We start from the raw sequence: 70,565 nt of genomic DNA, 5'->3' as shown, positions 1-70,565 counted from the left end.
CATAAAGAGCTGAACTGAGTTTCAAACCACTTGCAACTCATTCAAAGTACTTAAGCAGAAATACCCAGCTTTTGTTCCCTATGTCTGAGTATGAGCATGAATAGGACACAATTAATGGTAAGAATCTTGATGTTTCTCCTACTGCACTGTTTGCTTCCAGTTGCAGCAAAAGTTTTCACTATATTAATTGCTGTTATCATTTTACTGCTAAGATGAGTTTTAATTTTAACTATTTTTCTGTGCAAACAGAAAGAACATCCAAAGCAACTCACACGTGGTTTAAATTAATTGCCATTCTGCATATGGTATTTAAGGGCCAGTCAAAGTAGAACACTGATGGATCTCATGCAGTCAGGATTTGCTGCAAGTCACCCATTCTGTTTATTCTTTGCACATCGTAACCTTTCTGTCTATGCACGTGTATGCATGTATATGCATGTTGCTCTGCTAGTTTACTGTAATGAATATATTGCAGCTGCTGAAGGAGATGATCCTGATAGCTGTAATGGGGTTTGTTTCTTCACTTCTAGTCTCAAATTCACAAAGAGAATTTGAAATGAACCAAGCTTTATTTCTTCTCATTTCTGTGACATACATCTGTAAAGAAGAAGGGAGTATCTGCAACTTTAGCAATCTCATTTCATCCAAATTCAACTGTATTTAAGGGCCACTTCCAATAATGGTGCTGACTGATCTGTAGAAACATTGCAAAGAAACAATAAAAAACTTTTTTTGCAGCTTTCTGAACATAATGAGCAAGATTCTGATTTCATTTCCATGCTTGTATGTCATATCCAAAGGTATTCAGGTACTCTGCTTACAGATAAGAAGCTTAAGAATCAGACTAAATGCAGATAGTGTGGTATTGAAGTGACTTAGTTAAGACAGGAGGTCTGAAGAGGTGGTCTGAGATCCTGAAGGTCATAATCCAAACACCTGTCCATACAGGCTCTTTATGAAACTCTTAAATAAGATTTCTTAAAATTTGTGGGTTAAGGTATGAACTGTTTGGATCCTATGTAGGAAGGGTAGACTTTAATATGAAAATCAATCCCTGGGAATATAAATCTTGCTTCCATCTCATTACTGAGCTTGTTGATTCTCTGTCAGGAAACAGCAGGCAACGGTGTGAAGGGCTGTGAATTTTCTCCACCACTTTTTTTCATGTGCTGATGCGTTTCCATGCACCTCAGCTGCATACTCTACAGCAGCCCTCACTCCTGTGCCTAACCCTTCAATCCCACTATTAGCTACAGACTGCAAACAGCCTCCTCTGCAACTCCAAGCTGTTTGTACTCACCCAAATGTCCTAACAAATGCTCTTCCAACTTCCTTTTAAATTCAACATGTGCTGTCTGCAACATCATTACTTGTACTCCAGTATTCACCTGCCTATTGCTTCATAAACCCCTCCACACAAGAGTATCTCATGCTTTCTGACCCTTCATTAAGAGAAGAATCTTGGACACATGCTTGCTGTGTACACTTGAAGCGGCCTCTCATTCTCAGTCACTGTTTCTGGCTACAGAAGGATGTCTTGCTCTTCTGAAAAGGGAAAGTGGAGAGGGTTATAATATGCGTATAAAAGAAGAGGAAGTATCAGGAAAGCAACTGAAGAAGCAGAAGTAGAGTTGTGTTCCACCAAGACATGTCTTCCAGCTCTGATAACAGCAATCCCTAGTTGCAGGTTATTGTAGCTCAAGTAACTATTCAAATCTGTTAACTCTTCTTTTGATAGCATCTAAGTAATAAGTAAACATCAAATTAGCTTATTAAATAACATTGCATATAAAAGTGCTTGAAATCTCATCATAATGAAAAAAAGAGGATACAGCTCTTTTCATTATATGTTTCTTAGGGTATCCCACACCCATACTATCCTGAGACAGTGTAGTTCGTTGTCTGTGTAGAGCACAATATCTAAATTCATAAACCATAAATTCATAAGTTCATAGTACTTAAGACTAAGATCAAGCGTTTTGAACAACCTGTTGAGCTTTCCCAATCCATTTGTTGATAGAGTAGGTAAAGCAGTTAAACTGTTTCAAACCGCTTGCATCTCATTCAGAGTACTTTGGGAAACAAGCAGAAATACTCAGCTTTTATGTCTGAGTATGAATGTGGGTAGGACACAAATCACAGTAAAACTCTTTATGTATATTGCAAGAAATGTAATTAGAAATGATAGCAAAATAAATTGGCTCTAATTCAGAATTGAAGTGGTGGTGTAATCAGTAACAGGAATCTGATGGGGCTGTGGTCTCTTACAGGAGTGGCTATGGCAGTCTGCTGAGAGTTGTAAGTTCTTGGATTTCTTTTCAACTTTATGATTTCCTTCTGGAATGCCAATGTGTGAAAGTCCTCGGTGTGTCTGATTTCTCTTCTATCTTTTGCCTGGCTAAAATAATGTTATTATAAATGTCTCAAGAAGGAACTAACGAATTCTACATTTACATACTAGTATGATAGGAACTTGATACTGCTTGTTACTGGAGTAAAAATCTCTAATTATTGGAAATCAGTAATAAAAATGCTAACCCTTTCCACCAGATTTTGGTGTGCAGAGGGTAGAAATGGGCTCTTCCACCTGCAATGACTTTGTTATACCTTGGCACTAGGAGCAAATTACAGTTTCTTTTAGGCTGTCCTAATTTGAGCAAAGGAACTAGTCCTCTCTTGTTCCACTCATGAAAGCAGTGTTTCACCTCCTGCTTTGACTGTATTAACACTCAGATGAAACCAAACATCGGCTGTGCCATGTCCTTCCATACACTGATGCACATACAATGCCTTACATATATCCCTTATGGTTCACAGGTCAGTATCACAGCAGCCCTGACCTTATAGAATCATAGAATCATTTGGGTTGGAAAATACCTTTAAGATCATCAAGTCCAACCATTAACCCAACACTGCTAAATCCACTGCTGAATTGTGCTTCTAAGCATCATATCTAGACATTTTTTGAACAATACCGGGGATGGTGATTCCACCACCTTCCTGAGCAGCCTGTTTCAATGCTTGATCACTCTTTCAGTAAAGAAATTTATCCTAATATCCAATCTCCGCCTCTCCTGGCACAACTTGAGGCTGTTTCTTCTTGCTCTATCACTTTTTCCCTGAGAGAAGAGATGGACCCCCACATGCCTACAGCCTCCTTTCAGGTAGTCATAGAAAGCAGTAAGGTCCCCCCGAGCCTCCTTTTCTCCAGGCTAAGCAACCCCAGCTCCCTCAGCTGTTCCTCATAGGACTTCATCTCTAGACCCTCCACCAGCTTTGTTGACCTTCTTTGGACACGCTCCAGCACCCCAATGTCTTTCTTGTAGTGAGGGGCCCAAAACTGTTACAGTGGTTCTGTGATATTTCAAAGGATAATTTCAACGTAATGTGTAAAGTTTCAAGCCACAAACCTGACCAACTAAAAGGGTTTTTAGGCACATTTTTTATATTTGAAAGGCAAATAGACTTCTTTTCTGCTTGCTTTCAAGTTTATAAGAGGAGTTTTTCCATTGTATTCGGTTTGAACATAATCACGTCAGCTATGAGGGAATGTTTTTGAGTCTCTTACGTAATACAATGTATTGTTGGATTAACAGCAAACGTGCTTTAATTGTGAAGGCTAAAATGGTCTCAACCACAGAGCATGCTGTACACACACCCTGGACTATTCAGTGGGTTTTCACATTTTTGTGTTACTTTGCTCCTAACAGAAGGAACATCCTGTGTGTTTCAAGATCAAAGACAAATAGGACTTTGGGAAAGAATATCCAGTTTGACCACTCACGAAAGAACTCAATGAGCTTATTCTGTATGTCAGACACTTTAGCTGTACCCAAGAAGACATCTGGCTACAGAACTGTTTGCTAGGATATTTGTGGAACAAAGCCATATAAAAGTTCTGAATGGAGAAAAACCTTTGATATGTTAAATTTTGAAATCAAGGAAAATAATATGAAGTAGAATGTCAGGAAACTCTCATGTTTGTTCTTTTGGGCGTCACTGCTAATTAGTCACTATTCCAGCTAATATTTGCTCATAAAGAGAAAGGATAGTGAGTATATTTGCGCATGTAAGTTAGTCAGTTCTACATCAAAAGTTATTTAAAAAACAATTTCCCTCAGACCTTTTTTGTTCAATGGCCCTTGAATGTTAATGTGGGAAAGCTGTTCCTGTGTGCTTACAGGCAGGAAGATTATCTGAATTGATTTAATGAAAAACATCTTGGGGAAAGAACTGTCTTCAGATATTTTTTATGTAGTCCAGAAATCCAGACAACAAAAATTATGACAAAGATCTATGCAAATTTATATTTTTCTTAAATTATGCTGATTTGCTAAAAAGTAAGAATTTGCACTTTTAGTTTAGCGATTAACCTTAGATATTCTCTATTCTTCACAGCTGGGGAAGAACTTATTATACAGAGAGCACTATTCACCTCCCACTGTAATCAATGAAGAGACTTCTATGGAAGCTCATACAAATTTCATTAATCCTTTAATAATGTATGCTTTGATAACGATTGTATCCTTTCACATGCTGCCTTACTAAGTGGACAAAATGCTTCCTAGCCCAAGGCAATGCATAATGCAGAATCATGGAAGCTGAATGACTGCATATCTACTGACATGAATTATTATCTTGAACCATCACTTACACATTAGCTGGAACATGACTGAGTCTAGTTTTGATTTGTTCCTGAATCTGTCTTACATCTTTACCTTATGGCACTGCTCAATGTGATTATACAATGTTCTCCACACTGAGACCTTCTTTCCAATTGCTATGATTTTGTCAAGCTTTTAATTGTTTAGTTAACATTTTAGACTTTTGATCTACTTGTGCTAAATATTCCTGGAAGAAGGAGGTGGAAGTATTTCAATTGGAATGATCCAGCTTTTCAGAATATGGCAAGAGAATACATTGCTTGATATATCATTTAACAAATCACTATGTTGCAGCATGAGGGAATTTAGGGGGATTTTGCTTCTATTTAAAAAGCATGTCTTGACAACTACACTTGAAAAGCAAACTACTGTTTATTAGAATTTACTGGAATTTGAGTTGTTCATACAGCTGCTGCTGACGTTTAGCTCTGAGAGGTCCTGGTATTTCTATTGTGTGGCAAAGCATTTAGTAGATGTCAGATCAAATTTCACTTTTCTGTAATTGAGCAGAAAAGTAAACGAGATGCTGGGGAACAGAATCAAACATTTCTGATAAATACGTGTTTGCTTTGCGAATAATTTGGAGGGTTGTTCACACACACACATACACCCCTCCAACACTAACACAAAACAAGAACAGTAGGTAAGTTGGTGTTGGTTTTAGCCATATGAGAACTACCTCCAATCTGTTCATTGAGTATAAGACTGACCGCAGTAGCTGAGAGGAATTGTCCATCCAACCCAATCTGTGGTAGTGGCCAATGTAGTGTTCCAAGGAAAGAGCTGAGCAAGCACAAAGTGATAATTCTGAAAAATAGCCTCCTATACTCCACAAATAAATGGCTCAGAGGATCTCTTTAGGTTCACTATCTTTATGGTTTTGTTGTTGTTATTAAGCTAAAAGGGCACATGGATTATGGTTGCAGTCAGTATGGAGAAGAAGCAAACTTACAATAGAAATTAAAAGACCTTGAAGGCAGACTAATTTCATCCTCTTCCTGACTTTATGTTGCAGCTCAGCTGTTGCCAGCAGATCAGCTTCCTTTTCACTGCCCCTTTTCTTCTTGCTCTTGGCTGTTGCTGCTACTGGATTACAAGTGTGACAGCTTCCTCTTACAGAAGCCAAAGGGAGATGGAAAGTGGAGCACTGACTGGGAAAGAGGGTGGAGGAAAAAAGTGGGACTTGAGGATCATAAAGGGAGAATAGCTTGGAAGAATGTGTGACAAGACAGAATGCAGAAAGGTGTCAGAGGGAAGTGGGTACCTATGGATGAGTGAGGAAGCTGAGAGTGTATGTGAGGTAGCAACTGAAAAAAAGAATCGTATAAAATAACTTTTTGTACCTCCAGATCCTGGAGGTAAACTAAATTAAACACAACTAAAGACATGGGCTAGCCTTTCTGACTGAAAGAGTTAAAGGACTTAGTATAAAGAATTCCTTTTTGTACTGTTCTGGGCAAGCCATGGAAAGGACGTCATGCTTCTGAATTTTATTTGTCTTGGAGGTGGTGTGCGGACATCCTTGTATCTCACAGTCTCCTTTAAATGACATTGCTTGCTGGAGTTTAAGAAAAGTTTCTGTCCCTAGTCAGCTTTGATCCCTCCCCTCTGATGACTGCTGTTCACACCATGAACACTGTGACTATTGTCCTTAAACTAGCAGAGCAGGGGCCACACTACTACAGAAATTAGTAGCAAAATCCCAGTTCCAAGCAGTTTTATGTTTCCTTTAAGCTTCATAAATGCTATAGGTAACCTTAGATGCCTATTACTGTTCTTTCTTTCCTCCCTTCCGCGTCTTTGTATCTTTTATCTCCAAGAATTCTCACATTTCATGTTTGCACAGCAGAGCAGAGAGTAATTCTATGCCACTCTACTACCAGCACCACCATGGCTTAATAAATATCTAAATAAATAATAGCAGGGCAATGCAGAGAGTTGTGAACAAAATGAAACTCTAATCTAGTTTGGCAAAGCATGCATGTGTGTATTTCAAAGAATTGATTCGACCATAGTATGTTACAGTGCCTAGCACAGGAACATCCTGGTCCATGTGAGTGGCATTCTCAGCTGTTAGGGTAACACTAGAGGCAAAGCAAGCATTTAGTTTATTCTGAAATGTGTATGTTCTTAAACTACCTTTCTGAATAAGTATGTGGAATGGAATTGGGTATTAAGTGGAATCTGACTTTACAGACTTAAGTAATCCCAGTTGTTCCAACAGAGCTATCCATGAATTTACAGTTTCATAAATTCTCAAGAATGTTGCTGAGTTGACAGCTAAGAACCAGTACCCCACATCCTCAAAATAGAAATCTTCTTAATGAAATGCAATCAGAAAAGTAGAAAAAAACAGTGAGGGGGAAACCAGAAAAAACAGAGGGAGACAGAGTAGACAGAGTAGGATTTCCCTTTTCTTGCTACTTATTTGCTCCTATAAAGGAATGTAACTCATGCTGTTGCATGATTTTTACAGAAATATTTCAATTAAAACTCCCAGTCCTTGTTCTGTGTTCTTGCAGTCTTCATGTGGCTTCCGAACAAAGTGTCTTCATTACTTATATTGATCTTTTCATTGGAGTACATTTTTGATTACTTTATCTACCAGCCATTATTTTACAGGGCTCTGATCTGTCAGCACGTGCATTGAGTTGGGGTAGAGCCAAGACCATGCCTCAAGGGCATTTTTAGGCATGAGGCTGAAGGTAATACAACCTGTCCACAATGGCAGTCTCTGTCTGACTGTTTGCTTTGTATGGATTCAGTTTGTGTGACACCTGTTGAATATCTAAGCCTTTGTCAAAATGAATAGGAGAACTATTATCAGGGATAAAATGACAGCTAGTCTCAACCTTTGCAGAACTCAAAGGCAAAGCAGTTTTTCCAGTTAGGAGCACTTTGCCTGCTATCAGCATCTAATGATGTCACGTGCATGGATAGATGTGGAGGAGCCTGAAACAACCTATCATGAACCCAGATTCAGTAAAACAAGCAACCACCACCTCCCCAAACACACCAATATTAATACCAGAGGAACCGATCTTTTCTGCTGGGAACAATTCCTCAAGACCCAGGAGTCTTGCTGGGATATGTTTACAGGTAAAATACTGACTTCTTGTTTAGAATTTGTCTGCATGACTGTTGCATATATTTGTGTCTTACATGCAACGTAGACATGTAAATAGAACACTATAGTATGCTCTGCTTGAAGTTAAAAACTGGCGTTGCAGCAGCACAGCTAGTGGGAGTGAATCCTACAAGTCCCTTTTACATCTAGCAATATATATATATATATTACAGTAATAGTACTGATTGTTTAGAGTATCTATAGTGGAATAGAAGTACATGGAGAAAGCAAGCTTTTAAGCATATTGCTAAAATAGTGCAGGATTCCTCTTCAAGTCAGTGCTGCAAATGTTTTCCTGAAGCTGACTGTGGGCCAAATTCAGTCCTGACTGTGCAAATCCAGTCCTCCTGGCTTCAGCTGAATGGGCTAGAAGAGTAGGATTTGGCTGGATTTCACTGCTTCCTTAGGTAGGTTTATCTAAGAAATAACTCTCTAATGGCAAAATATTTATTCACCTTTCTTTGCAGCTGACTGGAGGGCTTCTGTGCCAAAAAAAGCTTGCCTATTTTTTCTGTTTATGTCAGCTGAGCCAATAAAACATTATCTCTACCTACAAACTTTATATTACTTGTGACCTTCATTTGAGAGAGAAGGCTGGGCAGACTTTGGAGAAGTAATGGTACTAGTAGCTCCAGACTGATTACTGAAAATAAGAGGGAAAACTTTGTTTGAAATGGTAAACAACAGACAACGTATCTGTACTTTCCTTGTAGATCCTTTCCCCTTTGGGATCCTTGTGCACTAACCACAGAAAGTACTCTTAACGTGAGAGTTCATATATATATATCAACACAGATTGCCTAATACAGCTGAAATATCTGAGTTGCAACCTAGATGACACAGGTTCTTGGGAGAAAGGAACAAAATTACCTGTTGCCTCAAGCAAAACACTGTTTGCTATTGTATTGTACAAAAGTTCAAGTTTGCCAAAATAGACCAATGACCTTCTATGCAACTGCTGATAGGTGAGTAAATCAAATGCACAGCTGTGAAACTTCCTGTGTGATTCTGAAAGCCGCTAGTTATGTTTCCTGGAGACTAATAACATAGTTTCTTCAGAAAAGTGAAAGCTTGTGGATTTTGTTCAAAACATAAAGACACAGTATTATTTAAAAAAAATATACTGAAGTATTTCAAAACCCTAAGAAAACATCTGTGTCAGTAAATAGAATGAAACAGTAGCCTGTATCATGTAAGAGAATAAGTGCAATATAATCATCGGCACAAATAAGCATTAAGCTGCATGATACAATGGATATTAAGAATGAAACAAACAATAAATAACAAGACTGACATAGCCTTAAGAAATATAAGCAAGCATAGAATTCCCTTTTTAGTAAGGTGGCAAATCGGCTCCCTGCATACATTCTGCTGTTTCCTTGTAAGCAGACCTGTTTGATCTTGATGCTCATTACTTCGGCAGTCAGGATTCTGAGTTCATTGGTGTGACACAGCAGATCCTCAGCAGTGCCAGAACATGGTTTGGCACACCTTACAGAGAGGAATATGTACAGCTTTGAGCCTTTCCTATATTGTCCTGATTCAGCCCATTGCCTAAACTAACAGTCCTCGGCCTTGCCTGTAGGCCCTGTGAACAGAGCAGAAATGTGCACCAGGCAGACACAGGGGAGCATCTGCTAAGGCACACAGGTAGCTGTAAAATGCAGTACCGGTGCAACTTGATGTGCTAGGCAGCCAGCATCAACGAGCAAAACCCTCTCTATTCTGTTTCAACCTTTAAAGAAGCTAAAACCATACCAAATCCCAGTGACCTTAGAAACAGGACTTTATGGAGAATGGTTGGGTAGCTTCCTTTGTTCACCTGTGTATAAATCCTGTGTGTTTATACCACCTGTGTAAATGCTGAGTGGTGTGTGTTTTTCCACAGACAGAGGAGGGAGACAGGGGCTGAGGGAGGCTGGCCCTGGGGCTGCAGCAGGACCAGGGCAGCCCTACCAGGGCCTGCAGGTGGTGGGGGGCAACCTACCACCAGCGCTTTTCTGCCCTTTACATGTAATCTGGGGTATGAGTTAACAGGTTACCTTGCTGAGGAGGATAGCTTGTTGTTTCTGGGTGGAAAGCCAGTGATTTTGTTTGTGCACAAGCAGATGGGGTTGTTCCACCCAAAATTCCTGTCAGGAAAAAAAAAAAAAAAAAGGAACAATTAAAAGAAAGCAGGGGAAGTCCCAAGCCTTTCAGGCACAGTTTTGGTTGCCGCTCCAGGAGCAGAAATGCAGCAAAACTGGCAAAGTCCTCTCAGAATAGGTTTTCCGAAGAGGCAGGAGTACCGTGCCGCAGTTACGTACCTCGCTGCCTTTCTCCTGAAGAAGCGGTGATGAGGGTGAGCTGCCATGCCTGGAGCTGCAAGCACCCCGCTCGAGGTGCAGGGCGCTGCCCGCCACCCCCGACTGGTGGCTGCACTGAGGTGAAAGTGCCTGGCAGCCCCCGTGAAGGGCTGCGCTTTCTCTGGGAGGCAGATTACACCTTGCGTTTGGGCAAACATCATCCCTGGGGCTTTACCCAGCCTCGATGACAGCCAAGAAATGTGGCACACCTCAGGCTGGCCACCTTAGCTGCTCTGCTGCCAGCTGCCCATGGGCGAGGCGTTTCCCGCCACTGCTACCTCGTGTCCTGCAGTAGCCAGGTGTGTTTAAGATGGCAGGCCTGAAGGCCACCTGGGGAAGGAGATCCTGTCTCTGTTGTATTTCTTAGGAGGACATGCCTGGAGCTTTGTGACTTTTGGGTTAAGCCCTGGGAAGGACACAACATCCTTCTGCCTGGCCCCTCACAGCTCCTGTGCTCCCACCTTTTTGCAACATTATCTTCAATGGCTTCTGGCAGCTGTCTTGAGTGGGGAAAGCTCTCTGGAGGTAGTGGGTTGTTCTTTTTCCTCTCTCCCAAAATGCTCTTACATCATAAATGAGCAGGTTGTGCCACATTCAGATATTTTTTTTTCATCCTGTACTGTTTACTCTGAGCCCTTGTGAAAGGAATTTTCAAAGAGCCATTTGGGGTACAGTGTGGTTTGATTCTTTATTATTTAATGGCATTTGTGACTAAATTATGTGTGGGAAATTATTTGTAATGCATTGCATGAACTCTGTCTTTCATATAAGCTTTTAACAAACACAGTTGCCAGAAATGAAGCAATTTACTACTGGACAGCTTTATTATGGGCAGCTTCCAAATGCTTATCTTGGACATGTTACCAGATGATACTAATCTCAAATTGCTTAAAGTGAATTGACAACTTGAAAAAATAATCCTGCCTTTAGGATGATGGCCCTTTCTTTATCATTGCCATCATAAATACAAGAAAGATTGTAATCCTTATGCTCTGCTTTGTGTTTGATTCCTGGCATATGAAGGCTCCTGTGACCTGCTGGAAGGCAGCTTTGTGAAGAAGGACCTGGGAGTCCCTGTGGCCAGGGAGTTGCCCACGGGCCAGCAGTGTGGCCAAGGGGCCAGCAGGATCCTGAGGGGCATCAGGAGGAGCAGGGCCAGCAGGTCGAGGGGGGTGATCCTCCCCCTCTGCTCTGCCCTGGTGAGGCCACATCTGGGGTGCTGTGCCCAGTGCTGGGCTCCCCAGTTCCAGAGGGACAGGGAGCTGCTGGAGAGGGGCTGGCAGGGGCTGGCAGAGGCTGCAGAGGTGATGAGGGCATGGAGCATCTCCCGTATGGGGACAGGCTGGGAGAGCTGGGCCTGCCCAGCCTGGGGAAGGGAAGGCTGAGAGGGGATCTCATCGATGCACACACATCTCTCCAGGGCGAGTGCCGACAGGACGGGCCAGGCTCTTCGCAGCGGTGCCCAGCGACAGGACAAGGGGCAACGGGCACAGACTGCAACACAGGAGGTTCCTTCTGAATGTGAGGAAGCACTTCTTCACCTTGAGGGTGCTGGAGCGCTGGGACGGTTCTGCCCAGAGAGGCTGTGGGGCCTCCTTCCCTGGAGACATTCAAAACGTGCCCAGATGCAATCCTGTGCAATGTGCTCTAGGAGAATCTGCTCTGGCAGGGGGCTGGACTAGATGGTCTCCAGAGGTCCCTTCCAACCCCAATGATCCTGTGATTGTGTGATTCATGTGTGCTAGAAAAATCATGGAATAACACCAATATGACCATACTAGAATGGGTGAACCAAAGTAGGAGAAAGTCTCTGTCTCTCTCTGGTAACTCTGGTCTATTTATTTATTTTTAACCCTTGTGTGTTGCTCAAATGTGCTCCCTCAACTGAGTAAGTGAGGTGTGCTTACTGAGGCATTTGGGATGTCCAGTTGTTTTTTTGGTTGGGGTAAATGAACTGTAAAAAGGAGTCTCCATGCCATTTTCGTAGTTTCCTGAAAGTCTCAGAGGTTAATCACAATGCATATTTGTATTTTCCTGTGAGGTAAGTTGAGATCCTGCCAATATCGCATTCACTGTGCTTACGTCAGTGTAATGCTGGCAGGTTTTTCTGCGTCTCTTGGAGCACAGGCTAGTTTGATGGCCTTGTGACTTGGGAGTGCTGCTTTGTGTGAATTTCTGCTTGGGAGTACAAAAATGGCTTCTTTGATACCAAGGCAGAAGAGCTCATGAACATTTTGAGGTTTGCAGGAGTTGAGCATACTTGAGCTATTCTTTGCCCTGTCCCTGTGGTGTACTCCAAGTCTCGTGAGCTGAAAAGGAACAGATTAGAGTAGATCACGTAGTCTTTTAATCAGCTGAAGTCTTCCTTGTGTCAGATAAGTGACTGATGATTTTCAATGTTATGGTACAGTTGTGTCACAGGAGAACTTGTAGGAGTTTAAGTATAAACAAAGGTTTGGCCCAGATTTTTGCACAAATAAATCTCTTGCATTTAACATATATAAAGGCAGTGTGTAAGATCAAGTATTCTCATGAGGTGTACATTTTTTACTGTGTTCCCTATGCAACCTGGGCTTTTTGGTGATTCCACAGATGTCTCCTTTCTTTTCCAGGGTGTGATTCAGCAGTGACTCTGTTGGTTTTATGTAGATACAAGTGAGGCCTTGGTTGCCTTTGCTGTGGAAGGGCTTCCTTTCATGGGTGAGTTCTTGCACTGGTGGAAATTCACATGTGAATCCATGTGGTCTGATGGCTGACTGAAGTCCATATGCTTTTTTTAGCATTCCTCCTTTTCTCTCAAGCCCACTGTTCCTCTTGCAAAGATAGTGACATAGAGGAATTCTTCAGGAAAGTATTTAAGAGGAAATCTAGTAGATCAATGATAAACTAACATGGTAAGGGGCTACTCTTCGTTTATGTAAAAAAACAGATTTTGTGAATTTTCTCTTAGATGTCTGTATTCTGCTGGAAAGCTTGCATCAGAGATGCCTTTTCTTCTGGACCTCCAATTTGCTAGGTTGAAACAAAATTGTGGGGTACTCTGTTATTTCAGGTTAGTAATTGCTCTGAATTAACAGGCTGTGTGTGTAAAGCCTCTGGTGTTAACAATTTCGGACTGAAGATAAAAGATAAATGGGAGGCAGGGTTGTTGATGGGTTTGTTGTATACATACCATTGCTGGTCTTTACAGATTGAAAGACTGTTCAAATGCTGGTCATTAAAATCCTGGTTAGGATTACTAAGGGTTGGATTATATTGATCCCATAGCTTCCTTGCTAAACACAAAGGTTTTTTACATGTGTCTGCTAGATCAAGTGTACTGTGACAACTTCTCTATGAATGTGGTGCAACTGCAGCTTACCATGAGGTACATGATTCAATATTGTTTTGCATTACCTTCAGTCAACACAAATTTAGTGCAATTATAATGCTCGTTTCCTGTAAAATAGCAAATATCTGAATAATGGACCTGAATTTCCGTTAAAATGGGGTCATAAAGCATGAAAGCATTAATAGCAGAGCAAGTGATAGAACTGGATTGCATAAAATAGTCTCATTCTCCAGAATACAGAGCAACCACCAGCTGACATGAGTTTTAAAATTCTGTGTGGAAAAGGGGAAAAAAGAAGCTGCTCATGCATTAGTTAGGCTACATGACAGGAGTCCTGAGTGGGGAGCAAATGTACGAATGCCCAATGAAAGACTGCTGGCAGGCAATATTGAAATTAGAGCTAAAACCTTTGAGTATTTTTTTTTTTTTACAGCTGGAATAAATTCTGTGTAAGTGAATGATTTCTCTGCTGCAATTTATTTGTGTTCCAAAGATGATCAGATAAGAAAGGAAAAAAAATTGTGACATATAAACAAGTCTTGATACGTTATGTGGAACGGATGCCTGTAGATTCAAAAGTTAAGAGCAAAGTTTATCTTAAAGATTTTAAAGTAAGGCGATAGTTATTATGTGGCTCACTTCAAAGTGCCTTGAAATAAACCCTTTTGACAGAAAACCTTTTCATATGGACTTGGAAACTGTGAGCCTAGAGCCCTGTAGTGTCAGTGTTGGTGTAATATACATTAATTATCTACACTAATATAGTTCAGTGTGACCTGCACAGTATTCTAACCTGTGTCAATGAACAGCTACCAAGCCAATCACTTTCTTCCACTTAATTGTTTATTGACTTTATTAATTACCTATGGTTTAAAAAAATTCAAGATTTATTTCTGAGAGATACAACTGATTTCATTCATCCCAGTTTTCAGAAAGGTTTACTTTGGAGCTGTTAGCCAGTTTATGTCAGCAGTAACTCAAAGCAAGGATAGGTCCTATGTAAAGGGAAAATTTAGGAAGCCTGTAAGGCTGGTCTACTACATCCACTGCAGGTCTCTGTTTTTCACTTACTCCATGTCTTGTTTCAGGGAGTTCCTGCAAGTCCTTCCATTTGCTCTTTCATGCCCAAAGCATGTTGTCCCAGGTTCTCCTTCTCTTGACTTGAGGGTTCCTATTTGCTCTTTCACAGCACTGGGACTGTATCTGTGATACAGATCCTTCTCCAAGGCAGTGTCTTCAGTACATTACCAGCTACGGGTTACGTGTGCCTCCATGGTTTGCCTTGACTTATTTTTCCCTTCCTTGTTTCCTTATGCCTATGACAGGACCAAAGTCTGTCCATTCCTTTGCTTCTCTCTCTCTTTTTTCTTTTTTTCTTTATTCACTTTTTCACAAACTCTAGGTGGTTTTTGGCCTCTGCTATCCCTGTCATTATCACCTCTCAGTCTTCAATGTGCCACATATTCTGTGTGTCTCGTTCCCTTCTTCCTCATCCTAGTGGTTTTTCCTTTCTCAGTGAGTTGTATGAAGTGGCTTGTGACACAGACTTACTACACAGAGTTTTCCATGGAAGAGGGTAGCTGCTAGGATGCTGCTTTGCATGGAAGATGAACTTGCATGGAAAATGACCTTGAAGCAACATGCCGAGAACCTCTCATTTCAGTGGGTTAACTGTGGGCAAGGAGCTGTTGTGGACCAAAGAAGAGCATAATAATTGATTTTTATATTATAGACAATGTATTTTCTGCAGAATGAGTGGAAGAAGAATGATTTCCTAACTTGCCTGGGAAGGCCAAGGAATCTGTCACTCATCAAACTGGTCCTGAATTCAGTAGTAGTGCTGCACTGGGAAGCCTGGTGGGATAGGTGGAAAGGAGAGAACAGAGCGATATGCCACCTGGGGGCTCACTGGGAAACAGAAGAGCCTAAGGACTGGAAAAAACAGACAGTGAAGTAAAAATTTGTCAACAGGAAGTAACAATTTGTCAACAGGAAGCTGGGAGGAGGTAGGGGTTTTTGCCAGCTGGAAATATGACATTAGTAGTGATCCTCAGGGAAAACTCAGTGTCCACCTCTGAGTGGGGGAGTATATGGGTTGTTACTGTTCCGTGAAAGAAAAATGGGTGAGAAAGCAGATGAAGCTGCTGCAGGGCACCTGCACTGTTAGTCCCTCTACTGAGCTAGTGTAGGCTAGCAGAAAGGTCACTAGCTTTAATTTTTTTACTCTTCCCAAGAGCAGACATTTTTAAATTGTGTAAAACATGTTGCTTAGCATTATACAATCTACAATCAGATCTGTGGTGGCTGGTTCAAAGAATAGTGTAACTAAAGCTGCATAGTAACCTGTCAAAACTTGCAGATTTATAACAGTGCAATTTCTGGTTTGAGACTTATATATGTTGCAGTGGGCTCTAAATTATGGGACTAACTGATCTGGAATACTTTGGATAGTTTCTGTCTGTCAGGTGAAGAACTTTCAGAGCTATAAAATATGTGGAGACTCAAAGATGTGCTTGCTTACTACAAGCTCGCTTAATTGATATCATCTGAAGTGCTTGGAACACTTTGAGTATTTGTTTTTAATTGCATTTCATTCAAAGCTGTATCAAAGCTTGGGGGGTGGGGGGGGGTGGGTATTACAGACTAGATTGATTTTTGACCTGGATCTATTGAGAAATGGCTGTAGTAGGATGGGAAGCAAATATTTTACAGGGCCAGCACTCATGTGAGCAATTCAGTGAAAAGTCAGAGGAGACATGCTCTAAGATGCTTAAAATTTATTAATCATCATTACTTTTTTTCATAAGGAACAAAAAACAAAACACTATTCCAAAACAAAACAGAAAAAGAAAACATACCACACCCAGACAACCTGACTAAGACTAAGAAGAAATGGGATAACATTAATTCTGAAAGAAATGACCCAATAAATCAGTTTTCCAAAAAAACAAAATAAATAGCAATGGTTCAACTTTTAAAAGCTTCCTAGGAAAGGATTTATATTTATTATTACTAACTTTTGTTTACAAAAATCCTTCATATGCCCCTGTTGGCAAATATATATATATATACTTCTTCTGTAAACAGTTAACCACAAAAAAACAAAAAAATCCATATTTTTCGTACAATTACTATGCTGATGGTGTTATGTAAACAAAGACTAGTGTGCAGCAGCTTCCTATGATAGGATTTCTCTTTTTCTCACAAGAATATATAGGGAAATATGCCTATCATAAATAGTTCAAAATATTGAAGTTTATAGTTTTGAGAAGGTATGGCTTTCTGCAGTCTAAGTTTTCCTTAATGAAAAAAGAAAAATGAAGCAACAGAGAAGTACAGTTTTCTTTGCATTTTTTTTGTTTGTTTTCTGGACTTTAGCTTTTGATTTGTCTCAATGAACTGGAATGAAAATATTATTAAAAAGTTCAGTCTGTGTCAATGGAAATATCAGATATTGTCAAGTGTCTATATTATGCCACACAGGCAACCTTCAAGACAGAAGGGAATATTGTTCTCATAGTAGACTTTGTGCAAGTGTAAATCCAGCTTTCAGTCTTATGGTACAGCACTTCTCAGAAGACAAACTAAAAGAAGATGTCAAAATGACCTTATGTCATTCTGTAAATGACATTTTTTTAAAAAAAAAAAGGTGTAAAAGAAAAGTTATTAAAAACAATGGAAGATATATCAGCAACGAAAAATGAAATAATGTGGACAGACATTGAATTTGCATGCAGAAAATATCCTCTGTTCATCCAAAATCTTAGCTGCTTCTGATACTTTTGTATTTTTTCAAAGTGGTTTGTTTTGGTTTTTTGGGGTGTTTCTTTTTGTTTTTGTTTTTTTTAGTCTTATGTTCCTTGTTTGGCTTCTCTCTAGTTCTAATTTTAGACATTCGGTTGCTCCTGAGAGGTCTTTGCTTGGCTTATTCCCTGTTGGGTGCTATCCTGGGGAATGCAGAAAGCGCTCACACAGCCGCATTGCTCCACATAGGTGTATGAGTGATCAAGGTAAGTTCCGTCACTGCACGTCAGAGTCACTTTTCTTTGGCTGGTCTTGATTTCCTGACAACACGAGCATTTATGTTCCATTGTGTTTGCCTCTGGAGAATATCTGATTGCAAGACCGACAAAAGAGAAAGATTCAGAAATTATGCGAGAAATACCGCTGCCAGTTCCGCCTGTTACTGAGTACAACCAGAAGTTAAGTTCTTGCATATTGGACTATGGCTCAATTGTTGTGAAACACAAGTTGCTCCACATTGTTAAACTGGATGAATCTAGCTCTTCATTAAGGCACAGAAGTAAATTAATTAATCCAGATCATATATTAAATTAGTCCAAAATGAGAGAATAGGGGGAAAAAAATAATCTCACTTTTACATGGGCAAAATCAAAACTTGGGTCTATTCACTATGACACTAAACAGGCTGTTAAAATATTCTAAGTCTTGAGCTAATTAAGCTAGTACAGCATCGTGTCTGCTAGAAATTCTAATTAGCACAATGGAAACAGCTGATACCTGGGTGGGCATATTAGAAAATCCCTTGTGATTTGCTTTATGTAACTTGTATAAAGAGCAAAATGCAAGAGACTACAGTTATCTTTTACACCACTTACCGTGAGTAAGCATCACAGCTGCCTTCACAGTGTGTCATCTCAACAGGTGCAGATTTACATCCATGATGTTTGATGACAGTAGTAGTATTGTGCTTCGTACAAGCTGAGGTTGTCACAAACCAAGGGAAAATAAGTTAAAATATATGTGCAGATAAATAGATATGTATATGATAGACAGTCTGTAGTAGGAAACTGAGATGACTGGCGCTGCAATAGGGAATTAGATCACAGTGCATTTCTCTCTTAATTGCTAAGGGCCAAGTGATGAATCTTGGATGCTTGTGTTATCAAAACAAAAAGGAATTTTTCATTCATTATGCAACTTTGGTGCAGGATGCAGAAATAAGGAGCAGTACTGTGGCAACTGCTCAATGCACATCCACCTCCCAGAACCAGCTTCACTTTCTTCCTTAAAACAGTATTTATTGATGGAAGTTGGAGTCACAGTCCTCTCCCTCCTACATAAAGACTAAAATTTAACAGTAGAGAATGGGAAAGTTCACCAAGGCCCTAAAGTGTGTGCTGGAAATGTTCTGTTCCTTTCTTTTTTTCACTTGCTTTCTTTCTCACCCCAGTGTGAGGCAGAGGTTCCAAACCTGGTCTGTTCACCTCTTCTATCTATACATCTATCTTGAAGGTGGACTAATATACCTAATAGGGTACATATTATCATTACTTACTCTTCAGATTTCTTGGGCACTCTTTACAGCAGCCATCTTCAGATAGCTGGATGTCATCCTTGAGTGGGAAAACAGAAGAAGATAAGTCAGGTTTCATATCTGAATACTAAAGCAGAGACTTCCCTGCTTCCTAAATTTTTCTGGCACCAGAAAGTTTTTTGTATTGACATGGAATCTACTTTCAGGCAAGGCTAAATACTAAGGGCACGTAACTACTTCAATAAGAGTTCTTTAAAAGCTGATATTGAGGGTGACTGGAACTGCTTTGCTGTCATCAGAGTTCAGTAGTAAAATTTCAGAAATAAAGCTTGTAGCACATGTAGGATATTTGGAGTGACCCAAGTCAGAGCAGGTGAAGTATTATGTCAGACAGGGGAACACAATTAATGAAATAACTGACTCCCAGATGTGTGGGGCTGGTTCTAATCTACTCTGAGCTATATTAAGCTAAATGATGTTGTGAAGCAGCTTATTTTCCTCGATAAGTTCTCAATAAGTGAATTTTTAAAAAAGAATTTACAATCTTAATTTAGGAATAAAAATCCCATTGTTTTTCAATAAGACCCTTGCTTCTGGGCCACCTGACACATTTAGGAATCTAAAGCCTTATGTTGTACCCTTTTCTCTAGTCCCCAGTCCTCAATAAATATTGATATATCATCTATTTTAGTTTTTATTTCCTTTTCTGAAATGGAATTTGATGGGACCAGATTCAGAAATGATAAAAGGAGAGCTACATCCCCTGTGATGCTTCTGCTAGGTATTTTCCTTGCACACCGTGATCCTTCTATCACTGGTGTTAGCCACTGAAACCTTTTCAAACATGAGAACTGGTAGAAGAGTACTTACTGGATCACATTCATCAGGGTTAAAGGGAGGACAGCTTTTCTGTGAGATGACCTGAATGAACTGGTCATCATATTTTTCACATGTGTAAATTGTACAGTTATCACCAAGTGGGCTCCAGAATTCTCCAACCTGAAATGAGTTAAAATTAAAGTGAATAAAAAGTCTTCTTACATAAAAATGAAACAAAAACCTCCCACCCTAGTGTCTTATCATTGCTTCCTACTGTAGTCTGATTATTCCAAACAAATTTCTTGAATTTCAGCTTATAGTTACTTGTCATATTATCATACTGCTGTCTTTTTCATTAACCAAGTGAAGAGGCTGTATTTTTATCTGTATATGGACATGCTTTTTGTGTGACTAGGATAAGTATGTGGACTCATTTGGAAAGAATGATTTGTATTTCAGTGGTTTTATCAACAGAATTTATGGATGTGTCCATTCAGATACATGGCAGAATTTCTGCTGGCTTCACTGATTCATACTGTCTTAAAGCTCTCAGCTAACTTGAGACTGGTGGTTTGGAGCAGAAAACTGCCTCCACAGATAAAATTATCCTTTGAGCAAAATGGGTGCTATATTTTCAGAGTTGAAAGCAAATAAGGACCCATTGCTTTCACTTATGTATTTTTCTATGTTGATTTCTGAAAGCCACTGTTCAGTATCACAGTTGCTTCTGGAAGTCTTAGAACTGGAGTTTCATGGCTTGAGGTACTGTTCAAGCTATATGAGACAGTCCATTCCCTGCTTAAATATGCATTTGTCTAACATGAGAAAAGATGCATCAAATAAATGTGATAAAGACAAGGAGAAGAAGCAGTGAAAAGAGCAGCAGAGTTCACCAAAAGTGAGCTAAAATGGGGATAGTTACTTTGAGCACGCGTGTAATGTCTCCAATAGTCACTACACAAGCCACTGCCTTGCACGTGCCACAGCACTGTCCAGGTTCCTTTGTGTACTTATAACCCTGTTTTGAAAGAAATAGAGAGGAAATGACATTGAGTCAAGACGCTGACCTTAACTGCTGGATATTTGAGCTGAATTACTGACAGCAAAATAGCACTTACTGCTGGGCAGTGTGTGTCACAGATAACAGGCTTGCACTTGACAGTAGCATGGTGAGGGCTTGAGTAAGGGGATTCAGAACAGATGCATTCTTCACAGGGGCCTGATGGAATGACAGCTCCAGGCTAGTCAGGAAAGAAAGTCATGATTATTCAGTAAAAACAAGTTACTTTGTGTATGTATGTCACAGACAATACAAAGCTGAAATATGTATGGGCTAAACTATCCTTAAATACAATTTTAGTTGTTTTACTTAAGCAGAGTTTCTTTGTTGGTAATATCCATTTTGGAATTAAATTCTATTAATGCAGAAAGGAGAGCAGAAAATGCTTTTGTTTGTATGAAGGGTGTTGATATGCTGACCTCGATTTAAATAATAATGCTTTATCTCAGGCCTTTCTGGAAAATATGGTCCATGATAGGAGTCTCAAAACCAACACATTGTAAACCTATGTGAAGGTGTATTTTTATAGTGAGTTCCTCTGTGTACTTACTGCATAGTAGGTTTCATTGACTACACAGCCATGTCCTGTAAAGGTGGAAGAAAGATGGTGTCATAGACATGGAAGTTTTAAGAAGCAGAATTATGTGAAAAAACTGCTATGTGAAAAAAATTATGCATCTTTCTCTTTTAAGGTTTTTACGTTCATAAACTTAGAAAAACGTAGCTGTGATTAATACATGACAAAGGTGCATAGTACTTACTGCATTCAAAGGTAGGACAGCATTTCCCAGGCTGCATTATTGTGACTGCTTCTTGTCCCTCTAAGCACTGGGGTGTGACCTTAGGGCAGAGGCTAGTGTTGCAGACTATTTAATGTAAGAGAATATAGAAAATAATGAACTCAGAATTTTTACATTGAAGTAATATATATTTTTTTTTTCATGAACTTAAGAAGTTTTCCCGTGGGGCAAAAATGTGCTGTTTACACAAGCTGGTTTAATGACAAATCCAACATATTTTTAAAGTGAGGGGGCTTTTCCATAATCTTTGTAAAACAAAGCATTGTCTGAGAAGACTAGAGTGGTGATTCATGGAAAGAGATGCTTCCAAAAAAGGATTTAGTACCAGCTGGGAAATGTGATGACTCTCAGAGGTTCGGGAACTTCCTTGAGCAATTTTTAAATGTTCAAGGCTTTCATTAAGTTATTTTTTTTTAATATTGGTCTTTGAAATGGTAAATGCTTTTAAGAGTTTTTGAATATTTTTCAGGTGGTGGCAGCATTAAAGATTTTCAATGTTAGATTATAGGAGATCTCTAGTTACTTTTCTAGGTCTAACTTTCTAAAATCTTTTCATCTTTAAATTTGTTCTCTTCAGGCATCTAATACATGCCCTGCAAGAAGGTCCTAAAAAGTAGGATAATGGAGCAAAGCATTATGAAATCAATGCAAAGTATTAAAAAAAAGAAAAATTATTGCTGTAATTCCCCCAAATGAATATAGTATATTTCCCATAAGATAAAGAACTAGGGCAGTACTTACAGCATTCAGTCCTGGTACAGCATGGATCATCTGGTATTGGTGTCTGAACGGGCATGTAACCTGGTTCATCACAAAATACTTGCTGTGTTGGAGAACATTTGTGTTTTATACAGCGCACTTTAAGAGTATTTTCCTCACAGACACATTCCTGGCAATCTTTTGACCATTTTTCTCCTGGCTATATAAAAAAGAAAAAAAGGAAGGAAAAAATGATACATAAATTCAAACCAAAATAATTCTGTTTGTTTCTGGTTCACTTATTTATAGATACAGTGATACCTGATTACATCAGCCTTTTCATATTTCTAGTATTTTTAGATTTTACAAGAAACCCTCAAGCTGACACTAATTAGGGGAAGATAATGGAGGCCACTAAAGGTTCTGAGTGTGTTCGCACAGCTATCACTTTATTAGTTGTGTTAGTATAGGGATACAAGAGATCTAAAGGAGACGTGATTGAGCTTTGCATGCATTTTTGAATAAGAAATTATCATATGACATACTCATTTGCACATTAGGTTACAAAGATATTTCTATAATTTGTATGCATCTGAGGAACTAAAATGCAGACTACCAACATTAGCAGCAGGTAAGCTTTGTTATCCATCTGTCCCTTCATATCTTATCACTTACGTGAGCCAAATTTGTGGAAATAAAAGCAGCACATAAGCCAATATTCCACTACTACCATCTATCTCCTTTTTTATTTTTCCGTTATGTGAGGTGATGGTTATTGAAAGAATATCCCGTCACTTACTGTTAAATTTCTTAGGGAGTAATGTGGTTTTGACTGTGGCACTCATACTTATTTTTGAGACTAAAAGGGAATGGACATTTGAGAAAAAAAACTTAAGTCTCCCCCAACCTAAGAAAACTTTGTTTTTGTGAAACATTAAATAATCTCTTGCTTCACTTGTCTGTGCTTGATAAACCACATTGATTGTGATGCTCACCTGTCTGGATACTCCATTTTGATCCATACAAACTGGAAAGAAAAAAAATAATGGAGATTTACACCATGGAAAACTGACACAAAGGAGTAAAACTGTGCTGTTTCAAGTAGAAATACTGAGAAGATAAAACTAACAAGAAAATGAATATGCAGACTAGTTTTGAAATGCAGAATTCTACCATGTTGGTAGGTCTCTCTCATGTAAGGAAGCAAAATTTAAAAAATGTAATTTTGATTATTATTTAGTTTTTAGATGAGGAGACTAGAGGAGCTTAGAGGCTGGTTTGCACATGTAGAAGATGGCAGTAAAACACAGGCCTCCTGACTATCAGTCCTATCTCTATTCCTCAAACTAACTACAGATTACTTACAGCATCCAGGGACACAGATGTTGCTGTCTTGACTTAAGAATTTCTTTCCTTCAGGACAGAAACATCCTTCAGTTACTCCATAGCCAGGAAGCTCAACAACACTACAGAGGGAGGAATGTATGTATTTGAGTGCAATGTTTTTGCAGTAAAGCAGGAGAGAGAGCAGCATGTGTAGAAGGTCACCATGTCAGATACAAGGGAGACAAAAGTATTTACATCTGAAGTGCAACAGGAAGTACATATTCATAGAGATGACTAGTATTTATAAATGTCAAATAAATTCTCTCAATTCACAAGACATTTCATTATTTTCTAAGGAAAATAGGTAAAAAAATAGAAAAAAAATTAAAACAAGCAGTTGTTTTGGGGTGGGGTTTTTTTTGTCCTTCCATACCTTGGGTCACAGGTAGCAGGATTAATGGGCCCACATGGCTTGTATACCAAGTTTGCTGAACAGTTGTATGCTGTTTGGAAAAAGAAGAAAAAAGATCAAAAATTGACAGTAGGTGCATTTTTGCAGAAGTGACTACAGTTGTGCCTTCTTCATTTGTAGTTTCTCTGAGTAAGCATGTCGCTGCATTTTTGTAGGCAGTAGTCGAGTGTTAGATGTGTTTACTGAATAAAACACTAATTGCTACCATTTCTCTCACATATTTTTGATTCTGAAATACTTACGGCATGTGTTGTTGGTCTTTCCTCTCCAGTCAATGCAGACACCTCTAGCAGCACACTCAGTAGCATACATCTCCAAACTGGAACACTGCACGGATTTATCCTCTATGCGACATGCATCAAAAACACAGCCTTTGAAAAATGGTTCTGGTGGTATCACAGTGTGACAATCTGCAAAAACCCTGCAGACAGAAGTGAAACCAGATGCCTTTTCTGTTAACCAGTCATTACATAAAATCTGTTCCTGTCAGGCAACGCTTCCCATTTAAAGCCATGTGAATCTGGTTCAGAAAGAAACAAAACTCTAAGAATGGCCAATAATCTGGGATATAGATTCAGGAAAGGAGGGCTTAGGAATTTTGAAGCTCCGTTTTTTTTCTGAACAGGTTAATGGTCATATTGTTTCTGTATGTCTACACAACTTTTCATCAGTCTGACACCAGAAATGTAATGAAAAATGCAACTGCATCAGATTGAGGAAAAAGTGATGATACTAGTAGCTGAGAGACAGATAAATTGCACACACAATAGCTCATAACTTCGTAGGGACTACAGTGAGCACATGTAAGAAGACCTTTATAAGTGATCCAGCTGAAAAAAAGCTTTTGTCAGAGCTCACACAAGTATAGGAAATGTTGGAGGTAATAGCCCTTTGTGCTTTTGTAGTTCCATGTTTTATACAAAATGTACAAAGAACGAAGGACACTTTATGGCTGAGATGTTTCTTTCTGCTCTCTTAACTTGGTTGGTAACCAGGTTCTTTACGGTTTGTGCTGAAGTCCCACTTCAAATTTAGAGTTCAGTCTGTACTTAATGGTGTAACTAAGGGTAATTGAGCATACCCTGGAAGATCGGGAGAGAGAAAGAGAACATGAATCTGTGTGGTTGCAACCCAGGTAGTATGGATTTTAGTGCTTGCTGCATTCCTGATTTTCTGACTTCACCACTCCTTGCTCAGTTATCTTTGGCATGCAAGTCATTAAAGAAAACCATTTTCTTTGGCAAAGGCCTTTTCACTACACATAACCTGTCATTAAGTTGACATTTTCAGCTATAATCACATGCTAGACCTATAGTTAGTTCTAACTCTCCTTGCAAGATACTGAGGCAGTTTTGTCTAGAAAGAGTGACTTTTTTCAGATCTTTTTCTTACTCGCTCCAGATAAGCTTGCAGAGAGATGTTTCACACTGAGGCTTTGGTGAAGGTGTGGTTACAACTGGTGGTGGTACTGGTACTCCATGGCATGACGTGTCGTTACCAACGAACCAGTGATGAGCCATTTGGGGACAGGAAGAAATGATCTCACCACTTGGTAAGCGGCATTCATCTGATTTTTTATTTGTACATGTTCCTGGAAGAGACAAGCTATGTAAGTCTCACATAAGCCACATCAGAGGTGCATAATATGTTTTGTGTTGATAAAACACGTGTAGACCTGATACCCTTGTGAAATGTATAAGGTGCCCTGCTTAATGGGGAGTGCTTGCTTTACAGTTATGTGAACTTTAATTTAGGTTAGGGAAAAACAAATAAATGTAAAATCCCAGCCCCAAAGAAATAAAAACAGGTTGCTGAAATATTGAACATTTGATCCTGAAGTTGAAAAGCAGAACTATTTTAATTTCCATTTTACTGCTGTTTAAAAATTTCTGTCAGTCATGAGACTGCATAGCCAGAACAGGTGAGAATAACCACCTGGGGAAAGAGCCCCACCTCCAATTAATTCATGTCTCTTACCACACTGTCCTTCGGTGTTGTTGCCAAATAAGCTGTACGGGAGTTTCACAGAGAAAATGAGCCCGCTGAAGGTAATGGTCACACCAATCTCTGGTATTTCAACAATCATGTTTATGCCAAGTGTGGAGAAATAAATGCCATCTTTTTTGAAGCCTGGTTTGACAATCTTTCTGTTGAAGTACATCTGAATGCAAGGTTAAAAAAAAAGCACAAGTTCAGAATAAACACTGCTTCTGCCTGACTGTTTTAAATAATGTATTTTCTAATCTACATAATCATGCATAACTCCATATTGTTGTCCGTCACATCCAATGCCTATTGGCATTGCAATAACAGCATATATATGCATTAATATCTCAGCTTGTATTGCTATATTGCTACAGTGTGATAATCTAAGTGGCCTCTTTGTATCATGTTTGTGCAGATTGCGTGCTACTGCACAGCATTCTAAATCCAGGTATTTCCTTTGTACCCCTCATCATTTTGTGCATTGTAAGCATTTTTCATATGACAATGAGTGGTAGATTTCTTAACTACAGAAATATCCCTGCCATTATTATGTAATAATTTTGCTGCAAAATCACACTGTCCCCGTACTACATGTTGCTTGGCATTGGAAGAGTTGTCTGAAAACAAAACAAAGTCAAATGTTCCTGCTGCCCATTTCATGTAGTGGTGATATTTATTAGTTAATCTAAGCTGTTCCATTTGCAGCCTGTATCTTATGTGAGCTAACAAAGGTGGACGTATTTGCCTAATAGCTTTTTGTCAGGAGTTACTCTGCAATTTTCTTCTCATTGAATTGGGATAAAAGTAAGTGTTAAAACTATCAGTTACTGTTTTCTTTCACAGGAAATCCCTGGACTAATTTTTTCAGCATGCCTTTTTTGAATGTAAGGTAAGGAGAACTTGGCACAGCTCTAATAGGGGGTCAGTATATATTGAGACAAAATTCCTCCCACCTCTTGTGTTCTCTAAACAACTACTTAGTTCCCTATATAACAGTGGGACTGACTTTGTTTTCAGTGGCTTGCCAACACCAGTTTAGGCCTATGAAGGTGAAGTGACACCCCCAGTCCCCCTTTTCTTCAGCTATATCTCTCTTCCTAGCAGGGATTTGGAGGGGGAATCATGTCATGGCTCTGGTGCTTGAAGTTTCCTGTGGAGAGGAAGCAGTTCCTGTCATCTAGCTGATAAGGGATACATACCCATCTTCTCCATGAGAGAAGAATCATACTTGTGATTTGAATTGATATTTCTTCATAATGTGTTTGTTTACGTAATTGAATGGCAGCATGTACTAGTTTTCATGCAACATGAATCAAGCACCAGTGAAAGCACTCCTGTTTTCTCTATCGGCAATATCAGCCTGTTCCCTATTCTGTCATTTTGTACTTAGAAACTGGTGTAATCTTTTTTTTCCCCTCTGCCCTCATGACCTCCATGATATGATATTCTAACAGACTATTTCAAATTAGAGTTGGTAAGGCCTATGGAACTTATTTCTTCTTTGCAAAAATAAAGAAATAAAAAAATGTGTATTTTACCACGTTGGTCATCACACCATTCATGAGTTCACGGGTCAGCACCACTTCTGCAGATTTGTAGAAAATAATAATGGATTTTGGGCAGGAAAGTCCATCTTTTGAATTGCAGTAGTAATTGTCAATGTAAACACGGAAGTTGTCATATTTAGGTACAATCTGTTTCACCAGGACGTAAGTGCAATTTTCAAGGAAAGTATAGTAGATTCCATCAAAAGTAATGTAATGAGGATCACCCCATCCACTGCACACACCTGATAGAGAAAATATTTAGAATATTAACATGAAAATTAACGTAGAAAAAAGAATTGAGGAACTGAAGTGAACATAGGACAATTTGTAAAGCAACCTCAAGAAAACAAAATACCCATATAATCAATACAAAGTTTTTCTTTTTTAAAAAAGTTATTCCTTAATCTACTGGTGCTTACATTGACACTCGTAGTGGTAACAGCAGCCGTTTTCATCAGGTACCAGTATTGCTGGGTATTTGTTTGCACAGGTAATTTCCTTTACGGGTGGACAGTGTGTGGGAACTACCTCTATCTTGTTGTCTCCCTTACAGATGATTTCTGTACAGTTGGATAATTTGTGTGTTTCTCCAGGCTGCAAAATGAACAAAAATTGCTGTCACAAGAATTTGCAAACAGATATGAACTCTACTCATATTTTTAGTTTAATGATTTATTATTGCCAGTAATGGTAGTGTTGGAAAAAAAAATTAATATGTGTTAGTTCTCTTCAATTTGTGGCACTAATGATTTGTAATGTTGACCAGAGGTACTCATAATTCTGACTGTGACATGGAGGATCAGAAACTGTTGTTTTCCAAATCTGAAGCAAAGACTGAAGTGAAAGTCTTCATGGATAGTACAAGGTTGTAAATATTTTACAAAATGAATTTTTTTTAATGCTAAAAAGGAGGTGGGAAACTTAATTCCAGCTTTATCTTCAGCATGTTTGCGGGGCGGGGTCTTCTGAGGTTTCTGGGGATAGGTCTTAGGTTAAGGGAACTGAGTCCTATATAGTAGCTATATATACTGTAAAATATCAGCACAGACCATCATTATCACAAAAAAAGCCAACAAAAACAATAATGTGAAGAAGTAAAGATAAGGGGGCAACAGAACAGAAACAGCTACAAGCCTCCACAGTAGCTTAATTTTTTCTGTTTAGTGGAGAAACAAATGCACATGAAAATTTCCCCTGTTATTTCAGTATGAAGGTTTGGTGTTTATGCAATGCTTTGTATCAGAAAATGTTTTACTAGCCCTGAAGTAATTAGAAAATATTGTAGCATGCTTTCTCAGTATAAAAAAAATAAAATATGAAGAAGGAACATAAAATTTTTATGTCATGTATAAAGGCCATCACAAGTAACAGTTATTCTGTCAATCTGCATGTACAAGGTTTAAAGACTAGAAACCATTGCTTTCTGATATCAATCTAACGTTGGTGTTATTTCATCAAACATAACATAGTAACTACATACCCGAAGGGGAGGATAAGAAGATGAAACACAAATATTTCCAGAAGTGGTAGACTGAGGAACTGATGTCGTTAAGGTAGACGGTTCAGGTGAAGTAGTGGTCAGAGGAGTAGTAACATTACATTGTACAGTGTGTCGTTCAACTGTACATGTTGGACTACAGATTGCATAAAATGTACATCCATCACTATCAGTTTTACTATAAATCAACTCACCTGAAGAAAAAAAAACAAAAAAAAAGAAAACAAAATTTAAAAAAAAATTAAAAATACCACTTAGCCAAAAAAATTACAAGAAAAACCAGTAAACTACAATGAAATCTGAATTAGAGAACAAATTATAAATAATTTCAAAAGAAAGAAAAAATATTTAGAGTGAAAAAAATAGATAAACTAACCAGGTGAAAATATAGCATCACCAACTTTGCAGAAACAAGGTGTTGATACAGGGGTAACTGAGGTAGGGGAAGTGGTCGTTGAGGTGGAGGTCGTGACTGTGGCGGAAGTCGGGGTGGTGGTGGTTGGTTTGCGGGTGGTGATGGTGGTGGGGCTGGTGGTGGGCAGGGGTGTGCTGGTCACACACTCGTAGTTCGGGGTGCAGCAGTAGACGCGTATCCTGTAGTTGAGGCACAACTTAAATTTGCCGGTCTGGTCTTCGTTCTTGCACACCAGGCCAAAGTGGACGTCGCACTGCACGACCTGCCCGACCTGTTGGATGGCAACCTCGGGGTAGTCCTCTGCCTGGCACTCGATTTCCTTGGGCTGGTGACAGATCTTCTTGCCGGCGGCCCGGATGTGCTCGTAGGTTTCAAAGTCTCCCTGGCTGGGCCCCGGGGAGGGGAAGTCGACGTCGAACCATTCGGTCCAGGAGCACACTTCTTTTTGACAGGTGGTAATGGACGAGGTGGTGGTGGTGGTGGTGGTGGTGGTGGAGCTCACGCCAGTGGAGGATATGGTAGGTGTCGGGGTGGGTCTGGTTGTGGTGGTGGAGGTCTGCTGTGTGGTTTCTGAGGAGGTGGGCCGCATGGTGGGGGAGGAGGTCGTGGAGGTGGAGGTCGTGACTGTGGCGGAAGTCGGGGTGGTGGTGGTTGGTTTGCGGGTGGTGATGGTGGTGGGGCTGGTGGTGGGCAGGGGTGTGCTGGTCACACACTCGTAGTTCGGGGTGCAGCAGTAGACGCGTATCCTGTAGTTGAGGCACAACTTAAATTTGCCGGTCTGGTCTTCGTTCTTGCACACCAGGCCAAAGTGGACGTCGCACTGCACGACCTGCCCGACCTGTTGGATGGCAACCTCGGGGTAGTCCTCTGCCTGGCACTCGATTTCCTTGGGCTGGTGACAGATCTTCTTGCCGGCGGCCCGGATGTGCTCGTAGGTTTCAAAGTCTCCCTGGCTGGGCCCCGGGGAGGGGAAGTCGACGTCGAACCATTCGGTCCAGGAGCACACTTCTTTTTGACAGGTGGTAATGGACGAGGTGGTGGTGGTGGTGGTGGTGGTGGTGGAGCTCACGCCAGTGGAGGATATGGTAGGTGTCGGGGTGGGTCTGGTTGTGGTGGTGGAGGTCTGCTGTGTGGTTTCTGAGGAGGTGGGCCGCGTGGTGGGGGAGGAGGTCGTGGAGGTGGAGGTCGTGACTGTGGCGGAAGTCGGTTTGGTGGTGGTTGGTTTGCGGGTGGTGATGGTGGTGGGGCTGGTGGTGGGCAGGGGTGTGCTGGTCACACACTCGTAGTTCGGGGTGCAGCAGTAGACGCGTATCCTGTAGTTGAGGCACAACTTAAATTTGCCGGTCTGGTCTTCGTTCTTGCACACCAGGCCAAAGTGGACGTCGCACTGCACGACCTGCCCGACCTGTTGGATGGCAACCTCGGGGTAGTCCTCTGCCTGGCACTCGATTTCCTTGGGCTGGTGACAGATCTTCTTGCCGGCGGCCCGGATGTGCTCGTAGGTTTCAAAGTCTCCCTGGCTGGGCCCCGGGGAGGGGAAGTCGACGTCGAACCATTCGGTCCAGGAGCACACTTCTTTTTGACAGGTGGTAATGGACGAGGTGGTGGTGGTGGTGGTGGTGGTGGTGGAGCTCACGCCAGTGGAGGATATGGTAGGTGTCGGGGTGGGTCTGGTTGTGGTGGTGGAGGTCAGCTGTGTGGTTTCTGAGGAGGTGGGCCGCGTGGTGGGGGAGGAGGTCGTGGAGGTGGAGGTCGTGACTGTGGCGGAAGTCGGGGTGGTGGTGGTTGGTTTGCGGGTGGTGATGGTGGTGGGGCTGGTGGTGGGCAGGGGTGTGCTGGTCACACACTCGTAGTTCGGGGTGCAGCAGTAGACGCGTATCCTGTAGTTGAGGCACAACTTAAATTTGCCGGTCTGGTCTTCGTTCTTGCACACCAGGCCAAAGTGGACGTCGCACTGCACGACCTGCCCGACCTGTTGGATGGCAACCTCGGGGTAGTCCTCTGCCTGGCACTCGATTTCCTTGGGCTGGTGACAGATCTTCTTGCCGGCGGCCCGGATGTGCTCGTAGGTTTCAAAGTCTCCCTGGCTGGGCCCCGGGGAGGGGAAGTCGACGTCGAACCATTCGGTCCAGGAGCACACTTCTTTTTGACAGGTGGTAATGGACGAGGTGGTGGTGGTGGTGGTGGTGGTGGTGGAGCTCACGCCAGTGGAGGATATGGTAGGTGTCGGGGTGGGTCTGGTTGTGGTGGTGGAGGTCTGCTGTGTGGTTTCTGAGGAGGTGGGCCGCGTGGTGGGGGAGGAGGTCGTGGAGGTGGAGGTCGTGACTGTGGCGGAAGTCGGTTTGGTGGTGGTTGGTTTGCGGGTGGTGATGGTGGTGGGGCTGGTGGTGGGCAGGGGTGTGCTGGTCACACACTCGTAGTTCGGGGTGCAGCAGTAGACGCGTATCCTGTAGTTGAGGCACAACTTAAATTTGCCGGTCTGGTCTTCGTTCTTGCACACCAGGCCAAAGTGGACGTCGCACTGCACGACCTGCCCGACCTGTTGGATGGCAACCTCGGGGTAGTCCTCTGCCTGGCACTCGATTTCCTTGGGCTGGTGACAGATCTTCTTGCCGGCGGCCCGGATGTGCTCGTAGGTTTCAAAGTCTCCCTGGCTGGGCCCCGGGGAGGGGAAGTCGACGTCGAACCATTCGGTCCAGGAGCACACTTCTTTTTGACAGGTGGTAATGGACGAGGTGGTGGTGGTGGTGGTGGAGCTCACGCCAGTGGAGGATATGGTAGGTGTCGGGGTGGGTCTGGTTGTGGTGGTGGAGGTCTGCTGTGTGGTTTCTGAGGAGGTGGGCCCCATGGTGGGGGAGGAGGTCGTGGAGGTGGAGGTCGTGACTGTGGTGGAAGTCGGGGTGGTGGTGGTTGGTTTGCGGGTGGTGATGGTGGTGGGGCTGGTGGTGGGCAGGGGTGTGCTGGTCACACACTCGTAGTTCGGGGTGCAGCAGTAGACGCGTATCCTGTAGTTGAGGCACAACTTAAATTTGCCGGTCTGGTCTTCGTTCTTGCACACCAGGCCAAAGTGGACGTCGCACTGCACGACCTGCCCGACCTGTTGGATGGCAACCTCGGGGTAGTCCTCTGCCTGGCACTCGATTTCCTTGGGCTGGTGACAGATCTTCTTGCCGGCGGCCCGGATGTGCTCGTAGGTTTCAAAGTCTCCCTGGCTGGGCCCCGGGGAGGGGAAGTCGACGTCGAACCATTCGGTCCAGGAGCACACTTCTTTTTGACAGGTGGTAATGGACGAGGTGGTGGTGGTGGTGGTGGTGGTGGTGGAGCTCACGCCAGTGGAGGATATGGTAGGTGTCGGGGTGGGTCTGGTTGTGGTGGTGGAGGTCTGCTGTGTGGTTTCTGAGGAGGTGGGCCGCGTGGTGGGGGAGGAGGTCGTGGAGGTGGAGGTCGTGACTGTGGCGGAAGTCGGGGTGGTGGTGGTTGGTTTGCGGGTGGTGATGGTGGTGGGGCTGGTGGTGGGCAGGGGTGTGCTGGTCACACACTCGTAGTTCGGGGTGCAGCAGTAGACGCGTATCCTGTAGTTGAGGCACAACTTAAATTTGCCGGTCTGGTCTTCGTTCTTGCACACCAGGCCAAAGTGGACGTCGCACTGCACGACCTGCCCGACCTGTTGGATGGCAACCTCGGGGTAGTCCTCTGCCTGGCACTCGATTTCCTTGGGCTGGTGACAGATCTTCTTGCCGGCGGCCCGGATGTGCTCGTAGGTTTCAAAGTCTCCCTGGCTGGGCCCCGGGGAGGGGAAGTCGACGTCGAACCATTCGGTCCAGGAGCACACTTCTTTTTGACAGGTGGTAATGGACGAGGTGGTGGTGGTGGTGGTGGTGGTGGTGGAGCTCACGCCAGTGGAGGATATGGTAGGTGTCGGGGTGGGTCTGGTTGTGGTGGTGGAGGTCTGCTGTGTGGTTTCTGAGGAGGTGGGCCGCGTGGTGGGGGAGGAGGTCGTGGAGGTGGAGGTCGTGACTGTGGCGGAAGTCGGGGTGGTGGTGGTTGGTTTGCGGGTGGTGATGGTGGTGGGGCTGGTGGTGGGCAGGGGTGTGCTGGTCACACACTCGTAGTTCGGGGTGCAGCAGTAGACGCGTATCCTGTAGTTGAGGCACAACTTAAATTTGCCGGTCTGGTCTTCGTTCTTGCACACCAGGCCAAAGTGGACGTCGCACTGCACGACCTGCCCGACCTGTTGGATGGCAACCTCGGGGTAGTCCTCTGCCTGGCACTCGATTTCCTTGGGCTGGTGACAGATCTTCTTGCCGGCGGCCCGGATGTGCTCGTAGGTTTCAAAGTCTCCCTGGCTGGGCCCCGGGGAGGGGAAGTCGACGTCGAACCATTCGGTCCAGGAGCACACTTCTTTTTGACAGGTGGTAATGGACGAGGTGGTGGTGGTGGTGGTGGAGCTCACGCCAGTGGAGGATATGGTAGGTGTCGGGGTGGGTCTGGTTGTGGTGGTGGAGGTCTGCTGTGTGGTTTCTGAGGAGGTGGGCCGCGTGGTGGGGGAGGAGGTCGTGGAGGTGGAGGTCGTGACTGTGGCGGAAGTCGGGGTGGTGGTGGTTGGTTTGCGGGTGGTGATGGTGGTGGGGCTGGTGGTGGGCAGGGGTGTGCTGGTCACACACTCGTAGTTCGGGGTGCAGCAGTAGACGCGTATCCTGTAGTTGAGGCACAACTTAAATTTGCCGGTCTGGTCTTCGTTCTTGCACACCAGGCCAAAGTGGACGTCGCACTGCACGACCTGCCCGACCTGTTGGATGGCAACCTCGGGGTAGTCCTCTGCCTGGCACTCGATTTCCTTGGGCTGGTGACAGATCTTCTTGCCGGCGGCCCGGATGTGCTCGTAGGTTTCAAAGTCTCCCTGGCTGGGCCCCGGGGAGGGGAAGTCGACGTCGAACCATTCGGTCCAGGAGCACACTTCTTTTTGACAGGTGGTAATGGACGAGGTGGTGGTGGTGGTGGTGGTGGTGGTGGAGCTCACGCCAGTGGAGGATATGGTAGGTGTCGGGGTGGGTCTGGTTGTGGTGGTGGAGGTCTGCTGTGTGGTTTCTGAGGAGGTGGGCCGCGTGGTGGGGGAGGAGGTCGTGGAGGTGGAGGTCGTGACTGTGGCGGAAGTCGGGGTGGTGGTGGTTGGTTTGCGGGTGGTGATGGTGGTGGGGCTGGTGGTGGGCAGGGGTGTGCTGGTCACACACTCGTAGTTCGGGGTGCAGCAGTAGACGCGTATCCTGTAGTTGAGGCACAACTTAAATTTGCCGGTCTGGTCTTCGTTCTTGCACACCAGGCCAAAGTGGACGTCGCACTGCACGACCTGCCCGACCTGTTGGATGGCAACCTCGGGGTAGTCCTCTGCCTGGCACTCGATTTCCTTGGGCTGGTGACAGATCTTCTTGCCGGCGGCCCGGATGTGCTCGTAGGTTTCAAAGTCTCCCTGGCTGGGCCCCGGGGAGGGGAAGTCGACGTCGAACCATTCGGTCCAGGAGCACACTTCTTTTTGACAGGTGGTAATGGACGAGGTGGTGGTGGTGGTGGTGGTGGTGGTGGAGCTCACGCCAGTGGAGGATATGGTAGGTGTCGGGGTGGGTCTGGTTGTGGTGGTGGAGGTCTGCTGTGTGGTTTCTGAGGAGGTGGGCCGCGTGGTGGGGGAGGAGGTCGTGGAGGTGGAGGTCGTGACTGTGGCGGAAGTCGGGGTGGTGGTGGTTGGTTTGCGGGTGGTGATGGTGGTGGGGCTGGTGGTGGGCAGGGGTGTGCTGGTCACACACTCGTAGTTCGGGGTGCAGCAGTAGACGCGTATCCTGTAGTTGAGGCACAACTTAAATTTGCCGGTCTGGTCTTCGTTCTTGCACACCAGGCCAAAGTGGACGTCGCACTGCACGACCTGCCCGACCTGTTGGATGGCAACCTCGGGGTAGTCCTCTGCCTGGCACTCGATTTCCTTGGGCTGGTGACAGATCTTCTTGCCGGCGGCCCGGATGTGCTCGTAGGTTTCAAAGTCTCCCTGGCTGGGCCCCGGGGAGGGGAAGTCGACGTCGAACCATTCGGTCCAGGAGCACACTTCTTTTTGACAGGTGGTAATGGACGAGGTGGTGGTGGTGGTGGTGGTGGTGGTGGAGCTCACGCCAGTGGAGGATATGGTAGGTGTCGGGGTGGGTCTGGTTGTGGTGGTGGAGGTCTGCTGTGTGGTTTCTGAGGAGGTGGGCCGCGTGGTGGGGGAGGAGGTCGTGGAGGTGGAGGTCGTGACTGTGGCGGAAGTCGGGGTGGTGGTGGTTGGTTTGCGGGTGGTGATGGTGGTGGGGCTGGTGGTGGGCAGGGGTGTGCTGGTCACACACTCGTAGTTCGGGGTGCAGCAGTAGACGCGTATCCTGTAGTTGAGGCACAACTTAAATTTGCCGGTCTGGTCTTCGTTCTTGCACACCAGGCCAAAGTGGACGTCGCACTGCACGACCTGCCCGACCTGTTGGATGGCAACCTCGGGGTAGTCCTCTGCCTGGCACTCGATTTCCTTGGGCTGGTGACAGATCTTCTTGCCGGCGGCCCGGATGTGCTCGTAGGTTTCAAAGTCTCCCTGGCTGGGCCCCGGGGAGGGGAAGTCGACGTCGAACCATTCGGTCCAGGAGCACACTTCTTTTTGACAGGTGGTAATGGACGAGGTGGTGGTGGTGGTGGTGGAGCTCACGCCAGTGGAGGATATGGTAGGTGTCGGGGTGGGTCTGGTTGTGGTGGTGGAGGTCTGCTGTGTGGTTTCTGAGGAGGTGGGCCGCGTGGTGGGGGAGGAGGTCGTGGAGGTGGAGGTCGTGACTGTGGCGGAAGTCGGGGTGGTGGTGGTTGGTTTGCGGGTGGTGATGGTGGTGGGGCTGGTGGTGGGCAGGGGTGTGCTGGTCACACACTCGTAGTTCGGGGTGCAGCAGTAGACGCGTATCCTGTAGTTGAGGCACAACTTAAATTTGCCGGTCTGGTCTTCGTTCTTGCACACCAGGCCAAAGTGGACGTCGCACTGCACGACCTGCCCGACCTGTTGGATGGCAACCTCGGGGTAGTCCTCTGCCTGGCACTCGATTTCCTTGGGCTGGTGACAGATCTTCTTGCCGGCGGCCCGGATGTGCTCGTAGGTTTCAAAGTCTCCCTGGCTGGGCCCCGGGGAGGGGAAGTCGACGTCGAACCATTCGGTCCAGGAGCACACTTCTTTTTGACAGGTGGTAATGGACGAGGTGGTGGTGGTGGTGGTGGTGGTGGTGGAGCTCACGCCAGTGGAGGATATGGTAGGTGTCGGGGTGGGTCTGGTTGTGGTGGTGGAGGTCTGCTGTGTGGTTTCTGAGGAGGTGGGCCGCGTGGTGGGGGAGGAGGTCGTGGAGGTGGAGGTCGTGACTGTGGCGGAAGTCGGGGTGGTGGTGGTTGGTTTGCGGGTGGTGATGGTGGTGGGGCTGGTGGTGGGCAGGGGTGTGCTGGTCACACACTCGTAGTTCGGGGTGCAGCAGTAGACGCGTATCCTGTAGTTGAGGCACAACTTAAATTTGCCGGTCTGGTCTTCGTTCTTGCACACCAGGCCAAAGTGGACGTCGCACTGCACGACCTGCCCGACCTGTTGGATGGCAACCTCGGGGTAGTCCTCTGCCTGGCACTCGATTTCCTTGGGCTGGTGACAGATCTTCTTGCCGGCGGCCCGGATGTGCTCGTAGGTTTCAAAGTCTCCCTGGCTGGGCCCCGGGGAGGGGAAGTCGACGTCGAACCATTCGGTCCAGGAGCACACTTCTTTTTGACAGGTGGTAATGGACGAGGTGGTGGTGGTGGTGGTGGTGGTGGTGGAGCTCACGCCAGTGGAGGATATGGTAGGTGTCGGGGTGGGTCTGGTTGTGGTGGTGGAGGTCTGCTGTGTGGTTTCTGAGGAGGTGGGCCGCGTGGTGGGGGAGGAGGTCGTGGAGGTGGAGGTCGTGACTGTGGCGGAAGTCGGGGTGGTGGTGGTTGGTTTGCGGGTGGTGATGGTGGTGGGGCTGGTGGTGGGCAGGGGTGTGCTGGTCACACACTCGTAGTTCGGGGTGCAGCAGTAGACGCGTATCCTGTAGTTGAGGCACAACTTAAATTTGCCGGTCTGGTCTTCGTTCTTGCACACCAGGCCAAAGTGGACGTCGCACTGCACGACCTGCCCGACCTGTTGGATGGCAACCTCGGGGTAGTCCTCTGCCTGGCACTCGATTTCCTTGGGCTGGTGACAGATCTTCTTGCCGGCGGCCCGGATGTGCTCGTAGGTTTCAAAGTCTCCCTGGCTGGGCCCCGGGGAGGGGAAGTCGACGTCGAACCATTCGGTCCAGGAGCACACTTCTTTTTGACAGGTGGTAATGGACGAGGTGGTGGTGGTGGTGGTGGTGGTGGTGGAGCTCACGCCAGTGGAGGATATGGTAGGTGTCGGGGTGGGTCTGGTTGTGGTGGTGGAGGTCTGCTGTGTGGTTTCTGAGGAGGTGGGCCGCGTGGTGGGGGAGGAGGTCGTGGAGGTGGAGGTCGTGACTGTGGCGGAAGTCGGTTTGGTGGTGGTTGGTTTGCGGGTGGTGATGGTGGTGGGGCTGGTGGTGGGCAGGGGTGTGCTGGTCACACACTCGTAGTTCGGGGTGCAGCAGTAGACGCGTATCCTGTAGTTGAGGCACAACTTAAATTTGCCGGTCTGGTCTTCGTTCTTGCACACCAGGCCAAAGTGGACGTCGCACTGCACGACCTGCCCGACCTGTTGGATGGCAACCTCGGGGTAGTCCTCTGCCTGGCACTCGATTTCCTTGGGCTGGTGACAGATCTTCTTGCCGGCGGCCCGGATGTGCTCGTAGGTTTCAAAGTCTCCCTGGCTGGGCCCCGGGGAGGGGAAGTCGACGTCGAACCATTCGGTCCAGGAGCACACTTCTTTTTGACAGGTGGTAATGGACGAGGTGGTGGTGGTGGTGGTGGTGGTGGTGGAGCTCACGCCAGTGGAGGATATGGTAGGTGTCGGGGTGGGTCTGGTTGTGGTGGTGGAGGTCTGCTGTGTGGTTTCTGAGGAGGTGGGCCGCGTGGTGGGGGAGGAGGTCGTGGAGGTGGAGGTCGTGACTGTGGCGGAAGTCGGTTTGGTGGTGGTTGGTTTGCGGGTGGTGATGGTGGTGGGGCTGGTGGTGGGCAGGGGTGTGCTGGTCACACACTCGTAGTTCGGGGTGCAGCAGTAGACGCGTATCCTGTAGTTGAGGCACAACTTAAATTTGCCGGTCTGGTCTTCGTTCTTGCACACCAGGCCAAAGTGGACGTCGCACTGCACGACCTGCCCGACCTGTTGGATGGCAACCTCGGGGTAGTCCTCTGCCTGGCACTCGATTTCCTTGGGCTGGTGACAGATCTTCTTGCCGGCGGCCCGGATGTGCTCGTAGGTTTCAAAGTCTCCCTGGCTGGGCCCCGGGGAGGGGAAGTCGACGTCGAACCATTCGGTCCAGGAGCACACTTCTTTTTGACAGGTGGTAATGGACGAGGTGGTGGTGGTGGTGGTGGTGGTGGTGGAGCTCACGCCAGTGGAGGATATGGTAGGTGTCGGGGTGGGTCTGGTTGTGGTGGTGGAGGTCCGCTGTGTGGTTTCTGAGGAGGTGGGCCGCGTGGTGGGGGAGGAGGTCGTGGAGGTGGAGGTCGTGACTGTGGCGGAAGTCGGGGTGGTGGTGGTTGGTTTGCGGGTGGTGATGGTGGTGGGGCTGGTGGTGGGCAGGGGTGTGCTGGTCACACACTCGTAGTTCGGGGTGCAGCAGTAGACGCGTATCCTGTAGTTGAGGCACAACTTAAATTTGCCGGTCTGGTCTTCGTTCTTGCACACCAGGCCAAAGTGGACGTCGCACTGCACGACCTGCCCGACCTGTTGGATGGCAACCTCGGGGTAGTCCTCTGCCTGGCACTCGATTTCCTTGGGCTGGTGACAGATCTTCTTGCCGGCGGCCCGGATGTGCTCGTAGGTTTCAAAGTCTCCCTGGCTGGGCCCCGGGGAGGGGAAGTCGACGTCGAACCATTCGGTCCAGGAGCACACTTCTTTTTGACAGGTGGTAATGGACGAGGTGGTGGTGGTGGTGGTGGTGGTGGTGGAGCTCACGCCAGTGGAGGATATGGTAGGTGTCGGGGTGGGTCTGGTTGTGGTGGTGGAGGTCTGCTGTGTGGTTTCTGAGGAGGTGGGCCGCGTGGTGGGGGAGGAGGTCGTGGAGGTGGAGGTCGTGACTGTGGCGGAAGTCGGTTTGGTGGTGGTTGGTTTGCGGGTGGTGATGGTGGTGGGGCTGGTGGTGGGCAGGGGTGTGCTGGTCACACACTCGTAGTTCGGGGTGCAGCAGTAGACGCGTATCCTGTAGTTGAGGCACAACTTAAATTTGCCGGTCTGGTCTTCGTTCTTGCACACCAGGCCAAAGTGGACGTCGCACTGCACGACCTGCCCGACCTGTTGGATGGCAACCTCGGGGTAGTCCTCTGCCTGGCACTCGATTTCCTTGGGCTGGTGACAGATCTTCTTGCCGGCGGCCCGGATGTGCTCGTAGGTTTCAAAGTCTCCCTGGCTGGGCCCCGGGGAGGGGAAGTCGACGTCGAACCATTCGGTCCAGGAGCACACTTCTTTTTGACAGGTGGTAATGGACGAGGTGGTGGTGGTGGTGGTGGTGGTGGTGGAGCTCACGCCAGTGGAGGATATGGTAGGTGTCGGGGTGGGTCTGGTTGTGGTGGTGGAGGTCTGCTGTGTGGTTTCTGAGGAGGTGGGCCGCGTGGTGGGGGAGGAGGTCGTGGAGGTGGAGGTCGTGACTGTGGCGGAAGTCGGGGTGGTGGTGGTTGGTTTGCGGGTGGTGATGGTGGTGGGGCTGGTGGTGGGCAGGGGTGTGCTGGTCACACACTCGTAGTTCGGGGTGCAGCAGTAGACGCGTATCCTGTAGTTGAGGCACAACTTAAATTTGCCGGTCTGGTCTTCGTTCTTGCACACCAGGCCAAAGTGGACGTCGCACTGCACGACCTGCCCGACCTGTTGGATGGCAACCTCGGGGTAGTCCTCTGCCTGGCACTCGATTTCCTTGGGCTGGTGACAGATCTTCTTGCCGGCGGCCCGGATGTGCTCGTAGGTTTCAAAGTCTCCCTGGCTGGGCCCCGGGGAGGGGAAGTCGACGTCGAACCATTCGGTCCAGGAGCACACTTCTTTTTGACAGGTGGTAATGGACGAGGTGGTGGTGGTGGTGGTGGTGGTGGTGGAGCTCACGCCAGTGGAGGATATGGTAGGTGTCGGGGTGGGTCTGGTTGTGGTGGTGGAGGTCTGCTGTGTGGTTTCTGAGGAGGTGGGCCGCGTGGTGGGGGAGGAGGTCGTGGAGGTGGAGGTCGTGACTGTGGCGGAAGTCGGGGTGGTGGTGGTTGGTTTGCGGGTGGTGATGGTGGTGGGGCTGGTGGTGGGCAGGGGTGTGCTGGTCACACACTCGTAGTTCGGGGTGCAGCAGTAGACGCGTATCCTGTAGTTGAGGCACAACTTAAATTTGCCGGTCTGGTCTTCGTTCTTGCACACCAGGCCAAAGTGGACGTCGCACTGCACGACCTGCCCGACCTGTTGGATGGCAACCTCGGGGTAGTCCTCTGCCTGGCACTCGATTTCCTTGGGCTGGTGACAGATCTTCTTGCCGGCGGCCCGGATGTGCTCGTAGGTTTCAAAGTCTCCCTGGCTGGGCCCCGGGGAGGGGAAGTCGACGTCGAACCATTCGGTCCAGGAGCACACTTCTTTTTGACAGGTGGTAATGGACGAGGTGGTGGTGGTGGTGGTGGAGCTCACGCCAGTGGAGGATATGGTAGGTGTCGGGGTGGGCCTTGAAGTTTTTGTTGTTTGTGTTTCGTATGTAGTGTGGGTTGTTGTTTCTGATGTAGTTTCAGTGTGTATATATCCTGTTTCTGGTGGCATTGTTGAAATTGTAGTGCTTTTATGTTTTGTTATTAAGTGTGGTGTTGTTGGTAGTTCTGTGTACGGTGTACTTTGAGTCGTAGCTATTTGGGTGGGTGTTGGTTTTGTGGAAGTTGTAGTAGGCGCTTTACTTGTTGGGCATGGTACTGTTATATTTTGACAGCATTTAAATCTTATTTCATAATTATAGCAGATTGGTGGTAGTTGGTCTTTATTGTAGCATATCAACCCTTCTTCCGTGTTACATGTTATATGTTGTTCTAGTAGGGGATATGGTACATCAGGGAACCTTACTGCTCTGCATTCAACAGCCTTTCTGTTATTACAGACTTTGTATCCCTTCTTTTCAATGTTGTGTATTGTGTCAAAATCTCCATCATCATATCCAGACCCTGGGTAACTTGCATCGTACCACATTGACCAGTAGCATTCTTCTTCAATACAAGGTTGAGATGTTGAAGCAGAAGAAGTTACAGATGTTGTCATTTCACTTGTGCTTGTAGTTGTTTCTTTAGTAGTTGAAGTTGTGAATGTTGTACTTTCAGAAGTTGTAGTAAGTGGTAATGTAGTGGTTGAAAATGATGTGGTTTCTTCAGTTGAACTTGATGTTTCTGTGCTTTTAGCTGGTGTCATGGTTGGTGTTGATGTGCTGAAATTTGTTGTGGAAGAACATGGTACAAAAGCACAGCATAAGATTCTTATTTCATAATTGTAGCACATTGTTGAAATCTGATCTTTGTTGTAACATATAAGACCAGCTGTTGTACTGCATTCTACTTCTTGGCCAAGGTCTTTTAGTGTTATGTTAGGGTATTTCTCTGCTCTGCATTGAACATCCCGTGGAGCTTTACAGACTTCATAACCTTTAGCTCTCAAATCTTGAAAGGTTTCAAAATCTCCACCATCGTAGCCAGGGGTTTGCTGACTCCCGTCATACCATTCTGACCACTCACAGACTTCATGAACACATATTGATGTAGTTGGTGTCACTGTGAAAGTGAAAAATAAGGTATCAGGAAACTTATCTTCCTTCATATATTTCCTTTTTTATTTTATTAAATGGGCTGAAAATTTTCCTAAGGTCATTTTCTTGCATGATGAGCCTGTAGTGCATCAGTTTATTGTTCTTATAATTTCGTATGAAGTAGAACAGAAAATCTATCACGTAGCAATTTAATGTACCAATGTGCTTGGAACTGTCAATTCCAAAAAGAATGCTTATTATATTTTACAAAGGGCTGAAATAAGTCTCAGACATAGTTTATACACATTGGGTGGTTGGAAATAACTTTTTGTTGTTGTTGTTTTGCCTTTGATTTAATGTAATTTCTTGTTTGTTTTTTTTTCAGTATTTATCAGTCTCTCCATAGTGTCAAAGCCTGATTGAAATCCAGTGGAAAGAATAACATTTAGTCTAGATTCATAGGTTCCTTTTTCTTCCAAATGCATTGACTCCTTATGTGATATGCTGCATTGTCTTTTCTCTTCCATTTAACATAAAAGATGTCTAATGCAGCATTATTAGCACCCCTACACTTCATAGTGTAGCTCTAGTCTTAAGAAACCATTTATTGGTTGGAGAGCAGTCTGTAAGCTTTTGCAGGTGAATTCTTACTGTGAAATGGCTGGAAAATGCTTAATGAATTCCAGCTAGGCTGGTGTTTTCTGTGTTTCAAAACTTGTTGTTTTAATTTTATACTGAATAAGTATTTAATTAAACAACTTGTGCACCTAGTAATTACAGATTACCAACCTGAAGAATGCTGAACAAGAATACTAAAAATGAAAATTTCGGTGTCTTAATGCCAATATCTGAGCAGTCCACTTAGTACTGTAATTATAAATACCATGAACCTTATCAGGAATTTTTCAAAAAGTAGCAATACTGTAATTGCCACTACAGAAAATTCTACAGAAAAATAATGACTTATTCAGTAAAGATTATTCCAGCTATAGAAACTGTTACAGTTACAGATAATAAATCTGACACTGGTTTTTTAATCGTTCACCAGAAAGCTAAGCAAAATAATAGTATCAAACCAGTGTGCAGTGGTTTTGATTTTGGCGTTTTTAGAAGTGGTTTTATTTTCTGTTTATTTCCTTGTGTTAGTTTGTTTACCAAATATCGACTGAAACCAAATACAAATAACAAATGAGACTTGCTGTCTTTTATTTTGAGGTTGCATTAATCCATTTATGTTGTGAGTGTGGGCATGGTTTTGTAGCTCTTGTTTTACTCTCTAATGAAGGAATATGCCCTTACGGGCTGTAAAGGCTGTACCTGTGGAAGTAGCAACAGGTGGCGTAGTGCTGAAGTGAAACGTTGTTGTTGTGGGTGATGTTGAGACTGGACATCCATAGACAAACCTTTCAATAGTTCCATTGGGACCACAGACCGCAACAATACACCCTCCTGTGCCATCTGTAGTATTGTAGATCACATCTCTATAGTTGTATTTACGTCCCTCATAAATGCAGACACATTCTGTAAATCAGGAGAGGGTGTTACTGTTTGTTATCCAAAACACAGAGTTCCTCAAATATATCCTATACAGATAAAACCAACATTGTCAACATACCATTTTCATCATATTTGCATTTTTTGCCATGAATTGTGCATTCACTGGAAAAGAAAAAAAAGGAGATTATGATGTGAATATATTGGTTCATGACATCATTTTATTGTTTCATTTTTTTGCTATTTTCAATTCTTTGCTATTCATTCAGTGTTTATACGTAGAAAGACCCTATCTTCTCTGAGTTAGATGTTCAGTTCTCCTGTACAAATTCAGATTAGGTAGGATGACTCTGTTTTCTAGCAAGAAAGGCAGCTTTTCTGTGTCAGCATAGTAAACATGCAGTATTGTTATTGGTGCTTTTGGGAGCTGGGCAACGATGTGGGGAGGGGTTCTGAAATGTTCTTATCTCCCTGACTGGTAGTTATTTTTTGTAAGGGAAGGTGCAGTAAATGTATAATTTTGAGAAAGCATCACTGTATCACAGATATTGAGGTTGTCTACACAGCGAATCTCAGACTTCCAAAAGATGCAGGAATATATTCTGGTTTTAAAGGGAATTATCTATTATCTGTTAAGAACTGAATATTGATATATTTATTTACAGTGACTAAGGGCATCTGTACGCTGAACAAACTCAAGTAAATATAGACATGTATTTAACAGGTTAGGTTTAGTGCTGTTAATGATGTAGCTGAGGCAGGCAAAGCTGTCTCTGAACTGCAAAACATGCCATGAAATTTGGGTTAGTTCAGCTGAGTTTCTCGCTAAGCTCTCTGCCATTCTGACTGCACCGCTTACAGTATTCAAGTGTAGCTACTCTAAAGGTATCTTAGAACAGGTGTTAACTGCTTCCCAACTGGTTCTGCTAACTTTGTGCTATTTGACAGAAGGCTTAGCAGCACTTGTCCCAGCATGTCATCGGTTCTGACAGAATGTGTAAGAATACTTGCTAACAGTTGCAAATATGGAAGTACCAGGACAATAACAGAAACAAGATCAAAACTATGAAGATTAGTCGCCTACTAACTTCTAAATAATTTCACATAGTAACTGTAGGACTATCTTAATAAAAATTATCCGGCTATTTTCATAACTATTATTATTTTAATTTGCTTTTCCTTAATTTAATAATAATAATAATAATAATAATAATTTTAAAGTACTTCAGTTAGAGTACAGAATAACAGAAAATTAATCTCTCTATGGTAAAATGTTTCACCATGTCATCATTTAATTTTCTGGGGAAGGAAGAATGTTAGACGTTATTCAGCAGCCTGAGTGGCCTAGTTCCTGTGGGCAAACAAACTTAATGCATGATCAATTATGTTCCACAGCTTTAAATTCAACATTTAAAAATCTTTACTAATCCTACCATGATTGACAATTCTGCTTTGAAGGCATCTGCATTCCTGGTTTGTAATTTTTTCCATTTTCATAACAACCACAATTAGAAACACAAGTCATGGTTTCCTCATCAAAATAGGGCTTATTCTTTGGACACTGCGGATAGCAGCCTGCAATAAAAAATGAGAGTTATGTTGATACATGGCCTTTCACAAGTAGAAGTAACTCTATACTCTCCTTATATCTGCTTTCCCTATATTATCCCATATGGCAAGTGGACTTCCAGACTCTCTCTCTTCTGTTCCTTTGACTGCACATGAAGCTTTGGAGCATTTTGTCCTCATCTTCTCTCCAAACAATTTCATAGCCATTAGGCAGTAATTAGAAAATCTCTTCTTATAATTTCTAATATAAACATGTCATATGCTAAGTAACATGAATTTGGTTAATCATACTGCATTTTAGCTTCTTATAAGTAGAATAAGATATGCATAATTATGTTTACCTTCCAAACCTCTCAACTCATGAAGGCATTTCCCACTTGGATTATTGCAGGTCTTCATGCAAGGGGCTCCACATGGCTGGTAATGCCACTCACATTCCCCTTGTGGATTGTAGTAATCACAGAACAGAGCTAGAGGAAGAAGGAATGACAGAAAAAGACTTTTGATCTTTTTGCTCTACAGTATTCCAGTTTTGCTGGGTAAAAATCCCATGGGAGCAGCATAGTCACATAGGTGGTGAAAGCTATATTGTCTTATTTCTAATTTAAAACAATTGTTGCACTTCTACCACCTTTTGACACCGATAAAGTTATAAAACATAGAACAGACTTATACATTAAGCATGAAAATCAATTAATTGAATCACTGATTTTAGCTAGTATGCACTAATATTTATTTACACTGAGCCTGATGTAGACAGGTGGGAGTGTAATACAATATTATAGTTCACCAGTGGTGTGTCATGATTGACAAGTAAATCAGACAGTAGTGACACCCCTTGTCAGGTTACTATCAATAGTTTCATTTTAAGAAAATAGATTGGCTTCCAGTGATTTAGTCAACTTGCTTTGTAGGTTTTTTTGCTGGTTTTAGAATACAGCAATGCCTCTTACAAATATAATTACATCCTTCTTTCTTTCTTTGTCCCATTTGTTTTTCTTCAGCACCCCCCCCTTTTTTTTTTCCCCTCTAGACCCCTTCAAAATGTAGTAGGGTGAAACTCACGACAAATGGATGGAGTCCTCCATGAAATGCAGATGTCCCGCTCATTACACACTTGAGCATAGGCAGCTACTGCTGTACAGAAACATTCACAGTCTCCTCCAGTGTCGCAGGCACAAGCGTCATCCACACATGCTTGATAATATTCATTTGGTTCAACCTGTTGGAGAAAACATTTGAGTTTTCATGCATTTGTCCTCTTTGAAAAAGCATTCATTGTCCTAAAAAATGTGAATAAAATATCTTAAACTGACAACTCTGTATGTGTGAGAGAGAAGAAAAGAGAAAACCATGAGAATGCTTTGAGAAATTAAGAGGAAAATGTAGAATAAAGATATTACTAATAAGTCATAATTCTAAGAACTATTTGATGTTGAAGATACATTTGCAGAACTAATAGTTGCATTACTACAAGCTAGCACACAGTCATACATATCAGAAGGATGATATTCATATTAGTAGAAAATTATCCCATTATCCCATTAGAAAATAAACATATCTTGAGATTTTTCTGTGATTGCCCCTTCTAATAAAAACAACAACAAAAACAACAACAAAACCAAAACAACCTATCCGTTTCTTTAGTGTACTAGCTCAAGGCACAAGCTGAGAAAATGAAAGTGAAAATACTTTCTATGCAGTCTCCCTGGAACTTGGTTTGATTTCACCTTGTCAAGCATGACAAAGTGTTTTTTATTGTATTTTTCAGCTCTCCCACATAAAAATTAATGTAATTTATGGCTCAAGACAACTTAAGACTGAAGTTTTTGCCATACCTCGGAGTGACACTTTGCAAACACTTCACTGGTAATGATGCTGCATTGCTTCTGTGCCCAGGCTTTCCTGTATGGATTTGCAGTGCATGGATCTTTGGTACGATTGGCATTTGGGCAACTAGAAGACACTTTCCAGCTGTTGGCAAACTCCAGCACATTTCCTACCACGGACTGACTGCGAGTAGTGAAGTCATTATTTCCATTGCCATCATAGTTTCCGCAAAGTCCGCAGACGTGTCCCTGCATGGGGATAAACGCAAAAAGACAGAGATCAGTAAGGCACAGTTTCTCAGTAACTGTGAGTAATAGACCTTCAGAATTAATCTTATTTAAGATTATCTGGTCCTCTTCAGTAACAGGCTTGGGTATTTTTGTAAAATACCTTTCTTGAAGAGATGTCTCTAACTTGTTGTTAGGAAGGGTAAGGACAGGAAGCAGAAGAGACTCATGGGTTTTGCTCTTAGTATTGAGCTAATTAGTTTTATCTAAACCTGAACATAGCTCTTCAGCGTGGCTTTTCATGAAGAAAGCTACTGATGTGGTTACTGTTACGCCATTGTTGAATAATGTAAATTAAGGAAGAATAAGTAGTACTCAATCTAAGTCAACACTACAAGGATAATAATATGCAATTTCTGCTCTTTCAGTCTTCTGGTTATAGCCCAAATTTCCATTTTTTTCTTTAGGAGATAACATGAATATCTTTCAGAAATAGTTTTATCCAGGTTTTGGATTTTAAAATGTACCTGAAAGCTGGGACTAAGTTTGATGAATATACTGGTTTTCTTGTCCCACATGAGTATCAGACCAACAGTAGTGTCAACCACCAGGTAGATGCCCATGGAACGGATTTGGAATGGCATTTTTCCTCCAGGTGCCCTCTGGATGACATCAGAGCGTCCATCACTGAGTACCAGCTCAAAGTTCTAGGACAGGAAAAGAAAAGCTCAGAGGTCGATTTAAAAAGTCACCTCTTGGGTACAATTTTATATATTGCCAATAACTGTTATTAAAATAGCAACTCTGTTATCATTATAATTGTTTTATTCAACAACATCATGTTAGGCAATTTCTCTTTGGAATTCCCTCCTCTGCTTTCTCTAGCAGAGACAAGAACTGTTAGCAGTGAACAAAGAAGCGTAGTAACATTTTCACTGTCTTGGAGGACACTTCTATGATGCAGTCTATCTGGGACAGCCTGTTCCATCCTTCTGGCCCATTAGACCTGAGGTAAATCTTATTAAAGAAAATACTTACCCCCAGGAAAACTTTAATAGACTTAGAGCAGGTGGTTCCTGTGGTGCCACATGGAATGTTCTCAGTGATGACTCTGAATGTTCCCTGGTTCATAGTTTGTTGACCACAGTAGTTCTGAAACACAGGAACGATATTCAGTGTTAACTATGCTACAAGGTCATATGTAAAATGGAAGGTACTTCAACAGTGCTAAAATCTGGGAAGGACTCCGTTACCTGGACCAGAACATATTCACAGTCTCCTTCAAAGTCAAAGCGTTTGCCATCAAAGGTGGTATAATGCCCATCTCCATAAACAGAACAGGTTTCCAGGCAGGGTTCCTCAGAGCAGTGCCATTTTCTGTTTCTGCATGTGCTGCAAAAGACAAAAAGCACTTCAAATGTAAAAACCAGACGTACACATAATATAGCTATATGCGCATTCCTGCATGTACATCTATCTGATTTTAAAAAATATTAAACCTATAATGAAAAAATAAGGTTTACTTATTCTCAGAAATGCAGCATAGCTCAAAAGCCTTTGGGATTTACCCAAAGACTGTGTTACTTCATGATGTCACGCATAGCTTGAGTTAGAAAATACTTCAAATCTTTCACATTTCCAAATCTTGTTGAATGTATGGAAATGTAAGGATTGCCTGTGAGGAAAAGAGCTTTCTTGCTTGAATGAATATGACAACATCCAAACCATATTGTTCTTCTGACCAATTGCAATTTCTCTGCTGTGTGCCATTGTAAAAAACAGACAGACCTTGCTTTTTGGGTACTAAGTGGATCATCTTACGTGGGATCACTTCCTATAAATATTGACACTGCTAGAGTGAAATGCTGTAATTCACCTAGAGCTTCAACTATTTCTTTTCAGATACTCAAAAATATTATTTTTCAGTATGCTCTTACCAGTTGTTACAGCCAACTCTGACTGATTCTCCTGGACTGTAGGAAATCCCATTGTGAATACATGGACAGTCTTCTGGAGCTATACAGCCACCTTTGCCATCTAACACTTGATTATGAGGACATACGCATCCAGAGATACACTGAGTTCTGTACTGTAAGAACCACATAGAAAACATAACTCGAAGCATTTCCCTGATAGAAGAGTCCAGCTGCAGCTGGCAATTGTAAAAGATGTCCAGTTGAATATGCTTTCAACTGGGTATAAAGAGGCTATGCTTACACATTCCATATCTAGAGTCTGACAGCTCTTCTGGCATTCTGCTCCTACCACATCTGCAGTGGCATTGCCACAATCAATATAGACCATGGGATGTGCACAGACTGAAAGACAGAAAAGCCATGAGAGATGTGAGTTCAACCATGTATTTATATCTTCATGTTTCCTTACTGCAGAGTGAAGGAAAAAAAACCCTAAAGACTCCTTTGTGAGGTATGTGTACCTTAATATCATGCATTTGACCAGAAAGAGAAAATGAGTATTGTTTTGAAGTCATGCTCATCTGGTTTTTGTGCTTATGTGTGGACTGCTTGTAGGAATTCATGTTTAGTTAGCTTAGTGAAACACTTCCTTTCAGCAAAAATATTAAAAAAACAGGAAAACTAAGATCTTGGTTTACTTTGTAGTTTTCTTAGGTTTTTAGTATTTTTACTTTATTTATATTGTCGATATTTTTCTCCTCACATTTACTGAGGTGACCAAGTATTTTTTACCCCTGGGTAACCCAGGAAGTTATAACTTTTTTCAGCTATCTGAAAGGTAAGACAATATTTCTTTATATTTTGGGGTATCCTCTAAATTACAGAAGTCATCTGTTCATTTTCTTGACTGATTTCAGACTTTGACAATTTGCATCATTATGACAAAAAAAGACAGAACTGAAAAGAATAAAGATGGAAAGGGAGAATTAAAGAAAATCTTAAGTGATACGTTACCTGGTTCGGGTTTCTCGCCAATGCAGCTCAGCTTTCCATAGGTGCAAGTGCTATAAAAAAAGAGAATAGGTATGTTTGTGCTTTTCCTTGTAAAGTTTCAGCTTGTTTCCTAATGAATTTGAAATAATGAACAATTACCATGTGACAAAACAGAGAAAATGTGTTTTTTACCAGAATAGCTTGTACTATTCAAAACTATAAAATATTAGAGCAGATAAAAATACAAGTATGTTCTGTATAAAGACAGGTTTTCTCTGACCATTTGCCTCATTAAAAACTGTCCCTCAGAATAGTTCAGATTCCATTTATAATGGGAAAAATCTGAAATGGGATTATCAAGCATCTTTTACCATGGAATAAGTCTTGCACAGTCATGGATAAGAAAAGTATATATCATGAAGGAATATATGGATAAGAGAAAGTATGTGAGGTGGGAAGAGAGGGACGGAGGGAGTGACTGGGTGGGAGTTTGGCTGTTAGCCAAGGCTAGCCCACCACAGTATGGTTTGTTGAATTCCTACAGTAGCCTAAGTACAGTCTTCCAAACATGGATAGTCATAACAATTTTTAAGGATCTGTGATTTGTTGTATTGAAATTATTGGGGAGAGAAATGCATTTGATTTGAATAGATTGCCTAATGTGTATGTGGTTTCACGACTGCCTATATCCAATCTCATTCTTTTCTTTACAAATCTCTTACCAGACAACACCATTATCATGAATAACTTCTCCAGAAGACAGAGGCATTCCTTTGTAGTAACAAGGACAGCTAGAAGCAGGTACACATTTGCCATTTTCATCCATGTAGGTTCCATTCATGCAGGTGCAGCCATCAACTGGAACAAACTTGATGCTGCACGTGACATCAGGCTCACTCAGAGACCGGCAGGTGGGTTGACAGGAATCGACATTGTAAGTGTACTTCAAGGATTTCGGACACAAGGTGGTGTATTTTGCTTGAGAACAAAAAAGTGAGTTACATTTGTAGTTTATTTAAGAATCGATGTAGGTATAAATGCAGTTCTTATATATGATAAACATGGCAATGTATGTACACGTGCTTTACTGATATCCTCAATAGTGTAATTTTTTCTTTTTGTACCACTAGAGCAGAATATTCCCCTATAAATGTGTCACAGGTACAAATGTTTTGCCCAGGTTGAAAAAAGAAAAAGGTTCAATTATATTAATGCATGTCATGTTTTTTCTTCATTGCTATTTTTTTTTCCAAAGTAAATTGAGAAACATCCTACTTATTTTACTCCTGTTGCAAGACAAGTGAGGTCCATGTTGCTTCTGCTGCTTCTGAGCAAGCAGTTTAACAAAGCCTCTTTTTTCTATTCCTCCCTGCTTACTGCTTGTCTTTTATGGTATTCCCTTCCTCCTCAAATGCTTGAGTCAATGCTATACTTAAAACACAATTTAACACAATTTACTGTGCAAATCCCTGAAAGCTACTGTGTGGGGCCTCTGGACGGTCATTTTCAAGATGCAAAGGGATGTAGAACTTACTGCAGGCTTTGTTTCTCCATCCAGTGAGGAAAACTCCTTTAGCAGCACAGGCCCTGACATAGCTGGAAAGGGCAGCACACATGCAGTCCTCACTCTTCTCACAGTTACACGTGTCAAACATGCAGTTCTAGGGACAGAGGATGACAGATGATCATCGGATTGTTGTGTCAAAGCCATGGTGCTCTAGACTTTTTAGTGCCATGTTTGTTAGAGCTAAAAGTGAGTGTAATTCATATGCATAAGTAAACATATGCCCGGTTTTCATTTGAAGATTTCATTGAGTACTTCCAAAAAAGATGCTTTGCAAGGAGAGAGAGTAATTAGAGTCTGACAATTTTAAACTATTTTTTCTTTTTCTTGTTCTTTTTTACTTTTTCAGGTGCTGGTAGGTTTCCCAGCTACTTCCAGGTTGTAGTCACTGTGTCATATATACTTAGAACAAGTAGAGGGTATTTGATGCCACCCAGCTTTTAGGGCTTAGGCTCAGGAGTTTGGGTTCTCTGCATCAGAGGAATGAAGAAAACAAGAAGTCATTTAATGTGTTGCAGTGCCGGGCAAGGTCACTATAATGTTGTCATTCCGGAAGATGTTTGGTGAGCATAATCTTGCAGATTTTCAATAACAGGGAGACTTTGTAAAGTCCCCAGGCACTCTGTTCCAGAGCTTCATCACCTTGAATTCTTGGAACATTTTTGTTTGCACCTTATCTAAATCTCTTTGCTGCTTCTTACACACGTTTCTTGCCTTGCCCTCGGAACTATCCAAAAGCCTTCAGAGAGCAGTTCAGAGCAGCTGGGCAAAGTGCTAGTTAAGATTCTGACTAAAGACCTGATAAGGACTCCAGTTAATACCTAAAAATAGGTGCAGCAGGAATATACCTGTAAGTTTATCCTCCTGGGAATGAAAATGAAGATACTTTTACAAAGAAGTAATTATTATGAAGGGGATGTAAAAACGAACCCCTGGCTTGAAAAGAACTATCATGAATGCATCTCCTTCCAATTAGCAAATTATTCTCTCAGGTGTTAGTAACTCTTGATCTGAGTCTTTTTCTTTTAAATGGGAAAAAGTTAAGAGCCAAGTACCTTCTGGTAAACTTCTGGATTCACTGTCGAATGACATTCAGCAAAAGGTCCCACGGCATCAGAGAGCAGTCCACACCAATGCTGAGCATACTGGTCTGTGAATTGAAAACATGATAAGAATGTCTGTTGTACTTCATTGTCTAAACTCTTGTCTCAATGTAACTATAGTTCCTGCAGAGAAATTGTAGAAGCTTACTCTGCAGTAGAATTCAGCTCTGCATTTGCTGGAACACAAACAGCCTTTCACTTCCTCTATACAGAAACACAAATCTTCATAAACTGAATGCTCTTGATCTATGGTAGTTGTCATGGAATAAACTAACACATCCTTAGCTGAATTTTGAAAAAGAAGGTTCACATTGTGAATAAAAATATGCTAGTACATCTCAGAAATCGGAAGAGGGGCTTGTGAATGCTCAAAAATTACATATTTCATTGGCTGAAATAGGACCTGAGAGCCATGAAGCTCTGAATTTTAAGTCTGGTTCTCAGTTTAACAGTGGAAGGACCACACTAAGTCCAGCCTTCAGTGAGACTATGCACAGCTTTTTTCCTATATGGCAAACACTCTTTCCTAGGAATCGATCCCCAATAGGCTGATGGTTGCAGTTTCCCTTAAATAAGCTGGCAAACCACTTGTTTTCTTTATCCAAAGCAATATTTTTAAAGATCCAAAATATTTTCCTAGTTATTATTTATCGGTTGAAGCCTTCTAGTGTCAACTGAGGAAAATAGTGTCTGTGCAAGCTGTCCACTGCTATTTTGGTTCAGTGCTGGGTGGTTGATCAGCTTATTCCTCCTTTCCATCTTAAAAGAGACTAGAAGAGGTTACTGTATGCTGAGCTTACCATTCTGTATGCTGAGAGTACAGGGGTTCTCAAAGGTGTTTTGGGCATCATGACAATCAGCCCGAGTTTTCCAAGTATTGCCAAAGGCTGCTGAAGTACCCTCTATTACACCGCTGGTGGTTTTGAAATCATCTGTCTGCACGTCATTGAAGTTACCACAGAGACCTGAAAGGAAGCAGATGGGCTGTGAAAATCTCCTTCAGAGCGAAGTATACTGGGGAAGGCATTGTTGTGATAAGATCACTTACCACAGGTCTGCCCTTTATGTGATGGGTCCAAGTCTATAAAAAGTTGCATGAGAGGAACAAGCTGAACCTGTAGCTGAAGACCAAAGCTTGTTTGCAGAATGATGAAGAAAGATGATGGTCTGAAGATGGTGACATTCGCTAGGGACATAAGCACATATGAGTTATCATTTCATGTGAGATAAGCAGTTGAAATAACTGTTCATTATATAGAGGGATTCTACAGCTGTGTTTGATATGATCCTAATTTCTGAAGAACTGAGGGGAAAATTATTCATATAGGATTTCAAATCCAGCACCAAAGCAGGCTGTCTTTACCCTAAACAACAAATATATAAAACACCTCCACTTCCTGTCAGGTGTTTTAAAATAAGGGGAAGAACACACACTTCTGTTGCTATTTAAAAGAGCACCTTTGCTTGACCAAAATGATACACCATGATTTAGTGGTAGACTTCTACCTGGACCTATTCTGTCTTTTCAAGGTTTGCTTTATTTTCAGATGCAGTAATATCTGAGAACTGGCATGAGAGAAAATCTCCAGTGATGAATGTGTACCAAGCAAAGGGACAGAGGGAACACAGGGAACTAAACTGAAGATATTGGACTCCTGTTGCGAATCAGAATTTTTCTTTCCCCTTTTAGGGCAATATTTTGATCTGGACGTGTGCAATGATACTATTTGCTTGAATTAATTCTCCATCTCATCAGATCTTGCTAAAATTAGACCATAATTTTGCTAAAATTATAAGAGTTGAACAGGCAAATCCTATTACTTTCAAAATGAGTGACTATGCTCTATTGGAATATCTAGGGTTTGCTGCAAAGGTGACCAAAGGTGAAATTTGGCTTTAGATTAACCTGTGTAATAACATTTCATAGTAAAAAATTAGAAACATTACAGAAGTCTTCCAAAGAAACTTACCTGCAGAAAATGGGAGCTGTGTGTAGATCATATTCACAAATACACTGCCAGAAGGCTGGATCACAATGTTCTGCCCAAAAGAAAAGGCAATGATTATCAAGCATATTTAGGGAAGATTAAACACTTTCCAAATGTTTTCTATCTGGTATTGTTCAGGATAAAGGAAAAAAAAGTGGAGGGATCCTGTGATGATGTTCTATATATTTCTATACTATTTCTTTAATCTTTATTACTGTGGTCCATTGACTGTCAAAACAAACAAGCAAAAGACCAAAGACAACTAAACGATAGAAAATTACTAAGATCTTGACTTCCGATGGACCTACTCTATTCTTAATTTTTCCTTGAATAATGTTCAAATGAGATAAAACAAAAAAATCATGCAGATTTCCTGTCTGTGCTGTTATGTGTCGTTTGTCTATTAAGCTTTGAAAACATCCCTGCAGAATGTTAGGTGCCTCCATTTTCGACTTACAGTTTGTCCCCCACTTAGGCTGATGGCGATGCCCTTGAGGCATGTCTCAGTGTCAGTCAGGCCACACTTGTGGATATCTCCCAGAACAGTAAATTCATTGCTGTCACAGAGCTAGAAGATAACAAAATATGTCGTTAAAAGGATTTGATATATTAAAATATTGTTATGTTAAAAAGGCTCACACTCAAATGACATTTTTTAGTAAAGTGAGTCTTAAAATATTGTTTATTCCTTTTCTTACTGTTCATATCTTCTTACATATATGTATACAGTCACCAGAAAGAAGCAGTTATAAAACACCAGACAGCTAATATTTAATTAAAGAACTAGTGGGAAGCATGGAGATGGTTTCATGGAACCTAAAAACTCAGTGCAATCCTAAAACAATGATCAAAGAACACAAAACTACTGCAGCATGTTCATTTAGTATAACCCTAACAGAAAGCCCCCTGAAATCCATTTAAGGTTCCGTGTTGACCCTCTGTGTTTCAGGAAGTTGATATGATAGCCAGTATTTTTAATCCAAAAAACCCCCAACCATTTTCCTTTAGTAAATTGCTTTAGCAAGGATTGTGACTAATTTTTACCTTGGTTAAAACATAGCTACAGTCTCCAAAGAAGGAATAATGTTTCTCATCAAATGTTGAAATGTGGGAGCCTCCTTCAATACTGCAAGTCCCGGGGCATGACTGGGTGACACAAGACCATTCACCTCCCACACAGGTACTGAAATGAAGAAGGCATTCAGTGCACTTGAGTAATACAAGTATAAATAAAATAAGAGACAATAAGACAGTTGATGCCTTGTTTTTCCTCTTGAAGCATTGATCATACTGTCAAAGAAAGCAACATTGCTTTGAAATCTCAGAATAAGTATGGGGCAGGCATATTTTTATTAGTGATATTTTTTTATATATTGCTGTTCATTTCCAGTGTTTGGACAGAATTCAGTCCTGGTGAACCTGGCTTCCATTCTGCTGCATACAAAGGATTGTCCCTCATCTCCATCAGCATGGCTTAAGTTTCAAACATGTTAGGTATTTCTTGGAAAATAGCATGCATGTTTGTGGTTCTTGTATTCATGGGTAGATGGGTGCATTTGCATATGCTTATGCAATAATACTTCAGTAACTATAATGATGCTGAAAAAAATATGTGTCATATCTGTCAAACACACATCTCAGATGTGATCTCCCACTCTGTCTAATGCAACGTGTCCCTAAATGTCACATCCTCCATAGTATTTACATGAGCACCCTAGTATTACACTGTAGTGCTGCAAAGGACCTAACACAGTAATTCACATTTTTAAATATCTTCAGTAACTGAATTGAATAGCCTCCTTTAATTGATTGGTCTTGAAATTGCAGTACCTATATCTAAACCCCAATTTTTACTTCCAAGTGTGAGTAGAAAACAGAGATATAAGTATCTTCTAAAAACACGTAATCAAGAAAACTTCAATTGATAAGTAGCCCCATTTCTTTTTTACAGGAATTTGGTAATTTTTCCCTGTCTTCCAAATGTTCAAGTAATGCACCTAAAAGGAGAAGTATGAGAAAGGGACTACATTACCATGATCTGCATTTAGATGAGAAGGAGACACCAGGAGCATAAGTTTCACCTTCATAGGTACAGTGGCATTGCTCACGGGGAATGCAGCCAGCACCATTAATGTCATCAAATACCATTCCTAGGGAAAGAAATGGTCTGTTACTCATTCTGTGCATGGCAGAACCTGCTTTTGTACATATATCTGGCAGATGCCTGAAAGCATGTTCCTTTTCTTCTCTGTAACACAGAAAATTAATAGAAAGTACTTTAAAATAATAGGATGCAAGTTTTGTAGGGATTGAAGGGCTATATTCCTTTAAAGCCTATCTAAAATCTTAGGGTGATCAAAAGAGCTCTAGGGAAATACCTGTCTGTTATGGACTTCATTAGAATGGAAGTAGAATTAACATTAATAGATAATGAGTTGGAATAGATTAACTGTTTGTAAGACTGCACAGGGACATGTTTGTACAGTAAATATTTTTATACCCAAAGGCAGAAGATTATCTGAGAGAAGTCAATGATATTAGAGAAACAAGTGATAGTGAATTCTGTGAGATGTCATGGAGGATGGGCAGAAGTGCTGCAAGGGGTGAAGGTCCTACCATGCAGTCACTCGCAACAGCAACAGTTCTCAGCCCCAGAAGCAAGTGTGCACAAGAACATATTCGCATTGTTTGTCTTGTACTGATACTCAGTTCTCATGCATAATTCTCTGAAGCACCAGATTTTACCCACAGCCTAGTGCTCTCTCAGGTCCTTGTTTAGACACGCAGTACTGGACAGGGAGGGTTGTGTAAACTGGGGAACCAGACACATTTTTGCTAACACCAGACTTGTTATTGTGGGCAAAATGTGGTTAAACATTATGTACTTTGCTGGAACTGGATATGGATGCTGGGAATAGAATACTTCCCTTTATTGTTAGGAGCAAAGTATCTTATTCTCAGTTCAGTCATTATGTACATATCTCAGGCATGTTTGTTGTTTAAAAGGGCATTTTTAGTAATCTGAATAGAAATGGTGGATACTTCGATGATAATAACAGTGACAATGTGAGGAGAACGATACAGTGCAGGAAAGTTATTCCATGTATACAGGTGAGTGTTGTAGAGGGTTTGGGTATGAGAAAAGGGCAGGAAACAAGCTTGCCTGGAGGGCAGACGCAGCCGTCTGTACAATGATCTTCGCAAAGTGCAGATCGTTCTGGGTTGCTGCATGTGTCAGAGCAGGGGGAGCCACACTCCTTGTATTGCATGTTGAAAGGACATGATTTTGCTGAAAGCAGAAAGAGTGTTATAATGCTGACTTTTTCTTTGACATGTTGAGAAAACAGTATTTGCAATTTAGGATGCTTTCTGTCAAGATATAATGGGGGAATCCTGATCCAGGTGGAGGCTACAACACGTTCTATATATATCAAAACTGCTTAGTAATGTGAAATCCTCTAAACTTCCATATTCCTAAAGTCTTGAGTATGCTCAGGTTAGAACTGTAATTTCATGAAAATGACATGCACCTTTAAACAGCTGTCTTCTTCAGGAAAAAAAAATTCATTTACTTGAAGTTTATTAGATATGGGTAGTAAGCACAGATGAAGGTCCCTTCCCAAGATACTTACGACACAGTTCTGAGGTTCTCCAGTTCAGAGGCTGTCCACCTGCATGAGCACACTGCCGGGAGTATTCAGCAAAGGTGTTGCACATGCAGAAGTCAGCCATAGAGCTATCACAGTGGCATAGGTCTTGTATGCAAGTTTCAATGTAGTCCTGAACACTCACAAGTGCATTACAGCTTGTAAAGGCTTCACTGGTTAACACTGTCTCACAGATAGAAGCCTAGGAGGGAAAATAAAGAATGTAAAACAGGTGTTTAGAAAATATGAAACTAATTATTTAAGGCATGTAGCAGAACAAACCAAAGGTCCACCTGGTCCCAAAACTGTCCAACGGTAGCCATATGCAGATGTTTAAGGCAAAGTATAACAATAGGGCAAGTACATGTGGAACTCCTTTGATTACCTCCCATATCCCTCTATATCTTGAGTTACTTTCAGCTCCGGTGACTTCCCAAGCATTATACAGTTTCTTTATATTGACATCCTCAGTGAATTTCTTTTTCATGAAAATACCCAGTCTTCTCTTGGAAGGGGAATGCAACTTTCTAGCATTCACTTTAGCGAAGAATAAGAAAAAAATCTAGAAAAAACCTTTTCCAGACCTATAGTTCAGTCATATTTGTGCTATATTTTTTCCAATTCTAACTTTTCTCCAAAGAGAGGGATAATGTAATTTATATTAGAAAAATAATTTTGAGAGAGAGGTTCTTACAAATTCAGCTGAGCAGTTCACTGTAACACCAGGAGAAATAGGATCAGCACACTGCTCTGTGGGTCCATCCATCTTCTGCCTGTTCCCAAACTGTATGGGTGTCAGTTTTGTCTCTGTGAAAAGCAGTCCAAATATTAGAATAAAATTTACTGGTTTACTGGCTTTTGCACAGAGATATTTTCTTTTGTGACACTTCCTGCTATGACATGAACAGTGATTATCACTCTAATATGAAAGGCAAAAGGAGATGGGGAATGTATACAAGGAACTGGATCCTAACTATTGGAAATGCATAGATAGTTGCATGTGGCACATCTTAAAAGATCTAACAGCGATGGAAGCAGCCTAATACACCTCAAAGCCTACTCTATACATAACTGACATCATAGAAATACATGAAGAAGTATCACTAGTTTTGCAGTTAATACAACCCACAACCCACGTTACAGTATACTGCTAAAGAAAGAAAAACAAAGCGCCAATACTTAATAATAATGCTTTTTATTACTTACTCTCTGAAATAAATTCATTGCTGATTGGAATTCCATTGAAGTCCCCACAAAGTCCGCAAGTTTGATTGGCGTATTTCGTATCTAGTTCCACCTAAAAGAAATGAGGAAAGGGAGCTTAGGTTCATAGTAATGTCAGCCTTGACGGTTAGGGACACAGCCTAGATCGATATTGCTTATGTACTTAGAATTTGGCGTATGTATGCTGTGCAGAGTGAGTCATGTGGTAACAAGGTAGGCACCATTGCCAAGGTCAGTGACCAGCAAGAAAAACTTGGTCTTATTCTACTGCATTGCCAGGTCTGGGATCTGACGAGTACACTGTGAGGTGGGAACGTGGTAACTGGGGCTTTATTGATCCTGAGCTGAGCTTGGGGGAAAAAAAAGGGAAATCGAGGAAAGACTGGAAGACAGAACAATACGCTAAAAATGGACACAAATCCAAATGTAACTAACGCCTGCTGGCTGGTTAAGACTGCAAAGATGTAAACAGACTAATTTCAAAATCCACCTTTCTGCCATGTTTTGAATGTTTTCTTACCAGGAGGGCGTCCTCTTCATTCCAAAGGAAGGTCAGTCCTAACTTGGCAGACACTTTCAGATAGCTGTTACTTCTCTCTATCAAGACTCCCATATGGCTGTAGGGCATCTGAACCCTGGAGAAAGATCACTTAATTCAGTGGGGGTAGGGACAGAATATCCATTGAACAGCCACACTGATATCCTTTCTCATTCTCTTTGAGAAGCATCAGCATGCATAGGTGGGGAAATTAGAGCAGTAACTAAATACAGCCAGCACAAGGTGATAACATTTTGGCTGTTCCCTATGCAATTGCTTCTTGTGCAAATAGAATGACCTTGCTTTCCCTGCTGTTCCTTTTGGCTCTATCTGTTAATGGTGTTTTACCAGGTAAATTCTTTTAGGTAAAAATTTTTACTAGGTAAAATGTTGGCATGTGTCTTTGGTTGTGTTGTTCAAAAAAGTGCTGGGAGGTTCTGTTTTGCAGGCAGTATGCTTCAGGATATTGCTATTTACTCCTTCAAGCCCTTGATAATAAAGGGATAGACTCTTCAGGCTTTCTGTGAGATGACTGCCATTCACAAAGGTGTACCCAAGATAACCTTTAGACTAGTTCACTGTACTTAGCTGTTATAATACACAACTCACTATGGGATAACTACTCAAATATTTACCCAGCCTTTTGGATGGGTTTCACACCCTATGCCAAAGTCAGTGCTACTGTTGCTACATAGAGAGCTGGTTTCCAGACCAGCTCGTTTTAAATGAACGCAGGTACAAGCTGCAGTCACTGCTTAACTGCTTACTGTTCAGTGCAAGGACAAAAGCTGTCAAAAATTCCTCTCAAGAATCCTGTTCTGGTAAAATTAACGGAGAGCCAAAACTTAAAGGGTGTAAAAACCTAACATTTTGACTGAATCCAGGTTACAGACTCAATTGTATATTTACATGCATGATTGTAACAGTGGGGCAGCATCTGGGATTTAGCTGGTCTGAACAAGATAGGCATGGGTAACCTGCAGAAATGGCACTTAGCTCACTGTCAGGCCCTCTTATTTTTGTTGATACTTCAGGAAGGACCTGAGCCCTCCAGCTGCTTGGGAGCAATGTGAGATTAGGTGGAGGAAAGGGATGCTTGCTCCAAGAGCCCACTGGGAGCGAGAGAAGTGAAGGCAGTTTCAAGTTATGAACATACGGTTTGTCATCAAGCAGGACAGAGCCACGGGTCAGTTCAATCACTACTCCTTCCAGCTTCATGATTACATGAGTGATCACGGTAGCGTTTTCCATCATTGTACGCCTGATCTGGATGTTGAAATCCTCATAGGGAGATTTGCAGTTGGATGTAAAGATGTAATTGCAGACCCCAGGGAAGTAAAAGATGTCCCCATCAAAGGTTTTGAAGTGGAAGTTACCCCAGGTGCTGCACACACGGCCATTGTGAGAGGGGTTGCCAGCTGTGGGTTCAAAATAAGTAGTAAGAATTTTCTGTAATTTGCTGTAGATACGCTCCCTTCAGTTGCTTTTCCCCTTCTATTTCTTTCACTAGCTGCTGTCCAAGAAGCCAATCTTCTGTTTTCCTTCTTGTCAGGCTATTTGTTTATGGATCTGTTCTTTACTTAGTTCAGTTATCTTTTGTGTTTGATCTGTTTTGCATAGGGATATAGGGTCTAAGGCTGGAAGAGACCTCCCACGTCGCTATGTCCAATGCCCTGGTTCTGCGGAAAGCTACATTCTATATAAAACTTTTTCTAAATGTATGAAGTCCTAAAGTTTCACTATAAAACAGTTTAAGCTTAGTTTAAAACTAGCGGGTACTTCTATTAGGGAAGGCCACTTATAGGCGCATCCTTTGAACGTCTGGATTACCAGCATCTTCCAAAATACATTCCTGCCTTATGTATGCCTGGTTGTTCTTGTGCCAGTATTACACTTCACCTTGAAGGGGTCCCACCTCCCAGCTACTCCCCCCACTCACTGCAGAAATCATTTATCTGTTTTCAGCCTCCATTTCCTTACAAGCAGGCTCTCTGTCTCCCTGGTTATCCTCATAGTCCCTCTCTGCACCTCTTCCAGATTTACACTCATCCTGCTTGACCACGACTAGTCAGAATTGTACCCTATACCCCAGATAAGGTGTCTCACCAGTGCTTTGAACACACTGATATTTCCCTCTCTTTACTGGAAATATTGTGCAAGATTTATCCCGGTATTTTTATATATATATATACATATATAAAAATTTTAAACCTTCTTTTTTTTTTTTTTTTTTTTTTTACGGTTGTATCGTATTAACGAAATGCAGGCTGAGTACTGGAGTCACATTTAGATTATCCTTGTTACCTGACAAACTGACTGCTTTTCTTGTTCATTTTTTGTTTTATGCTGCTGAAGGATCTTATACAATTTATTAATCAGTCATTCCATGCTCTTGATCAACAAGAATACAGATATCTGAGCCATGACATTTGTTTAACTTACCCTTTAGCTTCAGTGTGTTTTGAAAAGCTGGAATGATTGTCAGTTCTTGGGATTTCGAAGCCGGTGAAAAATCTAAGGAGGAAAAAAAGATCAAGTTTAATCTTATTAGAAGTCCTAAAAAATGGATAGAGATTGCCTAGTTTCTTTAGTGATTAACATTTCCTACTACTAATTACACTCTAAGGGGAAGTTTCCACAATGTTTTGTTGCTGGTTTTTACACAGGGCTTTGTGTTCTGTCTTTCTATATATTTTACTACCAGCCAAATCCCAAAGACCACGCTCTTTGGCTGTAGTACGTCCTCCCGTTATTTGTTCAAGACTCCCATCTGATACTGGCCCTGATATTCTGAAGTGAAAAGCAGCAACCTGCTCCTTGGAGCACAGTGTTGTAATAGTGATGCAGAAAAACCACTGCTAATGTCTGTCTGAAACTCGGCCTCTCAGTGCACTTAGCAGAAGTTACTGAGCAGAAAGTTACTGAGGAATATTAGAAGCTGAAGATGAGAAAGAGGAGCTGGGTTTTTTTCTGAAGTTCATGTCTTTCTTTGTGCTGAGATATGCAATTCTGCACAACCAACTCTTTAGGGGATTTTTTTTTTTAAAACAGTTTAAATTCTGTGAAACTTTAATCATGTGCTTTTCATACAAAGACTTCTTATTGGTAGTATCCCGCCCTAAATTTTCCATGTCCAAATCCAATGTTTTCTCTTTGGATCCAGCAGTGAAAGAGATAGAATACTTAGAGAACAGGCAATGTGATTTTTTTTTTGTCATGAGAGTCTGAGGAATTTAACAGTTTCACATTTGAAAGTACCAAAATCATAGAATTGGATGAATTCCAAACTGTAGATTGTGCAATATTAGCCACTGACTTCTGCATTTAGACCAAAAAAAATCACTAAGACATTTATGTGTTTTAGAAAGACAATCTCATTTAGTCTTGATGTAAGGATTTTAAGGAAAAACACACATATTACCTTGCCTGACAATCTATTCCAATAATTCAATGCACTTAATAGTAAGTTGTGGTACACTTCCAGTTTGGGTTTATCATTATTTTGATTGCCATCTAATGACCTCACAAATTACAGATTGTAAGGCAGGCTTCATGATTAATTGTTTCAGCCTATTAGTCATCACTAATATATCAGTCAGTGTTGTATCCTTCCGCTCTTATTTTGCTGTGTACGGTTATGGTGTTTGCTCTGTACGGTTATGTGTCGTGCATGAACTTGTAGTGCCTAATTTTTCTAGTGTTTAAGGTAGTTAAGGTTTTCTTACTCTCTCATGAGTGAAGCAGTCATCTTGACACAACATAAAAAATGTATCTTTTATTACCTGCTATCAAGTGCCTTAGTGATATGTATGTATACACACACCTCTTCTGAAAATACACTTTTAGATAGAAGGTATGTACCTTTCATGAAGTTAAAGATTAGATAACTGTATCATATCAGTAGACCAGATCCACTGGGCCAGATCTCAGAGGAAGTTGTCCAGTTTAGAGCAGTCAGAGATTGGCTGGGAACTGGATATACAGTTCAGAGGATTTCTCTGTCCTTTTTTTTGAGGGGGAGTGAGGGGTGGGGTGGGGCGTTCTACCTGGGAATAAGGCTGTAGTAATCTTATTATTTATCAAGTGAATTTGGGACAAAATCTTAGAAATAGATCATCATCATAAAAATACTTACTTTTTTGTCGCTGCAGGAGGGCTTCAGAAACATAGTCTGATTCTGTTTGATGTTCATCGTCCTGGGCTTGAACTGCAGAAGAGTGGAGGAAAATGTTAATGCCTAACTTTCTTGAGTTCCCTCATAATTTCTCAATTATATCTGTTTAAAAATGCAACAGTCAGTATATCAAAAACCAGCAAAGCTATATTCATGTACAGGAGGTCAGATTTGCATCAGGACCTGTGCTACATGCAACCATGATGGCTGTGCACCACTCCTTCAACTTTTTTTTTTTTCCTCATAAATTGCTGCAGGGAAGCCATCAAAAACATTCCGTGATAATTTGAGCAGATCCTTATTCTATGTACTTTTGTCACGGTACCCCTGGATGTCCTTATAAACTTTTCAGAAAAAGACTTCATTTTCTTAGTTTTAATGATCACTGTGTACTTTAAGCATCAGTAAAACCCTTTGTCTAGCCTGAGGGCTTTAAAAACAGGTCTCTTTTGTAAAGGAAGAAATATTTTTAGAATTAGAGGACTGATTTCTGTCCTCTCTTACTGAAAGCCAAAGTTACTCTGTATTTTACAGTTTGAAGCACTTTTTTTAATAAGTAGCAGAAGGAAAATAAATGCACAACCCACACGGAAAGAAATAGTTCTTTCCAATAGATACATTTGTGACTGATGACTTTGCCCCAAAGTAAATTTTTTTTGTTTCCAGCAAAGAAATAATTTTTCATTCCATTCCACTGCAGCATCAGAATAGGAACACACACAACACCTGCAGGGGCCAGAGGGGCTTTTAATGCACCGCTTAGTGAGAGCTCATCAGAGGGCAGGTTGCAGGGGAAGTTGTGCTGGCCAGAGAAAACCGAAAAGGCAGGCAAACCCTCCGCTGCATCCCACAAGGAGAGCAGTGGTGGGGAGCACCACTAGAGGGGCTGAGGCTGAAATCAGAGCTGTAGGTTGCTCCCAAGTCCCTTCCTTTTTGCACCAGCTGAGGGGCTGCAGCTGGTGCTGGAAGGACACATCATGCCTGTTTTTAAGCTATGAACCATTCAATACTCCTGGGCTCCTCTTCCCCACTACCTAGCCTCAGAGAGATGTTTGCTTCTCTCTCTGTGCACTGCATGGCTCCAACTCTCTGCTTCATGCCATATGCATTGCAGACTCCTGTTTCCATTGCATGGCGCAGTAATGCTACAGCTAGTGTTTTGATGTCAAAGAATAGCCCATCAAAAGCACTTTTTAACTTAAGTTAATGTGGAGTTATCTGGAAGTAGGAAAAAATAATACAATAGGATCTGCATCTGAAACCAAAAATGCACTAAAACTAACATTGTCGTTATCTTAAACTTTAAAAGAAATTAATAGGTGAAGTATATGTAAAAAAGATCTTCACTCATGTGCAAGTATTAAGTGACCTCCTAGAATACTTAAGGCAACTCCATTTGTTTTGACCCCATCAGAAACCAGCCCTGTGCTCCAAGCATTTATGCAATCAAATGTGTAAAAATAGATGAATTTCCAAAATCCGTTGTCCATTATTTTTCAAACAAAATCCTTCCTTTTTTCAATATTGTATCAGCAGCTGATAAAACAAACAAGATCTTTACCAATGCATACAGACAGACTCCACTGATTTGTTAGTGCCTAAAGCCACTTTTGCACCTTTTGGATTGTGTATTTAGAAATGCTGTACCACCATGAAGTGGACATCAAAAGCTAAACATGAATCTTGAGGCATTTTGGTAGAAATGTAATTTCCAGCTGAGTTTCACTGAATTCAATGGAGCCATTCCAGATTTTGACTGAAGAAAATACGATGAGAGCATGGAATACAGTATCATTTTTCAAAGCAGTTAATTTCCTCTTCTTAGGAAGGGAAGTATTTGTAACAGAAAAATTTTGCATAAAGGTGATAGGTTCATTAGCTTCACAAAGCCAAGAAAAAAAATATTTCAGACTCCAAAGCAAGTTATAAATTCTTTAGAGCAGTAAAAACAGCAAGCAAGTGAATCTTCCTACCTTTGATCTGTATGAAGGCAAGTGCTAATACCAATATCCATAGTGGTATTCGTGTCCCACCACCTGTGCCCATCTTCTGGAAGTCCGGTAGAAACTACCGAACAACCTGCCTCTGAGGAAATACCTGTTTGCTCCGGAGACTTATATAGTGAGGGAGTAGGTTTTGGCTCAGTTCCCAGATTGTTTCACAAGGTTCTTAAAAGGTGGGGCTTCAGACATTTTAGTTTTCCTTTACAGGTGCACAGGTAAATAGAGGATGCTCTGACTTTTTCTCAGGTATTTGCACTCTAGGAGGAGTCTTCTTTCTGCAGATCTTTTTGATTAAATGTCAAGCAGTGAGCAGGAATAATTTTTGCTTAGGCTTAGTCTTCCCAAATTGTTGTATATTATAGGATAAATACAATTTAAGGGACTTCTGAGTGACTTTTGAGCAGGAACTTGGAATGGATTACCTCACTATTTTTAATTTTCCTCCTTATGATAAATGATGGCAACTTAACTTCTCAAAAAACCTAAGGAAGTTCTGTCTGACAGATTTTTTAAAATGAGTTTCTATCTCTCTATGTAGCTACTTTGCCTGTGAAAAAGGAATAATCAAATGCCATCTGAGGTCAGCACAGGCCAGGCATGACACAGGACTATACAGTGAAAGTCCTCCAGCATTGCAGAGTCAGTAATAAGGACCTTTCCCTGAGGGATTCCACCTCTCACATGGGCAGTTTTAGTGCTATTTCAGCTGTTTCTCTTCTGAGTAAACGTGATTTCACCATAACAAATTAGACTGATTCTACCTACAATAAAAAAATTTAGATTTTCTTGCTGATTGCTCTTCCTAGACACTCAAAAAGACTGATTCATAAGAATCTCCTTTGAAATGTTCCTTATCTTAGGAACAATAAGAGAGTGAACAATGTTTTGTGAATATATTAATGTATTAATTTACAGCTATATTACTTTGGTGAATTAACCTTTTATAGTGTTTTACCCTGGGGTGTAGAGAAACACAGCCTTTCAGTAGAAGGATGGATCCCATAATCCCACATGAGATCAAACAGTTTCTGCAGAGAAGGTGGTACTGGGATGGTCTCCATATTCTCAGTCAAAATGATAAGACATAATGGGGCTTAAAACTGGGAATGAAGTTTAAGTTAGACATTGGGGAGAAATTTCCTTTTTTCAAGAGTGATGAAGTACTCAGATACGTTGCTTAAGAAGGCTGTCAAATTTCTATCACTGGTGGTTTTTAGGAACAGATTAGAAAAAGACCTACCTGAGAATGGTGTCAGTGTAAGTGCTGTTGATAGTGCCCTGTAGCAGGGGAACAGACTAAATGGCCATTTAAGATTCCTTCAAACATGATTTTCTATTATTTTTTTTCTGAAAAATAATATGTATTCCCTCTGTTGGAGCAGTTATATTTGAGGAAGTAATGTCAGCATTAAGACAAAAATAAAAGGCATATTTTTTTCCCCTAAGCAGTAAACAGAAGCAAAATAAGATGCTATCTTTCCTAAACACTGTAAAAGTACAACTAGTTATTAATATTTAAATAAAAGTGACATAACTAAATAAAACTGGAAGTGTTGAGGAAAATAATTGGTCAGCTTCAGTTGTGAGTTATACCTCTGGTAAGTTAATTGATGTATATGTCTGTAGAATTTACCTTAGTATTGCTTATGAGGAAAAGAAGATAGGTGCAAGATGCTTTTACATACAGAAATACATGCAGTGAAAATCTAAGGGCAATGGTATCACCTCTAACAGTTATTATCAAAGTTCCAGGATGAAGATCTAAAAAAAAAATAATTTTAAGAGAAAGAACTGGTGTGTGATTAATTATAAAATCGTATGGTAAACTCAACTGATAAGCTTATGAAGTGATTCTGTTGGTAAGAAGAAAAATATGCTTTATGAATCATTACATTGCTTATCACTGAAAAATCAGTTCAAATCACCAGCTGCTATTCTGTGGTCTCATATACACAGGTTAACATTTCCTGCATGTTCAGGGAAGTACTGAGACCTCTGAGATCCCAGTTTGGTCACTATGATGATGCCCTTTCTATGGTCATCACAAACTAGGTTGAAAACAGTTTCAGTTAAATTGCACCCCTTTGACTGAGCTTTAAGGCACCATCAAAAGTAGTTGCCTATGTTTGCATTTTTGCCTGAAAGTCTCAAACCTCTTGTATGTCATGAATCACATTATCTTTACACTCCTAAGTGGTTACTTCATTCATTAATCTTCTTGCCATGTTAACTTCCATTATCTTGTGCTGATTATTTCTGCAAATCATTATAAAATGTGTCAAAATATGATACTTGCAAAAATAATTTCCAAATATTTATGATAAGTTAATTTAGCAGTATTAATAATTATTCAAAGAAATAATTACTCTTCAAATTGTATTTCACCACTATTCACTCATTAGATTTACACACTTGACATGGAAGAATATTTTTCGAAGACTGGCTTGGAGCAACATGTCCAGGTTTGTGTAACTGTTTATGATCAAATACAGTTGACTGCATAAGCAGAAGTATTAATATATTTTGAAAATTGATTGCTGTAAGTTGTTGGTGTGTTGTTTTTTTTTAACAGAAAAGATAAAGGATTCTAACATTGTACTTGATCTGAAAAGGCTGACACTTCTTTCTTTCCTGAATCTGGTTCTTCATAAGAAAAAATGAGACCCTCATCTTACTTTCATACAGCCTCTCTTGTAGAATGCAGATAAAATGTCATAGCTAATTTGGTTAACTTTCAGGTGCAGTAACGATGGAAATCAGTGTCTCCACTTATATTTCTAAGAGACAGTATGATGGACTCATAGAGACATGCAGAAGGTGTCTAGTCCACCTAGTGCTCTATTGGAGTAGCTTCCTTTTGAGGGAAGAATGAAAACATTTGTAATTGAAAGAAATTCTGACATTTCCTCTGTGCCAGCACTACAATGCAAGTTAACAAGGACGTCTCTGCTGGGCTTTTCTCAGGCTGGTCATTTGTCCACTTCTGAGGCTGAGTTTAAGCTCCAGAATTAGTGCTGGGACATTAGGCTTTGCATTCAGCTGAAGTACCATTCTGATTGTCCCTAATTTTTGACCGGTGCAAATTCAAACCCGTTTTTTACCTGAAAGTTTCTCTGGAAAAGTGAGATAACTGATTAGTTTCTACTCAAAAGTTGTTCATTAACATTATAGGTGTTCTCTTAATTATATGAAGATGAACTACATTTCAAACAGTTGCAGTAGGTATTTTATAGTATGATACAGTATAGTCTATCAAAATAAAGCTATAGTTGAAGATATAATAGGGATACAACTCCTTTTGTGTCCTTTACTAGATCTTAGTCAAACATGGTGCTGTTGATCCATTCCTTTACTTCAAAATGCTTAGATGAAACTCATTGATTGAAAATCAAATCACATGAATACCTGAGATTTGAAACCCTATTTCATTAACATGAGTAGTTCTCCTGCTGTCTTCCAGTGTGTGCATTGTAGAGGGCCAAGCACATAATGCTTTGATGTCCCTTGCAGCCTCTGTGCTTTACTGTGAAGCATAGAATGTGTAATATGATTAGGATCTATTTCTGGGTTTGTTTCTATTATCTGTTCATTTCAAAGGTTGCAGTGTCATTTAGAAAGCCCCCAGAATAGCTTAATAAGCTAAATCAGTCACTGGAAACTATCTAGCTGCAACATAAGAGGCTAGTTTACACCAATATGACTAGGAAGTAGAATATATTGAGTATAGTATCTCTCATTTTACTTATTGGTTTTCTTTTGGGAAGAAATTCAGTCACAGAACATCTTAGAGTTCTGTACTAAGATATTCCACCTATGCAAAGTTGGTAAAGAGACCTCATCTTACAAGTTCTGCATGTCAATGGTACCTATGCTCTTATAGGTGAGAACTGGGTCAAATGGACAACAGTATTAGTATTGCACAATAGTGTGAGATTACCACAAGTTTCCAGAGCAATCCTGCACTGGTATGAGGAGTTTTCCCTGTAATCAAACATTCAGCAGCTGAACAGCATTATTTTAGCCCATGCCTGC

The 70,565-nt window shown here is 42.1% G+C and overlaps 1 protein-coding gene across 1 annotated transcript; it reads right to left on the bottom strand.

Moving 5' to 3' along the window:
* Positions 1 to 16,298: 16,298 nt before the first annotated feature.
* MUC5AC (mucin 5AC, oligomeric mucus/gel-forming) lies at positions 16,299 to 65,658 on the bottom strand. The gene is made up of 63 exons (XM_056354524.1): positions 65,565 to 65,658; positions 64,492 to 64,563; positions 62,799 to 62,870; positions 61,513 to 61,774; positions 60,339 to 60,453; positions 59,801 to 59,891; positions 59,289 to 59,401; positions 58,580 to 58,796; positions 58,111 to 58,236; positions 56,980 to 57,097; positions 55,992 to 56,130; positions 55,405 to 55,515; positions 54,930 to 54,999; positions 54,008 to 54,145; positions 53,760 to 53,924; positions 52,912 to 53,006; positions 51,827 to 51,953; positions 51,015 to 51,270; positions 50,314 to 50,363; positions 49,601 to 49,701; positions 49,321 to 49,472; positions 48,637 to 48,775; positions 48,422 to 48,535; positions 47,911 to 48,090; positions 47,165 to 47,404; positions 46,392 to 46,548; positions 45,668 to 45,796; positions 45,191 to 45,332; positions 43,879 to 43,922; positions 43,581 to 43,784; positions 39,094 to 42,288; positions 38,557 to 39,036; positions 37,990 to 38,469; positions 37,423 to 37,902; positions 35,731 to 37,335; positions 35,164 to 35,643; positions 34,597 to 35,076; positions 34,030 to 34,509; positions 32,905 to 33,942; positions 32,338 to 32,817; positions 31,780 to 32,250; positions 31,213 to 31,692; positions 30,646 to 31,125; positions 30,079 to 30,558; positions 29,512 to 29,991; positions 28,935 to 29,146; positions 27,874 to 28,048; positions 27,446 to 27,696; positions 25,899 to 26,082; positions 25,314 to 25,512; positions 24,164 to 24,342; positions 23,883 to 23,952; positions 23,489 to 23,589; positions 23,119 to 23,150; positions 22,166 to 22,343; positions 21,386 to 21,490; positions 21,175 to 21,209; positions 20,683 to 20,805; positions 20,487 to 20,582; positions 19,616 to 19,744; positions 18,767 to 18,824; positions 18,087 to 18,189; positions 16,299 to 17,580 (listed from the first exon to the last, which is right to left on the bottom strand). Exons 1-63 carry the CDS (start codon positions 65,656 to 65,658, stop codon positions 17,355 to 17,357), a joined length of 18,078 nt encoding a protein of 6,025 aa, XP_056210499.1. The 3' UTR covers positions 16,299 to 17,354.
* Positions 65,659 to 70,565: the final 4,907 nt, after the last annotated feature.

The sequence above is a fragment of the Falco biarmicus genome, chromosome 10, assembly GCF_023638135.1.
Source record: "Falco biarmicus isolate bFalBia1 chromosome 10, bFalBia1.pri, whole genome shotgun sequence".
Taxonomy (NCBI): Eukaryota; Metazoa; Chordata; class Aves; order Falconiformes; family Falconidae; genus Falco; species Falco biarmicus.
Note: the sequence above shows the minus strand (reverse complement) of the source record. Positions and strands in the feature narration are given on the sequence as shown.

What these genes read in the sequence shown, in the direction of transcription:
- MUC5AC (XM_056354524.1), bottom strand. Translation starts at nt 65,658, where the DNA reads ATGGAAACAGGAGTCTGCAATGCATATGGCATGAAGCAGAGAGTTGGA. An exon ending in CTGCACCCCGAACTACGAGT is followed by an intron (nt 30,559 to 30,645) that starts GTGTGACCAGCA and finishes CTTCCGCCACAG; the next exon opens with TCACGACCTCCACCTCCACG. An exon ending in CTTCTTATCCTCCCCTTCGG is followed by an intron (nt 28,049 to 28,934) that starts GTATGTAGTTAC and finishes TTCATTTTGCAG; the next exon opens with CCTGGAGAAACACACAAATT.